At 44.7% G+C, this 72,089-nt stretch overlaps 1 protein-coding gene across 1 annotated transcript; it reads right to left on the reverse strand.

The window, feature by feature from the left end:
- Positions 1-1,401: 1,401 nt before the first annotated feature.
- Positions 1,402-41,940, reverse strand: LOC8036217. Its single transcript, XM_040217551.1, has 8 exons — positions 41,898-41,940; positions 41,767-41,828; positions 18,068-18,154; positions 11,056-11,134; positions 7,587-7,657; positions 6,524-6,622; positions 2,841-3,020; positions 1,402-1,536 (listed from the first exon to the last, which is right to left on the reverse strand). The coding sequence occupies exons 1-8, from the start codon at positions 41,938-41,940 to the stop codon at positions 1,402-1,404; spliced, it is 756 nt and encodes a 251-aa protein (XP_040073485.1).
- Between the last annotated feature and the right edge of the window lie 30,149 nt (positions 41,941-72,089).

Raw genomic sequence — 72,089 nt, forward strand, 5'->3', positions numbered from 1 at the left:
CGGCCACCGAGACCGAGCTAAATGCGACAACAGCGCCACTCTTTATCATTTGTCTTTACTGTGGTCACCTTGAGCTTTTAGAAAGCATGTTTTTGCGTAAAAACCAGTGAAAAAAACTCTTTGTAGTAATTTTTATTGCAGTTTAGTACAAAATGAAGGGCTTGTGATGTTCTCTAGTCTTTAGTTTGCAAGGTTTTGCGGCACATTTACTATAGGGAGTATTCACTGGCGGCCATAGCTGTGTGCGCGAATGCTGAGCGCGTGCTGATGCGAGCTTCCACAGTTCTTTTGCAGCATGCATTCCGCACCATCAAGAGTGCCGGTCTTAGCAGCCTATTGATGTGAGCTCGTTCTGAGCATGCGCTCTAAACAGCACCCACAAATATGGCGTCCAATGAATACTACCTATTGTTTTTATACAACCATGCCTCAGCGGTGATTTCAAGTAGCGCGTCCCGACCTAGGAGCATTTAACTTCGGTAGTAATCCGCGGCGCGTCCGCTTGGGAAACTGGGGTGCGCCCCTGAAATCTCCTCCACCGTATCTGTTTCGGCGCCAAAATGGCCGATTAAAGCCAAAATAGAGGTCACGTGCAGTTCCCTGGGTGGCCGCTGCGGGAGAAGTGGCGGCGTTGTGATCGTCATTAGCTCGGTTCTCGAGTACGGATCGGTGCCACTTTTTCAGAGCACTCTCTACGGCAGATTCCCAACTGAGTGGTTCCAGTAACGTTGCGTCAGAGCGTCCGTGGTTGCCAATGTTGCCAATAAAATTGCCGTTTTTTGAGGACGCGTTTTGGGAAGAGTTTAAAATCTAATTTCTCGCGTGGAGAAGGATGAAAAATTTTGATATTGCGCAGACGGTGTTCCTAAACAGAATAGACCGATCTCACTGGCCAGTTTGACTACGCCACCGGTGCCGCAATGCATCGAGGAAGCTTTAGTCTTTCTGCACGTGCGACAACCTCGCTGGAGCTCTGCGCGTGCGGAGCACGAGGTGGCACGAGCCGTCTTGTGCACTGCTGCCTGCCGCCTGCGAGCTAAAGTTATGGCGGCGTCACGCATGCGGCGAACGCTTGGTGAGATCGGTCAATTCAAACATTTAATTATTTCCTTAAAGAGCGAAATTGACCGGACAATCCCTTTAAGGCGGAGATTTACGAACGAATAGATTTTCTTGTATAGCACGTCAAGTACACCTAAAGTGTACCTCTTAGCATACATTAAATTTACCAGAAGTGTTCTTTTAGTATACTGCATACTAAATACGTGTATGTGGTGTACAAAACGTATCCTAATTATATGCTTCTAGAAAACTATGACAATATTGCTAGTGTATTTATTTGCTTCATAAAAGTGTGAAAACGTGTTTTAGGTTGTGCACTAAGCACGCAACAAGTATACTTTAGTGTATGACATTTTGCCGAGGGCCATTTTTTATGGAGGAGACTTGAGGGTTGACGGGCATATGAGGTAAAATGGGCATCCGAGGTATCTGAGGCATCTGAGGCATCTGAGGCATCTGAGGTATCTGAGGCATCTGAGCATCTGAGGTATCTGAGGCATCTGAGGTGTCTGAGGTGTCTGTGGCATCTGAAGCTTCAGCACTACGTAGGGGCTCTGAGGTATGACAGGACTCTGAGGTTTGACGGTCCCCTGAGGTATATCGGGCCTCTGAGTTGTAGTGGGCTTCTCAGGTGCGACGGGCTTGTGAGGTATCTGAGGCATCTGAGGCATCTGAGGCATCTGAGGTATCTGAGGTATCTAAGGTATCTGAGGTATCTGAGGTGCCTGAGGTGTCTGTGGCGTCTGAGTCTTCTACGCTATGTAGGGTCTCTGAGTTATGAAAGGACACTCAGGTTTGACGGTCCCCTGAGGTATATCGGGCCTCTGAGTTGTAGTGGGCTTCTCAGGTGCGACGGGCTTCTGAGGTATCTGAGGCATCTGAGGCATCTGAGGTATCTGAGGTGTGTGAGGGGTCTGTGGCGTCTGAGTCTTCTGCGCTACGCAGGGTCCTTGAGTTATGACAGGACTCTGAGGTTTGACGGTCCCCTGAGGTATATCGGGCCTCTGAGGTGTAGCGGGCTCCTCAGGTGCGACGGGCTTCTGAGGTATCTGAGGCATCTGAGGTATCTGAGGTGTGTGAGGGGTCTGTGGCGTCTGAGTCTTCTGCGCTACGCAGGGTCCTTGAGTTATGACAGGACTCTGAGGTTTGACGGTCCCCTGAGGTATATCGGGCCTCTGAGTAGTAGCGGGCTCCTCAGGTGCGACGGGGTTCTGAGGTATCTGAGGTATCTGAGGCATCTGAGGCATCTGAGGTGTGTGAGGTGTCTGTGGCGTCTGAGTCTTCTGCGCTACGCAGGGTCCTTGAGTTATGACAGGACTCTGAGGTTTGACGGTCCCCTGAGGTATATCGGGCCTCTGAGGAGTAGCGGGCTCCTCAGGTGCGACGGGCTTCTGAGGTATCTGAGGCATCTGAGGTGTGTGAGGTGTCTGTGGCGTCTGAGTCTTCTGCGCTACGCAGGGTCCTTGAGTAATGACAGGACTCTGAGGTTTGACGGTCCCCTGAGGTATATCGGGCCTCTGAGGAGTAGCGGGCTCCTCAGGTGCGACGGGCTTCTGAGGTATCTGAGGCATCTGAGGCGTGTGAGGTGTCTGTGGCGTCTGAGTCTTCTGCGCTACGCAGGGTCCTTGAGTAATGACAGGACTCTGAGGTTTGACGGTCCCCTGAGGTATATCGGGCCTCTGAGGAGTAGCGGGCTCCTCAGGTGCGACGGGCTTCTGAGGTATCTGAGGCATCTGAGGTGTGTGAGGTGTCTGTGGCGTCTGAGTCTTCTGCGCTACGCAGGGTCCTTGAGTTATGACAGGACTCTGAGGTTTGACGGTCCCCTGAGGTATATCGGGCCTCTGAGTTGTAGCGGGCTCCTCAGGTGCGACGGGCTCCTGAGGTTTGACGGCCGTTTGGAAGTATTCCATGCCATAACAAAGCCCACTTCTGCAGAGGCCGACCTTACCGTCTTGAAGCTGGAAAAACAAAAACACCTTTATGTGAGCCTTTTTCTTTATGCAACAATGCAACAATTTTATGATTAAAACAATTTGCATCTCGTCATTTGTACGTTGTTTATCGTGTCCCGGTGGATAGAGAAAACACCTGCTTCATTAAAAATGTCGCGATTGCGCTGCATAATCGCAAAGCAAAAGTCGAACCACCTGCAGCCCAAAGTGGCAGCCGAAGGAACTACGGCGAAAGGATTACGCGACCTCGCTCGGCTCTAAGCTGCAGCATAACGCCCGCTAATGTCAGCAGAGTGAGGGAGAGGAAGCGTCCTCCGAGATAGCACACGGGAAGCTACACGGCGCCCCGAACGACGTCACTAGGAAGGGGATCAGGTGTGACCCTGAAGGCTGGGAGTGAGTTGGGTGCCCGAAATGACAATAGTTATCTTTTTTTTTACACAACAACTAGGACACGCAGGTGAAATCGGTTTTCTGTTCTTTACTTCAGAAGTGTCAGAGGGCAACTTCCACAAATCTTTGACCGAAGTCCGCAAATCGTTGCACCCCCCCCCCCCCTTTAATGGCATATACCAAATTGCACGTATATAAATTTAAGTAACTTTTAACGCAAAGCCTCGTTCACACACCTGTCTTTGTTTACGACCGAATTCTTATGATCTTACGACGAGAGAACACACTAAAACGCTGGCGTCAGATACATGTTGGCCCAGGAACTGCATTTCAATAGAGCTAAGGTTTTGTTTTTAATATTTGAGAGATTAAGTGTACGTACTATTTATGTGGAATAGTCGTTTATTAAAATCTCAAACGTCTTTCAAACAAACAAAAAGAAAAACGGAGCGTAAAAAATATCGGAATCGGATGTTTTTAGCAGTTACTCTATAGATGGTGCGAGTTTGTTGTCCAGCGGTGAGACATCACAACAGGCTCTAACGCACTCAGTAGTAACCCGACCGGAGTGTGTGAATCAGCCTTAAGAATAAGACGCTACATTAATATCACTAATTAGATAACTAGAATAGCAAAGGCTTGCTATTTTTTACGCAAATTAGAAGGCCAATAGAAAAAAAAATCGGAAACTGGTATTTTTATTTCGGAACACCAGGCATCAAATTCTGCAGGCTGACTTATATTTGATATAAGTAATATTTTTTACTCGAAACAGATTTTTTTTAAAGCGTATTTACTGCTACGTGAATGCCCTTTTCGCTATATATTTCTTGAGCTCGGCGGATACTCGAGGGGCGACCAACCGCCACAGTTTGGTGAGTAATTAACTCAGCTCTTTAATTAACATTTTAATTAGGGCAAATAAACTTATGATTCCAATTAGAAACTTACTGAGCGTTATCGAAAACCACTAAATCATCTCTTTTTAGAACGACTTGAAGCTCGGGGGAAACTCGGGGGCGTGCCCAAGTTACCTCTCGTGAAGCAGGCGCAAAGCTAGCAGTGGCGGAACGCAGTAACGATCTAATCAGTCGCGTTCCGTCAATGCTGGCTTTGCGCCTGCTGCACGAGGGGTAACACTCCTTTCTGTGTGTTTTTTTCAGATTGCTTTGAACATATGTTATATGGACTTATACATATAGTGTCCTGGTATTCTGAACCTAATGTGCCATTTTATTTTTATTTAGAATACGACTGGCTCCCCTCAGGGAGTTATAGTAGGAATGGGTTCAACAAAAATGTAAGAAAACGCTAGTCAACCCCAAGGAAAATCTATAAAAATGCTTATCAACAGCGTAACGAACTGATCAAAAGGTGGTCAAGTAATAATATTGTTTTAAAAATCATTCTAATCCTGAATCGCCTGGAGCAAAAAAGAATATCAAAAGCATTTTTTTAGCCTGTGCTTTGTCATTGCCCTGAAAGGGTAGGTTCGGGAGGATCCTGTCGATGAGAACTTTAAATGGTTGAAACTTTCTATTCGGAGACAGCCATTGGGGATATTGTAAACAATGTTTAATCTAGTAATTTTTGCTCTCATTTCCATGATCTGCAGCCTAGCTCTGTAGCTAATAAAAATAAACCGCGAAGCATGAGTTTGGAGAGTTTCTAGTTTATTAAAATCATCTTTAGTGAAAGTGCGCCACACTGAGTTTACATATTCCATTATAGGTGTAAAATACCTCGTATACGAAAAGCTTAGTGCCCTAATCCGCAAATTCTAATTTTCTTGTTAACGCAACAATATGTGATCCTTGCCTAAGTTATCGTAGTTTCTAGATGTTGATTTCAGTTTAGTTTACGATTGAAGAGAAGGCCTAACTTGTATTGCTCAACTCGTTTTACATGTTGCCCGTCCAGTGTATAATTTAAATTAGTCGTTTTTTTTTACATGAAATTGAGATTATTTCTTTTTCATCATTATTGAGTGTCATTTGCCATTCATTAGTCCAGTTCAATTTTGCCAGAAGTGTTTTCTGCAGTTTAAGATTTTTCCGGATATTTTTTTAGTTTCTGCTATTTCATGCACTCTGATAGATAATGCAATACGTTTTGTGTTTATGTTTCCCTCATTTAGAGTGCCTCTAAAATATTCCGAAATAAATAAATAAATTATTGTTACCAATAAAACAGTAGACGAATGTTAAACTGAAGGTAAATATTTAATGAGCCGGCTCTATTCCTGTAACAAGAACATGGCGGAACCGTACATTCTGTGTCGAAAACGCAAGAGAGAATGACCGAATAAAGTGCGCTTTAACTTCCCTTAAGAACGCCTGTTGTTCGATAAGTATCTAGGGCAGAACGCAAGGAAACGATGTGAAATGAAATAAGCATCCTCAGAAGGGCGACAAACGACAAAAGGAAATGCTAAGCAGGCGGGGTTTCACCCGGTGTCCCCGTGTGAAAGCAGCATACGGTGCCAACTCAGACACGGACGGGTCTATATTATAATAAATATGCATTGAAATATCGTTCTAGACTCTTGACGGAAATGTGTAAGTCGGAAGCATTTAGTTGAAGCTAGCTGGTGCTTTACGGATGCCAGTAAAGTAAAAATCAATTTGTCTTGAACGGTTTGGAAGATTAAGGCTGAATGATAGAAAATTTTTGCTATCTTCCTTTTTGAATTCTGAAACTAATCAACAACAACAAGAATTCACGAATTTTAAATACCCCACACACATTGAAGGACTTCAACAAAAGTTTCAGATTTATGCTTTTTTTTTTTATTTGTACACTAACTTCACTTATATGTGCAGTATCGGACTATCTATAGATGTGATCGGGCAGTGCTGTGGGGAATATAAAAACATGGCGACTTGCTAGTTTATCTAAAATCAGTGTTTTGATACCCCATAAACGGCGTGATGTTTGGCTACTCTCGGCAAGTTAACTTTATGTGTTTTAAATAAATAAAAACGCGCTTATTGCACAACGCTTAATAAATAATGAATGAACCGGTATATTATACTGAATGCATTTAGTTATGAACATGTCTTTATCACTTCTGAGGCATGAAATGTTTTATTAATAAATATATCATTCAAACTCACCATGCATTTTGTATCAGTATAAATGCCGTAATAATACTTTCTTGGCAAGTAAGGTTTATCTTGCTCCTCACAGATGTATGTGCAGTTTCTAACAGGCTGCTCGAAATAAAACACAATTTGAATGTTTTAACAGTATAGTTTGATAACTTTTATTTATCATTTAGTGCATATAATGTTCATGCCCATATGAATGTTTCTACATTTTTATACATATATTTTTAAAATTTTATTAATTACGAGATAAAGCCTAGAAGCTTAGGCTGCTTTCTAAGACGTTAAAAACGTAAAAACTTGCACGCCGTATCATTCGTAAAGCATATTCGGTGAGCTACAGACATATTAGTGATATAATAAAATATCCTGATTGATTAGATAACTAAAGTGATGCTTCTTGTCGAAACCATGGCAATCGAATGAACATTAGACCAAGCAGGCATTGTATATAAAACAAGTTTAATTTATAACAATCAGCTGGCAAAAGCTGGCTGTAGTAATAGGAAAATTCTTGGAATGTCTAGCTCGGGTTTCTATCTCTCTGCGGCTATTGCATGCAAAAAGAAATAAGTTTAAACAAATATATATATATATTGAAAGTTGCACATAAAAATATTTAAAAATTGCAACTACCGCACGCTTCATTGTCATTATGGAATGAGCTTGGTACATTATCCTTTTTTAAACATTTATATATCACATATTCAAAGCATCCGTCTCAGTTTTACTTGGTCTGATTATTTTATCAACGCACACACGAAGACCTGTTGCCAGCATAAGATAAGAAAGAGTTCTGTAGCATCCCTAGCTTTGTTAACTTTTATGCTGTCACAATACGATGAAAAAACGTTTTTGTTTAGTGGCAAATGACGCTTCAAAAAGTAACGTTTGATGTAAAAAAAAACTCAGTTTTATTTACATTCTTTCGTGTTCTAGACTATTTAAACAGATTTTGTGTTTTCACCTACAGATGTAAATTACACACAACAATATTCATCCCAAGCGACACTGAGTATAACGAGTACATTTTTCCAACTTCTAAAAAATGCATAATTGCTTTTACACTTACATAAACACTTTGCTTATCATCACACACATGATATATTCCATCCCACTGGTGGGGCAGCTTCCCGCTAGGTTCTGAAAGTATCCACTTTAAATGTAATATGATCAAGTCAGTCTTCACCTCTACAATATTTGGGGATGGCAAGAGCATTCACTCGAAAGTCCACAAACAATAAATGTTAGCATTGAACGAAATACGTTGAAAGAAACTTGGCGTTTTGTTAGTAAGAACGATGTTTCTGTCAGTGTAATGCAGAAAGTTGTATGCCCCTTATTTAACCTTGAGCGCAAACTTTCTAAGACACCCTGCATAAACGATATTAGTAGAAGCGAACTGAAATAATTGAAGTGAAGCTTGCCGTACCGACAAGAGGGAATTATGAATCAGTGATGTACTCTAGGTTATGTATGAAGTGCATACAAAAGTTGAGGATAGCCCGGAAACGATAAGTCAGGTCTACGGGCTGTCATTCACCTAATAATCTAACTTTGTGCAAAGCATCGCTTGCCGGGCATGACGAGCAGTCCTGTCACAAAACTATAAGGCATACACTTGGAATAATGTTTCAAATATTTATAATTTGCTTACTGAGAAGCTGTTCTTCTTATAAAAGGTATAATAAATTTATTTCGTTTTGGAGTAACTACTCAAAACTCATTTCCTGAGTAACTTCAAAAATATTTGCCGCGGTTTTAATGGTAGAAGTGGCCACTGTCTGGAGTAAATTCTCTACGAAAGAAAAATCTAAAAGGTGCAGCTTAAGTGGGTACCTGTTAAATATGTTATGAATTTAAAACAACTTTGAACATCTCTCGGCGAGCTCTAAAATCCTGTCGCTTGCCTGGAAGGAATATTTATATATTTAAGCGTGAGGGGTTGGGCAAATAAGACAGATAAGCACAATATGTTGCCTTCTTTTCAGTGTATATACAGGCTTTACCTTCGAGGATGTAATACGTGGAAAGAACCTAGAGCGGTGGTCTGGTTCGGAGATTATCAAGATGGGCGTCACAAAATATTTTACAGCGTCAGCTGTGCTGGGCTTGTACTCGGTGAGTGCCATGTCACCCGAAACAAACGGAGCATGCGAGCGTTTTACGCCGGAAGGGGGCGAGTACAGCACTGGTGCCCTTGGCCTATTCTGTGACAATAGTCGCGGTTGATGCGTAACTGCGCGTTCGGCCAAATCGTGAGTGCGCGGGAGGTCACGTGGTCACGCTTTTCTCCACCTGCTTTTTCTCGCCTTCGGTCGCTCATTCCCTCGGCGCTGTAAGCCTTTGCGAGCAAGAATGGGGCGGCCGAAGCATACGCCGGAGTAAGCGGTGGCAGCTCGACGGCGTAATTAATCGCACCCGTGAGAGAGAACATCGCCGACGTGTAGGCTGCGACGGCCTCTCTCTGGGTGTTAAAATGGAACAAATTTTACGTCAAGACCATACTGTGCGTGCACGTGAAGTGGCATGTAAAAGAGGACGCTACCGAGCGAAGAATGGACACGCTGGTGCGGCCAAGGAAGTTTTGCAACTCGTTCGCTAGAACGTGTTTGGTGCTGACTGTTCCGTGTGTAATCGGTTGGGGTTTACACGATACCGCGCGACGCTGCATCACCCGCATTTCTAGTCGATCACGACACAATTTCATCGAAATGTGGCACCAGCTCTCGCTGTTCATTCGCCTCACGACGCGTAATCGGCCGAGAAATTTTTTACTTGCACAGACAATGTATGTCTGACTTGTTTTATTTCCGTTTTTACATGAAACTATCTCTTCGTGCATCCGTTTCTTCACTATTTTCTGCACATGTGCTCCAGAACTGTTAAAATATTCATTTCACTGTTCCGCGGTTCTGCTTTCAGCCACTGCCAAGTACAGGCATATGTTATTTATTTTTCTTCAGGTACTTTATCTCGCTATTTCTACAATTTTGTTTAGGGTACTGCAATACCACACATCATCAAATAAATCTAGAATGTAGCTGTTATTTTGTCTAAAGATTTAAAGACCGATAAAAATTGTACTTTGCCGGACCATCTTGGTTAAAGTAAGAACCCATTTAAAAACATTCCAGCTGATTCGTTGTATATAGCATTTGCTTTCATATTCTCTCTTCGACGTTCAAAGCTCAGTTTCACCGATAGCCTTCTTCGCTGTGTGCGAAAGCAAGCCAAACACCGTGTGTGAGAACTCGTCTTCATCATATATCGCTGCTAAATTGTGGTTTGAAAACATGCCACTGTCTTTACATTGTATGTTTTACACACGTTTTATTAATATAAGTAAACCCCATTAAAAAATCTGCTTACCCTTTTTTTGCGCGGAGACACACCTGTGCATGATATGATTGATCTAAGCATGCCGGCAATATAATAATTTGCGTTACGTAGACTGGATTTGACGGGTGGCGAACGTTCAACTACGAAACGTACTGATAATGAGCGATCTACCAAAATATATTTAACTGCATCAAGGTTTTGCTGTTCTTCGCACATTTTGTTCGTTGCGTGAGAATTATAATATAAGAATTTTATATAATCCTCAATTAAAAGATTCATGACAAACTTCAGTAACTAACATCAAATAGTTACCCGAAATATTGTACCAGCATCACATCAACAGATGATCATGCTTGCATGATTATTTAAAGATATCAAACGTAACACCGATGTTACAAAAAATAGTAAAATGCATTAAATTAAGTTCGCTCTTTTGGCGCATACCATTGTTTACATTATATAGGCTACACTGCCTTTTAAGGGTAAAGCGCGAGGAAAAAAAAATGACAGACGTGCTTCGCATATTTAGATTATACGCTCAAAAGCGCCTTCACATAATCATACCTACGAGAGAATATCTGTTGTGCATGTGAACCAGCATTGGAAGTTTTGATCTCCGAATGCAATTTTGTTTAGATTTATGTTACAAAATAAAAAGAAATGAAGTGCACAGTGAGTAATTATATGTTTCAGTGCCCTGAGTAGATGCAGTCTAAAGGCGGAGAATTAATTAATTTGTTCTTTTGGGCAACGCTAACGCAAGTAATGAAGAACTGTTTACACAGTCAAACTTATCGAAATATAAGGTAATTTTTTTATTGTCTTTTAATGGACATACCACACAAAGTATTTGAGAGATCTATGCCTCTACAGTTCTTATTAGGCTGAATTATTTCTAAGAATCATGCATTAATTCTCTCTTTTTGTAATGAAACAATGTAGAAAGGTCTAACTGTGTAGGTTAAATATTTTAAATAAAACATACATTTTCCAAACACGGCCGAGACTTCCGTCTGGAAAGACTCTCTTGTGCATTTACGTATATATGAGATTTGCTGGAATATCCCTACTTGCTTTGTTGTGACTTGACCTGTAGACGTTTAACTTTTAATAATAAAAGAATTCCACCACGTAAAATAACCATAATCCAGGAACATCTCGTGATTAAGAGAAAATGGTTCAGTTGAACTTGATGTTACCTAAGTTTGCTGGTAGGCATGTCCCATGTTGGCAGTATCCAAGGTAGCGAACTGCCTGCTCGTCATTGCTGTACGTCACCTGAATATAGAGCGTCGTATTATCTTCTGCTTTTGCTAAATTATCTGTCTTAAACAGACTCCCAATCCACGTAGGCAATCCGGAAATTTTTGTGGGATCAGTTTTCTTCATTGCCCACACTGCTTTAGTAGCCGAGGTTCCCATTAGAAGCATATACTGTTTTTGTCAGGGAACATCCCACCCGTCGTCATACAAGGACATGGCGAGGTGGTAATCATACGGAAGGGTTAAGAAGCACGAGATATATTATTTTAGGGAATCGACTGCTGAACTAACACGTAGACACGAGAAAACAGTGAACACTGCAGTTCCACTGAGCCATTTCTTGGTAGAATCTCGCACGCTTTCTCGACTACGTTTGTTTTAGATCGCTCCATCGGTAGTTATTAAATATGGTTGTAGTAGTCGTCATATTGAGAAGTTAATACTCGATATGGACAAAGAGAAAAACTGGACAAAACAAACACTGACTGATAACTGACTGTTTTGGTTTATTTTTCTTTGCAATATCGCTTAAGCAGTATGCTCGTATATAAAAATTGAAAAGCATAGATTCCAAAGCTTTCAAAGTTTTATTTTTTGAGAGTACGTCATTTCGAGCTGTGAATAGCGCACACAGCTTTTTCCTGAATTAGAAAAAGTGTATTATTTTATATATACTAATATCTCCCACACTTAATGGCAGTAGTTTAAGGTGTGAAAAAAAAAAAACAGTTGTAAAGTACCAATTTTATGGTGGTGGGTAGGAAAAAACGTAACCTGGAAAATGCACCAAAAACATGAGAACTGTTTTATCGACAATGAAACTCTGTTCGTTCCAAACGGGATTCTTTTCGAAGGTAATATTTTTCATAATACGACGAGAAACGAGGAAAATAATAATTTACTCCTTTTGCTCCGGATTCTGGCAATGCGTTCGCGAGCGCTCTGAACGGTCGTCATGTCGTCAAGCATGCTCTGTTCGCTACTCGGGAGCCTACATTGCAATTAACTGAGACGTAGCATTAGGTTTCTGAAATCTTTTATTTAATACGATTAAGGATTGCCGAATATTTTACCCAGCAGACGGCATAATCATGTAGTCGCATGATAGAAAAGTCAACATACAATCGTCACTGTACTTCGGTTATACGCATAGCTAGGCTACTTAGTTTGATGAGAAGGTATGTTTAATGCTATGGGGCTATGAGGGCATGTTGTTTGGCATTATTTGTAAATCAAGTCAATATAAAATAATGTCTCATCTCCACTTTATCGTAAATACAATACAGTCACCATTAAACGAGCTAGTGGCCTTGCCTTCCTGATGTGCGGTATAACTTACACAAAACCATAGATTCCTATATATATATGCATCAGTACCCACACAAAGTCATCATGAAAAATTCACCACTATAACAAAAACGTTTCCTATGCTGAATAAAATGAGGGTTCGAACTCTTCAGACCACGAACTACCCTCTTTATGTCAGCATATCTTACTAATCTTTTATTCGAGCAACTATCTCCTGTCAATAAATCTCAAAGAAAAGTAGTGAGAATCGTGTGATAAAATTGTGCCAAAAATCTCCTACCATACTTGCGGTCAACTTTTTCTGGCAATGCAGCCAAGGCTACAAAGCCGTAGCACGCCGTTCCACTGCGGAGCTCAAGCTTGACCAAAAATGATTAACTAAATTACACTAAGTAAAAACATTATTTTTTAACTTCGATTTTACAATGTCTCTATATTATTCAGGACATGCTAAACTTAGATAATTTCTTTTTTAGCTACTTCAGATTCTTTTTGATTTAAGTTCGTTTGTTTGTTTGTTTGTTTTATAGTTCCCTGCAAAACAAACAAAGCGTCTTCCTCGTCGTGTGCATTGTCGGTATGGTGTATCTCCGGTATCTTCTGTGAGCTCGCCTTTTTGTACACCCCATAGGATCTTCGCGAAGTTTGTCGACAAAAAAGCTACAGTCGTGCAACGTGTACACACGGGAAGACAGAGGGAAATGGGACTCTCCATTGCTTCCGTATACCGGTTAATTAGCGAGCTCACCGGCGTAAGCGAGCAGCGGTGGGAATTGAGCCCGGCACACCTGTGTTCTGCAGCGCGAACTTTCGCCATACTCGCCCTAAGCTGTGGTGCGCCACAGCGCCACCTAGGGTTAGCTGTAACTGACAGTGTTGCCAGATGGTCCCACCAAAAAACCGCCAAACGACTAAAAGGTATACGCCTCGCAAGTGGGCTCATTTTCGTCTTCTGCGCATGAGAAAGGAAGTAGCGGTGACGTCAGAACGCCGAGCCCTGATTGGCTGATCGCGACCACCTATCTCAGCGTCGTCTGCTCCGCAACGTCGTCTGCTCGCAACATCGTCTGCGTCTGTCTTACCTTTCGTGCGACTTTCGGAAGTGGAGGTCTTTACGAGCGAGCTCGACTTCGCCTTTCAGAGAGGGCAGACGAAATAACTCGAGCGGTACGTTGTTTTTGTCTAACAACTAGCAGACGCGCATCAAGGAGGGAAGTCAAAGGACTCACTGGCGAGGTGTCCCGAGGCGCCGATTTTTGTTTGCTAAGAAGCGAGAGTGAGGGTGGCTAGTGTCCGCAAGTTCCCTCCCAAATACTTTTTCCCTCCTTTCGTGTGCGGCGAGACCCCTCAATCTTTAACGGCGTCGGCGGGTTGGCGCAGTTAACGTCGTCTGCTTTACGTCTGCTAGTCAAAGCGATGGCTGCTTTACCTTTCCTGCGCCTGTCGGAGATTCACCGCTTTTTCACCGGCGAGAGTCACCGTTGCCTCGGGAAACAAGGAGATAACAAGAGGAAGAAAGTGACCTCTTAATCTAAAACTGAGGTCAGCGATCAAAGTATAATACGGGAAGAGTTCACAAGGGTCGCGCGGGCACATTCCATTCAGCACACCAGCCGGTCGTGGGCAGACGGTCGCCGAGTCGCGGAGTGCCTGCTAGGCCTAACTGCCGTGCTCGCTTGGTCGCGTTCGGTGGAATCTTGGCCGTTGGAGCTTTTCCCGGGTGTTTGTGGATCCAGCGTTCTTGTTCGTCGTTGTCTGTTTCAAGTACTTTTTACTTTTTTTCTTGCTGCTTGAAGTCGGGACGCGTGAGAAGCGTACGTAGAAAAATAAACGTCCGTGGGTCGTCGCGACCGCGACGCTGTCGGCCATGCTGATTTGATCGTAAGAAGTGCTAAGACAGCTTCGGAGCTGTCGTAGGATTTTGTCGTAACCTGCGCAAAACTCACGAAAATTTCGTTTCGTGAATACGAATTTTTTCTTAAGTTATGTCTTACGCACATTTTTGGCGTAAGAACGTTTCGTGAATCTGGCCTCTGCACTTCCGAAAGTCGCAGGAAAGGTAAGACAGACGCAGACGACGTTGCGAGCAGACGACGTTGCAAAGGAGCAGACGACGCTCAGATAGGGGGGTCGCGATCAGCCAATCAGGGCTCGGCGTTCTGTCGTCACCGCTACCCCCCTGCGAAAGTAGCAGACGAACTTGCCCTCCGCATAGCCCAAATATAGCCAAAGCGGTAAAAAATATATAGCCCAAAATAGCAAAGTCTAAAAGCAATGATTTTTAAGCCTTGTATTGAAATTTCTCACACTTACACAATACAGATTACAATCTCAATTTCAACCCTCTGATGCACCACTCTTTGTGTACAATATGCTACTTGTGAATTAAAAAAAAAAGACGCTTTTGAAGGATAAAATTTGGGCAGCACTGACCCTTCCTTCGTTGGTTTTCAGAAGTACAAAACACATATGATACAGTAAAATAACAAAATACAAAAGCAGAACAGTCAGAACACTACGAGTTTCGAACCAGAACCCAAATATCTCAGGTCCTTACCAATATCCCACCCGCCTCTTTTTTTTTTCTTTTTGTAAAGAATATAAGTGTCACTTATTCTGGTTCATGCTATTTCTGATTGTGTTGTCCTTTCTTGGGGTGGGCAACGGCTGAAAGGTAGTCAATTGTTTAGCGGTGAAACTGCGGACTTCTTATTTTTACAAACTTGGATGCCTAAGGATTTTCACAATGGGCACCAAAGCAGCATTTGGAAAGTTCTGTCCGAGTCTGGGCAGAGCCATACACGTCTGGGTTGAAGACGTGGTACCGGGCCTGTGCTAATAGTGCAATCTGTTTGGTTTGCTCCACTGCGGTATAGGGAGACCGCTTGAACCCTACAAGCATTGCTTCCCTGCGCGTTGTAAAAGCCCCGAAGTTTGTAGAAGTTCGAAGCCTTTCCCCTTCCTCTCTCTCCTCTCGACTAGCCAAAAGACAAACAATTTTTTTGTTTCGAAACTGATTGAAAGCTCGAAAATTAACTAGCCGAATCGTGAAGTTCGGCGTCGAAACTGAAGTTCGACAAAAGTTCGCTGTATTCTTAGAAATAGCCCAAAATAGCCACATAGCCAACCACAAAATTTTGACACCTAATAGAAAAAAGTGTAGCCCCATTTGGCTATATATAGCCCAATCTGGCAACACTGGTAACTGAACGCGGTCCGAATGAGATTTGACCTCGCCGGAACGTCTGCTTTCACCTAATTCGCTCTATCTCGCCTGCCTTTATGATTTTTCAGCACCCGAAGTGTTTACTTTCAATGAATGACCTCACAACGGCAGCGCTGGCGAAATTCATGGCAGTTCTTAAATTGACGCGGTATATTTGCGTTGGTTGCGAGATAAATACAATTCGACAAAATCTACTACGGTGCAATACACATAGAAAGTCGGTCCCAGTGCTGCAGTCAAAGCGCTGACCTGTTTTTAGAAACAAATGAAAAGTAGAAAAAAAAAAGACGCGGATATGCCAGTATGCTCGGCGATCACGGTTCAGCACCATAAACCGTGATTCTCATACGAAGAGATGAACTGTAGCACATCAGTGTCTGTCACGCCAAAACTTGAACTGAAATCGAAATAAAGGAAAGTTCAAAACTACTTGGCGTAATAACCGGTCTTTAGCTAGGCCCCTCCAGCTTTTTCTTCAAGCCAGAAGAAGGAAAAGCGCTTGTCCCGTCTTATTCTACCTCTTGTCCTTGTTCTTTGCGCTTTCCGATTTTAGGGGCGAAGCTCCTTAGGGTCTAGCCTTGTCCGTCCGGCGTCCGTGCTTACATCGATTGCACTGCCTCCGGGATTGGCCCACTTTAAAAAACGAACGCCCGCACGGGGCTTGAACTCTGGACCGCTTGCTTACGAGGCAGACGTTTTAACCACTACGCTTCACTCTAACGTTGCATGTAGCCGCTCAACGTCTATACAAGAGAAGGCGCTGCTGTCAAATGCGTATAATCGCGTTAAACTTTGCACGCATTGGCTCAACGTTTATAGACGAGAGGGCGCTCCGGTCAAATGCTCAACTGCGTATATAACCACGATCCATACCACACATTCTCTTTCTGACATGGACCGTTGACTTAAGCGGGTGAGATGCGTTCCCACGGCTTCTAGCGGATCCAAGGTGATCCGCTAAAAGAACCACTGGCTCTGCATTTCACCGACCATAAAGCAGTAATAATGAAGTTGAAACGCAACCCGGAACTCAGCACTACCTATGAGCAATAAAACAAAATCAGCACCATCAGCACTACCTATGAACCAGATCAGTATCATCAGCACCACCAGAGCTTTGCCCCAATCAACATCATTCACGGCGTGGAGATGCGGTCATTTTTTTTAATTATCTGAGGCACTGATGTAGTCACGTGCATTACGCGAGTGTTTGAAAGTTAACGGGTTTTGAGTCGATCTTTCCATAAACGTTTTTTGCGTGCGTTTCGTAGTATTTTTGTTTATATTATATAAACGAATCCGCACTCTCTGCTTCATTTTAACTGAATGTTACGTAGTGTAGCATGTTTGGAGGTTCATCGAACAAAGAAATAATTTGACATTGCTTTCGTTACGAAGCAGGGGAGGGTAAAAAGTTGTCTGTGTCAATTATTCAAATAACACTGCTTTGCTCGGACAAAGCACTAAGATCTACACCTGTTAAAGCTGAATGACCTGGTTCTAAATATTAAAATAATAAAATATATAAGCGATTGTTATCTGAGGCTGCCTTCGCTACCAACTAAGGGAAAGGTAGGAGGGGCCTAAGAAATTTTCAGCAGCGGCATAATCGCGGCAGCGGCGGCCAAATTTAAGCAGAAGACGTCAATCCCGGTGGGCGGTCCTACATCCACGGAACAACTGTTTGCGACATTTAGGTTTCACTACCGAGAGAAACAAAATCGATCACGGGTTTTGTTTCTCTTGAAGTCAAAAGTCGCGCTTACCCGTGTAGGCAGAGTCCATGAGTGTTTATTAAGAGACACACTCATATCGAACTACTATATCCCCACCCAATACGCCCCCGCGCCGGCAGTTGAAAAGTACTTCACATGCCAGCCGCAACGACCCAGGAGCCGAGGTCGGGGAAGCGCCGGAAAGGGTACCGACAACATATGCGTACCCCGTAGCCGCGGCCGGGAAAATCCCCTTTCCAAACCGTCAAAGAACGCAAACCGTTCCCTCCCAAACCGTCTCGTTATCGCTTCCCGAAAACATGAGTTCCGGGTTGCGGGGGAAGACAAAGCACACCTGGAGAGGACCGAGGAGGAACAAGCGGCAATAGAACGAGCGTTCCCGACCGCTGTTGTTATGCGGTTGTCGGGTGAAGGGAAACCAAAGGAATCCCCAGAATAGACTCCGCATATATCCATGATGAAAATTAAGGATTTTCAGCAGCATTTATAAAAATATATCCGTTCAAATGTCAAACAATTCAAGTTTAACACAAAAAAATGAGGTGTAGGTTATAGTACCTAATAGTTTATTTTAATACATAGAAAAATTGAGGATTTTAAAATTCCCAGGAATGGCAGTGAAAGACAAGGAAAAGCAGGAACATTCCAAACGGCAACAAATGAGCAGGTTTTACTTACAAAGCAAACTGTACCATCAGCGTAAGGACGTTCTTGGACATAACCCCTTGTAGTGCATAGGTAGCGGCAACTTGGAGCAAATCCCGGCTAGTTCACAAGCAAAAAAAGGGGTATATTAATGAATACACTCTATGAACTTTTGTGCACCAAATTAAAGAAAAAATGAGTTGCTTTAAATGACTTTTGATTTTGCAGTCAGCTTACCCGACTTCGCGACCACTCGGAACGAGGTTGCTTTTGCTGTAGCCAGACTACTGACAACCATAGATATTTTAAACCACTTTTTAATTAACGACTTTAAAGTGCATGTTGCATTTACGAAATTGAAGCCCAATCTTCATAGTGTCTGTTCTAACCTCACAATATTTTAAACCCAAAAAACAAATTGGGCTCCACCGGCGTAATTGTTTCACTTCTGTGCGATATTTCAAATCAAAACCAATCGAGGAAAGAAGTGAAGTCGCCATCTCCGCCCTCGCTTGGCGTCATAATAACGGCATCCTTTGTGACGCAGGCAGATCTGCCGTAACTTTCGCATTAAATATATTTCTGCCTTCTTTTATGACAGCCTTTGTTATATCAGGTAATTCAGACGACAAACGCCATGATTCACCGGTGCGAGCGCAAGCAGCAAAAACAATAAAGAGATAGCGTTGACTGAGCTGCAGGCGTCAAAGATGGCATCGTTATCTGACGCTAATCGAGGGCCAAAGCGTCGACTCCACTGTCTCTTTTTTATCGATTAGTTTTGGTTTGAGGTAGCCTGCAGTTACGGGTGATTCCTCGTCAATTCTGGCAGTGACGGTTTGAATCATTTTTAATTTTTCTAGAAAAAACAAAAAACAAAAAAACAGATAGGGTTTTTAAAGTCACCAGGCTCGATCTAAAATGGGCCGTAAAAATTGACGCCTGCACGAAACAATGTGAACTTATCGTGAAAGGTGTATTTCACGGGGCCATTTTTTCTTGTAAAATTACTTAGCCTAGGTCTCTTTCTGTAATAAATAGCGCCAAAAAACTTGCCAGGGTTAACGACGCGCGGGCCGTGATGCGGGTGACCGAGTCGAGTGGCGGGGCGCGTTTGGCGCACGTAGTGATAGATGGCGTCGGAAGCAGCGTCGGAAGGTGTAGCCGACCAGCGAAAGAAAGCAGACGGCACGCAGGCGAAAACCGTCGGCGGCAAGAACGCCCTCGTTATAAAAACGCGCTTTTTATTTTAACTTCAAGTTTTGCTTTTGTTTTCCGCATCTAATTTCAAACCAAAGGTACACTACAAAATAGATTATGTTCATTTTAGTCAATCACGGTCGTCGCAAGCAGTCTCGATAAAGGGGTAGCCCCATCTATCAATACGTGTGCCGAACGCGCCTTGCCGCTCGACTGTAGTTGACTGCGTCGCCGCCCGCCCTTGACTCTGGAGAGTTTTTTGGCCATATTTTTTACAGAAAAGGAGCTACGCCTCGTAATTTTACAAGAAGAAACGAACCTATAAAAAACACATTTGACGAAAAGTTTAGATCGCTTCGTGCAGACGTCGATTTTTGTGGTTCAGATTAGATCAGGCTTGGGACTTCAGACACCCTAAATATATATATATATATATATATATATATATATATATATATATATATATATATATATATATATATATTGTAACGGTGAAGGTAGAAGAGGTGGACTAAGGGTAGAGGAAGACGAAGAAACGAGACTGGAACGGCGGTTTTTTGGTTTACCCGTACCAAATGGTGGCAGCGGTTTTCCAAACAGCATGAATACCCTCTCCCACGCAGCAACAGCGGAGACGCCGTGAGCCGAGCTTACTGAACAGCTCTACAACCGGTTAGCAGAGAAGAGCGCGACAGATGCCGCAGCTCTGCTTGAACAGTTCGACAGTCGCCTCGCCGCCCGCGTCGCTCACGTTGAACAGAACGTGAACCAACGCCTCACCGAGGTTCACCACCACCTCACGTCTGTACAAGACCGCCTGCAGCACCTTGAAGAAGCTCTCCCAACCATGCGACCAGGAGACTCAGGTGATCTTCCACAAGTTCAAGAGACATCGACCGTATGTCGCCACCCACCCGACGAAGCTGAGAGACCCCAGGCTGGACTTGCTCATCCACATTCCGATGGTACGCGTCTCAAACCTCCAACTTTTGATGGACTTGGATCTTGGCGCGCATTTATCATCCAATTCGAAACAGTAGCCCAACACAATGGGTGGCATTCCCATGGCAAGGCTGCAGCCCTGGTCGCCCAGCTCCGTGGGAAGGCCGCCGACTTCCTTGAAAGTGTACCGGATTCAAGTCGAACCACGTATGAGCTCCTTCTGCAAGCACTAGAAGCTCGTTTTAATGATGCACATCTACAGCAGCTACATCTCACGTCACTCAAAACCTATCGCCAGGGCACAGAGTCACTCCAAGAACTGGCCGACACTATCGATAGACTGGCAAGAAAAGCACTTCTAGGGTGCTCCGAAGCCACGCTTCACCTGATGACTACATCAGCTTTCATTGACGCCATCCCCAACACCGAAATTCAGCGGTCTGTGCGGCTCGCTCGTCCTACCACACTCAGCGCTGCACTCGGTCACGCGCTGGAAATGGACGCGGCGAAGAGAGCCACCACCTCTACCGTCCGACCGACGATTCAGAATCCTCCACCCGACAACTCGCAGTACAGGCGTCGTAGGCCTGACTGGCGCCACTGCTTCAACTGTGGACGTCCAGGACACCTGGCTCGCTCGTGCCCGAGTCCAACCTCTCAACGTCAGGAAAACACCCACGCGGGCCCGACGGTGCAGGGTCCCGCGTAATCCGCGAAGTCCCCCTGGCCGCAGCGTCGGTGAGCAGGTCGCTTACACCTCACCTTTCAATTCAAATACACGGAGTCACGCAACCAATCGATGCCATTGTAGACACGGGGGCTGGTGTGAGCGTCATTGATGCTGCCTTGCTGCGATCGACGGACCACGCTGCAGCGGCCACTGACTCTAAGGACACTCGACTGGTGTCAGCAAACAGTACTCTCATACCCTACCTGGGGCGTTGTGAATTGACCGTCGAAGCACTGGGCAGGACTGTAAATCTTTGTTTTTTTATTGTGGAAAACTTAAACCCACATGTCATTCTCGGGTGTGACTGGTGTTCCGAGGTGGAGTTGCTAGTATCCTTTGCACGTGGCCACGCTGCTTTGTCATCATCACAGCCGTCTAAGTCCCAGATGACGTCGGAGGACACGTTTCCCTCGATCCATTGTGATGATCCCAAGCCGTACATTAAACAACCTAGTACATTTTTCTACTACTTCTACTGCTTACTGCTGCACCTGGCTAAGCGTTTCCGAATACTTTCGGGTAACATCCAACTGGTAGCCAGAACATTGGTTGAAGTTTTCTGTCGAACATGGGTGAAAGTTTTCTATCCTCTGTTACCTCTAAAATTCACCCACGATCCCTCCACCTGCTTAGTCGTCTCCACGCTAGACGTAACGATCCCGAAGTCTTCAGCAGTCTGGGTTCAATCGTCGATTCAGGGTAATCGGCGTTCAGGAGATTTTTTAGTCGAAGCGGTTCTTCACTCACAGCCTGGGACTGAATTTGCAACACCTCGCTCCCTTATCTCTTCGAGACGAGGTGCCCTTAACATTCTAGTAGTTAACTTGGCCACTGATGACATTCACCTTAAGCGAGGTGAAAGTTTAGGAATAGCTTTTGAAATATTGCCAGAGACCATGATCGCAACCGTTGCGTGTTCTCCTGTGGTACCCACCCCAGAGAGCAGACTCAGCAAAGTTGACAACATTCCGTGGACTGAATTTAACTTTGGACCAGACCTAACAGCAACGCAGAGGGAATCCATACAGTCTTTACTCAAAACGTTCCGTCACTGTATAGCCATTACAAAACAAGAATTGGGATGTACGCCTTTAATTCGCCACACCATCAACACCGGTGACCACGCGCCAATACATCACCAACCCCGACGAGTGTCGATCTCCGAAAGAGAGGAGATCAGTGCTCAAGTGGACGATTTGCTCCGGAGAGGCGTAGTGGCACACTGCAACAGCCCATGGTCATCACCCGTCGTGCTCGTCAAGAAGAAGGACGGCTCGACAAGGTTCTGTATAGACTACAGAAAGTTAAACAGCATTACTAAGCCCGATGTGTATCCCCTGCCTCGGCTTGATGATGCTCTCGATCGGCTCCAGGGTTGCAAATACTTCACGACATTAGACCTCATTTCAGGATACTGGCAAGTTGAACTCGAGTCAAACGACGCTGAAAAATCAGCCGTTGTGACACCCGATGGACTGTTTGAGTTCCGGCGTTTACCATTTGGCTTGTGTAACGCGCCGGCGACCTTCCAGCGTCTCATGGACAGGGTTCTCGGCCGTCTAAAATGGACCATGGCATTAGTCTATCTAGACGATGTGATCGTCTATGCCGACAGTTTCGACGAACATCAGCAACGTCTAGGTCTTGTTTTAGACGCCCTCACGAACGCTCGACTACGTCTAAACCCATCCAAATGTTTTTTGGGGTACAGTGAAGTAACCTACCTTGGTCACGTGGTCAGCAAAGATGTAATTCGGCCAGACCCGGCGAAGCTATCAGCCTTTGCCAGCATATCCGCACCCACTAGCATAAAGCAACTGAAGAGTTTCCTGGGTTTTTCCTCTTATTTTCGTCGCTTCGTCAGTAACTTTTCTGCTAAAGCTGCTCCCTTGAACCAACTTCTGAAAAAAGACACCAAGTGGAAATGGGGCAAAGACGAAGCTGCATCTTTTGAGGATTTGAAAAGATCCCTCCTTGAACCGCCTACGCTTGCACATTTTGTGGAGGACGCCCCAACGTTCCTTCACACAGACGCCAGTGGAGAAGGGTTAGGTGCCGTCCTTCTTCAGCGAGATAGGGATGGTCGGGAACGACCCGTCGCATATGCAAGCAGGAAGCTGAGTGAACAAGAGAGAGTCGGTGCCACTCTTCCGAACTGAAATGTCTCGCGGTGGTGTGGGCTGTAGAAAAATTTCGCCCTTATATCTATGGCAAGCGTTTCACGGTGGTCACGGATAACGTAGGATTGCGGTGGCTTCAATCCAAGAGCGACCTTACCCCGAAGTTAACAAGATGGGCCATGAAGCTGCAAGAGTACGACTTCTGTATTGTTCACCGGAGTGGGAAATGCCATCAAGATGCTGATTTGTTGTCACGTAATCCGGTAGAGGAGCTACAAGTTCTTCCTGTGTCTTCAATCTTAGATCTGCAACACATGCAATCGGAAGACGCTGAAGCATCGGAAATAATTCAGTTGCTTACGGTCGGAAGCAACGATTCTTCTTCACTTTCTACACGACGACTGCGTTGCTTGCGAAAACATTACGAGCTAAAAGATGGTCTACTTTGCCATCGTTCACGTGCTTCAGGGCCATGGCTTCCTGTTGTCCCCAAGAAAGCTAGGAAAAATATCTTGGAGATGTGCCATGACGCTCCGACCTCAGAGCATCTCGGACAGCATCGAACGCTGGACAAGATCCTGCGAAGATTCTGGTGGACGGGTTTGAGGAACGACGTTCGGCGGTACGTCGCTTCATGTACCGTTTGTCAAATGCGAAAAACGCCACCGAACCTAGGCAAACCAGACCTTCAACAGATACCACCCCCAAGGAGTCCATTCGAAGTATTGGGAATAGATCACCTTGGTCCCTTCCCAAAATCAGATGCTGGAAACAGGCACATTATTGTGGCGACCGACTACTTAACGAAGTGGGTTGAGGTCAAAGCAGTTCCCGATACGTCAGCGGTGCACCTTGTCAGCTTCGTAAATAACCATCTAGTGTGTCGGCACGGAGCTCCAAGGATGATCATCTCTGACAGAGGAACGTCGTTCATGTCGCGTTCTTTCAAGGATAGCCTTAGAAATTACGGGATTCAACATGCAGCGGCCTCACCCTACCACCCTCAAACAAATGGTCTTGTCGAGCGCACCAACCGCACATTGGTCGATGTAATGGCAGCATTCGTCAACGCGTCCCACAAGAACTGGGACCAATACGTCTGCACAGCCGCGTTTGCACTAAACACGTCTCAACAAGAAACGACGAGTCAATCGCCATTTGAACTAGTCTACGGGAGACTCCCCACGCTTCCAGATGAGACAGCAATCGAGATGACATGGACCCGCCGGGCAGAAGACTATGATGGTAACTTTTCCGCCCGATTAATCGAAGCAAGGGCAAGAGCTCGACTGGCCATCCTTCACAAGCAGTCGCTACATGCAGGGCGTCTAAGAAGAGTAAATGGGAGACCGTCGTTGAATCCGGGAGACTTAGTGTTTCTTCGAATTCATTTTAGACGCCCACAGCGATCAGAGAAATTAATGCCAAGGTACTGCGGACCCTTTAAAATATGCAAACAGCTCGGTCCGGTAACATATCGCCTCGAGAAGCTTCGGACGCTACCTCAACCAGGTAGACACCGGACTCTCACTGCTCACGTTGGCCAACTGAAACTTTACGTAACGCGCGATGAACATGTTGCTTCTGTCCGAGACGGACAGCCCAGTGCACGGGAGGGGCGAGTGTAACGGTGAAGGTAGAAGAGGTGGACTAAGGGTAGAAGAAGGCGAAGAAACGAGACTGGAACCGCGGTTTTTTGGTTTACCCGTAACAATATATATATATATATATATATATATATATATTTATATATATATCGTAAAAAGGAGGTAAATGCTTTAAAACGTATTTATTGGGCGACGTTCCGAGCGGGGACCGCTCTTCATCAGGTCCTAATGTTGCAGTGAAAGTTGGAAGCCCGCCACTTTGACACGGCGGCAAAAAAAAAAAAAAAAAAAAACATTGAGGAAAGGGTAAAAAACAACTCCTCAGGACCAACCATGGGTAGACGGAGGCCGCGGCCAGGGAAGGGGCCCCGCATGCATCCCCAAACAACCCCCACTAGGCGCCGTTGGGGCTCGGCAGTGTCCAGAACAGAACAAGGGAATAAAACAAAATCAAGTGGGCCCAAAAGCGCGCCCGGGTGGCCGAGAAGAGCCAGCAGAGACACAGGAGCAGCTCGGGCGCGAACCGAGACGCGCGATAGTTCAAGTTACACACCCAAACACCCCCCTCCACCCCCCCCCCCACACACACACACCCACACACTCACGTGCAAGCATGCCCCCCCCCCCCCCCCCCCCCCCACCCTCTTTTCCTCTTCCATTTTCCTTATTTTTATTTTTCTCACCGCCCGCCTCCCCATCTCGCACCCGAGAGCGAAGACATTCCTCGAGGTCGTAATGATGTCCAGCGCAGGGAAAACTCAAGGCAGGGGACTCCGTCTGTTCGTTTTCCCGCTCCGAGGAGGTGAACCGTTCTAGATGTACGCAGCTAAGCAGGCCGGCGCTCTCGTTAATGCCCGCGCGAAGCGTGTTAAATTTTTTAATTAGGTACGATTCCCTTTGCTCCCTTTCGCGTGCTGTACTAAATCCCGATTGAAGTATAGTTACAAATATTTTGTTTATGTGGTGTTGATCGAGACGCATATGTTTGGAGAGCGGGAGTTTGGGGAGTGTGCTAAGGTGGGACTTATGATTGTTAAATCTTTGACGGAAGGGGAGATCGGTCTGTCCAATATACTGCAGGTTGCATACGCGGCAGTGCAATAGATAGACAACATTAAGTGAGTTACAGTTATATTTTCCGTTTATCCTAAAGGTGAAGCCCGAATTAGTACTTTTTGCCTCCACGGATTCCGTCATGTGGCTACACACTTTGCACCGCGGCACCCGGCATGGCCGAGATCCCAGGAACTCCCCATGTGTGGTTTTGGATCGTACTAGCATGTCTTTAAGGATTTTTTCTCGACGGTAGACGACGCGTGGAGCCTGCGGAAAGACAGATTGGAGGCGCTGGTTTTGTGCGAGAATATTAAAATTTTTTCGTAGGATGTTGTTGATGTTGGGGAGGTTACTTGCGTAGGTTAGCACTAAATTATACTGATTATTCTCTGTGCTTTGAACGCTTGTTTTGTTGATGGCTGTCGTGCGGTCTAGTTTACTAGCCTTTTCTATAGCATTGCTTATGACGCCTGGAGGATAATTTTGCCTAATGAGTGCTTTCGTTAGATTATCTGAGTTTTGTTTGAAGTCTTGCTCGTTGCTGCATATTCGTTTGTACCTATGCGCATGAGAATAGGGCAAACTATTTTTGCAGTGGCGGGGGTGGCAGCTATCGTAGTTAAGATATTGTTGCCTGTCCGTGGGTTTTCTGTAGAGTTTAGTGGAAAGTTTGTTATCCTGAATTTCAACGGTAACGTCCAAGAATCTATTTGTCCGCTGCGATACGTTGTGGGTGAACCGAATAGAGGAATGAGCCGAATTGTTTTCCGAAATAAATGTGTTGAGTTCGTCCTCGGTGCCTGTCCATATCATGAAAATATCGTCAATATACCTTTTATAGAAATATGGCTGAATCGGACGATCTGCGGGGAACCGACCCTCCAATTCCGCCATGAAAATGTTGGCATAATTTGGGGCCATTTTTGTGGAGGTAATGTGGGAATTTGGAGGTAATGTTCATCTTCGAATTCAAAGTGGTTGCATTCAAGCACGAGTCGTAACAATTTTGTTAAGGAGTGACAATCGAGTATTGAAGAGTTTCGGGTGTTCACATACGCTCCAATTACCGCTGCGATGCCGTCATCGTGCGGAATGTTGGTGTACAGCGCAGTTACGTCCAATGTAACCAGAAATGATCCTGTGGGTATGGTTAGCTGGGATATATCCTGGATGAAATGGTTCGTGTCCCTCAAGAATGACGGAAACGTGGGGGGGGGGGGGGGGGGGGGGGGGATTTCCTTAATTATAGTGTCAATAAAACTTGATATTCTTTCGGTTACTGTTCCTATGCCAGACACTATTGACCTTCCAGGGTTATTCTCCTTGTGTATTTTAGGTAGCGTGTAGAATCGCCCACGCCTGGGGTGCCAGGGCTTGATGCAGTGGAACATTTCCTTAGTTATGCCACCGTTGTCTTTCAAGTGGGACAGTGTTTTGAGAACAACGGACTTGATTCGCAATGTTGGGTCACTTGAAAGTTTTTTTGTAAAATTTTGGGTCATTTAGTTGTCGGAGTCCTTCATTAATGTAGTCCTGCGTATTGAAAACAACTACGGCACCACCTTTGTCGGCTGGCTTAATGACAATGTAGGTCCTGGAGCTAAGAAGTTTAATGCATTTGCTTTCGGAGTGTGAAAGATTGTACTTCGGAACCCGTTTTTTCTGAAATGACTCTAAAATTTCCCGCTGTACCACCTCTATGTACATATCCAAGTATGTGTTCCTTTGGTTGCTTGGTGTCCAGTGCTTTTGTGGATTTGAGGGAAGGAGGCAGCCGCCATCACTAGGGCGCTCGTGAAAATATTCTCGGAGACGTAGACTACGGGAGAAGTTGTCCACGTCCTGGTATAACTGGAATTCGTCATACCCTCCCGTTGCAGGGGAGAAGCTGAGGCCCTTCGAAAGAATCGCTACCTCTTCTTGTGAGAGTGTCGTGCTTGACAGATTTACAATATTGCTTCCAATTTCATTCTGTTCAGAGGATGTTTCTTGGCCAGCGAAAGAGGCTGGAGACGTCTGTGCAGCAATGCGTGGGCCCCGAGCACAGGGGTTTATTGTCCTGAGGTGCGAATGCGAAGTTCCCTCGGGCAGTGTGGGATCACCTGATGTTCCTGATGGGATCGACCTTCGTTAATGGAACTATGTATCCGGGAGTCCCGCTGTAAGCCGGTGTCACGCTGTGAATGCTGAGAGGAAATGTTGTCGAGAACAATTTTTTTTCCTTTAAGAGCCCGAATTTCGCGGATCCGTTTTTGTTCATACCGTTCAAGCTCATCTTTCTCTGAAGTGGCAAGCAAGCCATCTGCCCTCCTTCCCTCCTCCTCCAGCTCCTAGTGTGGTGTTGGGTTGTAATATCCATAAGTTTTAGCGAAGCCTCAGAAAGGGTGTCGTCCCACCTCTGGCGCTCGTTTGCATTGAAGGTGTTAAGACACGGCTGGATCGATAATTGAAAGCCCTTCGGGATGTTTTTCTTTCCCATGTAAATTTGAAGTGTCTCCGCATGCATTGCGTGTCGAATCCGTTTATCTATGATTTTGCGAATCTCGAGGAACGTCCTAGATCTAGGATGAACAGGAGGGACGGTACCTTTCTTTTCTCCGAGTCATTTCCCCCTCCCGGGAAGCGTGACGGCTGTACTGGCGAGAGTTCTCCTGATGTAATAGGGGCTCCGTGCACGTGGAGCGCTGGAACTCGGAGAGGCGATGGACGTCGACGGCGAACACGTTGAAAGGACGTCTCCGGCGGCGCCGCAGGGAGCGGAATCTTGCTCACCAGGCGCACAAGGCCGTGTCACTGAAGGCGAAGCGCTCCGTGCAGGTGGGGAGCACTGGAACTTGGGGAGGCGGCGGATGCCCGCGGTGAGTCCGCCGAACGGAACTCCTCACTGGAGGCGGAGGCAGTGGAACTCCGCCCGCCAGGCGGACAAGATCGTGCCACAGAAGGCGAAGCGTCAGGCCTGACAAGCTGGCCCCCTCTCACAGGACGCACCCCCCGCCGCCGCCCGTATGCCCTCCCGTTGCGGCAGAGGCGGCCACATCCGCAGGTCGTCCTCAGAAGCGTCAGTCGAAAGTGGCTGGTAGGCCTGGTCGGTCTGCGTCTGAGCGTGACAGGTACAAACCGACGGCGCAACGTGGTCCAGCCACCCCGGGTGATCCCGGCGTCCATCCCGGAGCAGCACCCGATGGAGGTTCCCAGCGAGCAAAGCTACTCCGCAGAAAGTTGGGTGCCGTCCATCAGCCGCCAGGACCCGGGTAGGCGGAAGGTGGTGAAATGCGTGGTCAATATAAAACAGACCCGCAACACGACGGCAGTGGTCACGGAGCCGCTCATTGAACTGCCAGGCCTCCTGATTGTCGCGACGCACGGTGTCCAAGCCGCTCTCTCCACGGCGGCGATTAAGATATCGCGGCAGGGCGAGGGTGGCGAATACTGACGTGATCTCAGGGCGCTCCTGAGAGATGTTGTGGAGCAGATCTCGGTACCTGTTGAACGCCGCCACCACTCCGATGGTAGTGAGGTCGTTGCCACCCACGTGCAGCACGAGTGTCGTCACAGTGCGAGGCAGAAAGTCCATGAGGCCAGCGATGTCCGAAATCCGAGCCCCGGTTTATGAGATGAACGCCGGGGCGTCCTTCCGATGTGGGTCGAAGTGCTGGTGTAGATACTTAATCTGGGAGTCGCCAATCACGGCCGTTGTGGTAATATATATATATATATATATATATATATATATATGGTGTCCGTGAAACCTCTCCGGAGTTCGGCCTTGGGGGCTCTGTTTCATCTTACTGGCGGCCGGGCCGCTGCGTGCGCTGCGCCATCATGAAGAGGGCTTCTCAGGTGGCGTTCCTTGGAACTACGCCACGCGAGAGCCAATGGGAGCCTCGTTCCTTGAAACTGTGACGCGCGCCAGCCAATGAGAGCCTGTGCATCAGATCGCCGCTACAGACGACAGGCCCCGCTCCATTGGAGCAGGGAAACGTGCCGTTTGGCGTGGCTTCAAAAGCTGATGCCGTCGGTTCGTTCCATGGGACAGTTAGTGCTTTCGCATTAATAATTTGGTCATATAAATTGAGACCTGCTAATCTGAAACAAGTGTATGAAGCTTTTTTTAGATTTTATTTTTATTTCGAAATAAATATCGCGAAGGTGAAGAACAAACTGACGGTACAAGCGCTAACTCACAACTGTCGTTTTAATAATCACACAGAAAACGAGGAAGAGGTAGCGTTTCTCTCTCGTCTTTCTTTTCGGTATGAAAAATTCCCAAAATGAAACTGTCTTGATGGAAGAGGAAGTTACGTTGAGGGAACTGAGAAATAACAATAAAGGAAGAGGGCGTTACGTTAAAAAACTGAAAATTAGCAGAAAGAAAGGAAGAAGCTGTCCACAGTGAACCAAAGAAACCACCTTAAGTAGGAAAGTTAAGGTAGTTAAGTTCTTTTTCAGTTAATGCCACTGATGGTGCACTGACACACGAGTTCTCCTTTTCTTTTATGGCCATTGCCTCGTATATTTCCCTTGATATCTTCTCACGGTACCTTCGAAGGATCCTTGTCTCTGTAAGTTTCACCTTGCAGTGACAGTCTCTTACGTGCACTGCAAGATGCCCCGATGGTGTTGATCTTAGTGACGCAGCGTGTTTACGTAACGTGGTGTTCACACACCGGCCAGATTGACTAAAATATACTCTGCCACAGGTGAAAGGTATTTCATATATAACCTGGCTTTGGCAAGGTATATATGTTTGCTTGTGCCTCTAGCCGCATTCTTTTCGGCGGTCTTGTGGGGAATTTATCACAGGACAAAGCTTCTTTAGCGTGTCTGGTGCTGAAAAAACGACAGGGATGTCATACCTGGCAGCTACCTTTTTCATGTTGTGTGATACCCGGTGAATGTAGGGTATTACAGCCGGGCGTTGTCTTTTGTTCCTGGCTTTTTCTTTCTGTCTGTGGATGTTGATCATTTTTTCTACTACATCGTACAAGGTGGTACTTGGATAACCAGAGGTCTTGAGTCGGTTTATCTGTGTCTCAAAGCTCTGTCTTGCCGTGTGGTCACATGACTTTTTTAGGCTGCGCTAAGAGAGTTTTTGATTATAGCCATCCTGCGACAAAGATACCGGCTGTCAATGAAATGTCCGCTGAAAGCGAGACCTTTGGACGGGGCCACCGGGAAAAACGATAAAGGCCCTGTCACACTGTGGCAACACGACGGCAACAGCAACACACGTTGTCTGACTGTCGGGTAACTTCTTGCTCGCTCCCCGTATCGCCCAAAAATCCTGCACATCGCGGAAACTATAGTTCAGCATGGACGACAATCAAAATGTTGCCTCGGTATGACAGCTTTCGGCAACAAAAAGAGCAACAACTTGTATTGGATGTGTGTTGCCCTGATTGCTGGCTGAGCGAATTTTGGGCCGGCAAAACGACAACACGAATAGCTTCGATGGCAGAGCTATAGTCGGTTGCAACTCAAAAAGGTAGAGCGAGGGAAGGGAAGGCCGGGGAGGAGGAAGCAGACGGAACGCTGGAGAGGAAAGGGGGAAACCTCCTCCTTTCTCCAGCGTTCCGCCTGCTTCCTCCTCCCCGTCCTTTCTCTCTCTCGCCCTACCTTCTTCAGTTGCTACGGACTATAGCTCCCAATCAATAACGTCTTACTCAAATAAAGGCTTGGAGAACAATATTTAACAATGCAGCTGAAATAATTTGATGAATGTTTTTACTGCGTAATTACGAAGAGCGATTGTCGAAGTGGTCAGCAACGGTCGTGAACGTTCAGACTGGTGTTGAAATTAGAACTGCGAGAGACCAGCTCACATTACTGCTAGTTAAATTAACTCACCCGCTGATAAAGTATGATAGAAATAATCCAGGAAAGCAGATATTACTAAATCTAAGTATTAAAACGACCACTATGATCATGAATGTTGATGCGTGAAACTTGTAAACAGCTGCTCCCAAACACTCGATTTGGTTCAAAAATACCCCGGACGTTCTGGGGAATGAAACGATCAGATAGCAGGCTGTAGACAAATAGACAGCGTTGAAAAAAAAAAAAAAGGACGCATCTCCACGGGGTGAATGATGTTGATTGGGACGAACCTCTGCATGGTGGTGCTGATTTTTTTTTTATTGTTTATAGGCAGGGCTGAGTTTCGGGTTGCGTTTCGACTTTATTATTACTGCTTTATGGTCGGTGAAATGCAGAGCCAGTGGTTCTTCTAGCGGATCAGCTTGGATCCGCTAGAAGCCGTGGGAACGCATCTCCACCGCTTAAGTCAACGGTCCATGTCAGAAAGAGAATGTGTGTATGGAGCGTGGCTATATACGCAGTTGAGCTTTTGACCGCAGCGCCCTCTCTAGCTGTATAGACGTTGAGCGGCTACATGCAACGTTGGAGTGTAGCGTAGTAAATAGAGAAATAAATTGGAGTGTAGCGTAGTGGTTAAGACGTCTGCCTCAGAAAGCGGTCCTGAGTTCGACCCCCAGTGCGGGCGTACATTTTTTTTTATGTGGGCCGATCTTGGAGGAAGTGCAATCGATGTGAGCACGGACGCCGGACAAGGCTAGACCCTAAGGAGCTTCGCCCCTAATAATTATTCCACCGATGCTTATGAAGGTCTATCGTATCGGTGTCGCAGTTTTTAAGCATTGTCAATTCAGCTCGACACCACGCAACAAAAGACGCTTTGGGTTACTGCCAGTGCTAACTAAATTTTACAGCAAAAATAGGAATTGCATGAAAGAAAAAATAGGACAAAAAACTGGGGTGCGTGTATGTTTATACAGCCTAGAACTTAGTATGCCTCAACGGGCGACTTGTATCCCAGCTGTGGGTGAGAAATGTAGCTAGCGCTGCACAAACCGCCAGCCTGGGGTCTTTAATGTGCATCACGCAGTAGTGTTACAGGACCGGAAGCCTGAACGATGCTAATCTTAATCAAAACGGGTATGATGAACCCAGAATCCCTGGGTTCTGTAGCGCGAGCTTTCGCTCCACCTGCTCCGAGTTGGTGTGTGTTAGCCCCCTCGGTCACGGATCCCCCGTTTTTTGTCGTCTATCCGCCGCTTCCTGAGCACGATCGTTAAGTTTTGACGTCATTTTCTCCTCTGCGGTCAATTTTCCTCCCGTGCATCCTTCGTACCTAGAATACAACGAGCTTCCTCGGCAATTGGCGTCCTTGGGACCAGTAAATTTTCGCCGTTGTTCTTCTTGGCTGGCGGCTTGGTAGTTTGGTGGACGATAGAGGCTTTTCTGGTTCCAGGTTCAAGACATTTATTTACATTACAAACTTTGTACAATTTTATGTACAAGCAGGGGAAGTTTCCATCTCCGTTGAACTTCTTTACGGTTGTTCAAAGCAAGCCAAAATCGCCCCTTCCCACCCCGTCACGAGCTTTTAAAGCCTCGGTCCTCTCGCCCTCGGGAAGAGATCGGCCAATAGGTTTGAAACACCTCGGAGCCACGTGCTGCCGCCCGTCCAATGATCGACAGGGCGCAAACAGGCACATTCGTCAAGTTCCCAACGGACCCGAGGTGACAGCCCCGTAACTTCGACAGTGGTCGTCGTCGCCGTCTTTGTGGCGCCACAGAGAGCCCCTTAGTGGAAACCCGATCGGCCACGGGGGGTGCGCCGAGCAGCAGCCGCCTTCGTAAACAAACAAAAAGATAACACTTCTCGCGCACAGCGACCACCCGGGGGCCGCCCAACCTGCCTCGCACCGAGGCGCGCAAGCCCCTAAGGAACCCGAGGGGAGAGCCCCATAACATCGATGGTGGAATCATAGCGGACCCCTCGGTCGAAACCCGACCGGCCACGGAGGGTTCGCCGAGTGGCAGACGCCTCCACAGAGTACAAACAAAAAGAAAACACTCCCCGCGCCCAGTGACCACCCCGGGGGGGGGGGGGGGGGGGGGGGGGGGGTCACTGGCGCACACAGCGTGCGAGTCCGTGTACTCCTTTGGATGTGCGCGTGCGCCAGCTCAACAGGGCGTCCGGCCAATTCCACCTAGAAGACAAGGCCTGCGCATGACGTCTTCGTTAGCTTATCGCCGACCCAGCCCAAGCGTCAAACACGTTGAAACTCGACGAGAGTAGCTTGAAAGTCGCCGGCCGTCGTGTCGCCGCCCTCCTTTAGGTGTAACTTGATCGTTTAATAGCGTTGCCTCTAGTCGAATCGGTGCATCGCTGTCCTGTCCCACCAATCGACCCTCTGGTGCTTCGGTCTCGTTGTGTGTGCTTGATTCCAAAGAGTAAACCGCAACCTTTTTGCAATCCTGGTCTTTTACACTAACAGCCACAGACTTTGGGATTTATACCTTCCGGGAATGGCCTTAGTTTGCTGAACTAGCAAAAACAGACCTACTGGATTCAACCCGGCCTACGTGAATTTTGCTCGTGAGCTAAAGTATCAATAGAATACAATCTCGACAATGCCCCAGATGTTCGCACTTGAGGCTCGCACTTCTGGTGTGCGCAACGCCTCCGCGATAATATTCACGATGCTGTGTGGGTCGCTCGGGAGAACATCGAACTTGTCCACGCTGAGCAACAGACCCAGTGTAACAAAGGGCGAAGGGACATCAAATGTTTCGTTAGAAACCTGGTGCTCTGGCGGGCGTATCCGGGCGTACACACCGACCAAGAATTTTTGGCTTCACTCGTCAAACGATGGGACGGGCCATTAGAAGTAGCAGGACATGTTTCACGGCTAATATACCGACTGCGACAAGCCGTTACAAGTTCCCTCGTCGGTCCCAGTGACAAAATACCGTGAGGTTTTCATGTCAGTTTTCATGTCATGACAAGAGCGTTGAGGTTGATGTACCATCATGACCCTCTTTGATTAGTTTTCGGTTAACTGCAGAGATGTCACCCTACCGACGAAGCGGCCACTCCCGTCGGCGTCGTTCACGGTCGCCCCGCCCTTCACAGTCGCTCCGCCGTTCACGGTCACCTCACCGTTCACGTTCCCCGCAAAGTCGCTACGTCCACCCGCGGCCCTGCCGTCTATCTCTTTGGAGACACCCTTGACATGCTCCTCCATGGCGACCGGTGAACGCCGGCCATGTAGCAACGTGGTACACCCTCAAAGACGGCCGCCTCCTCGGGTTTTCCATTCGAGCGGACTGGGACCACCGATCCTAAAGTGCCCGGGGATTGACTCATATGAGGTCCCACCACCCTTCAGGGGACGCTCTCACAGTGAGCGGTGCACACTGGACGCTCCGGAGGTGTACACCGAAGAGGAACGGGCCAAGTTATGCCATCTCTGCAGCGTACCCCTGCTCGCTGAGAGACACCACAGCCTGGGGCAGCTTCACACCAACAGGAAGGAGGGAAGACGACAAAACCAGTACGCCGCAACTCGGCCCTTAACATCCGCCAATGTGGAGGTGGCACTGCATGCCATCGCGCTCTGCGGTTCCTACAGGCTGAGGTCGAGTGCCGAGTCGCCCAGTACATCGGTGACATTTGCCTGGAGGATATCTAGCCGACGCCTTCGCTATTTATCCTCGGGATGACAGAACGTATCACCTGCTTCCGCACCCGCAAAGAAGGGGGGGGGGGGGGGGCGGGGGTGGGGGGGGGCTGATATGGAGGAAAAAGAGGAAGCGATTCCGGGGGCAAGTGCGCGAGGGAGGTACGTGGGCTTGGCTCTGGCATAGTTCGACCCAGGGTGAGAATTATAGCGGAAGTCACATCTTACACTGTTGAACAACGAAAATACCCAAACTTGCAGAAGCTTTTTGGCAGTCTTCTCAAAACTGACCTCAGCAACGAACAATGACTTCCGGACTCTACGCAATACAATACAACATATTATATTGTCGCAACTGTGGTCCACAAGGCCCCGTTCAACTATATGTTGTTCCCAAATATCTACGCAAAAAGATTCTACGTGCCCTTTATGGCGATCCCACGGCTGGACACTTGATTTTTTTTAACATGTACACGAATTCCCAGTACATTCTACTGGCATGGCATGTATCGTGACATCCAACTATATGGCATCATGCATCGCGTGTCGACGTTGAAAAAAAATAAAAAAACACCCTTACTACCTGGAATTCTTAATTATATTTTAATCCTCCTCTCCTCATTACCGATTTGAACGAGTTGGATTCGATTTGTTAGGACACCTTTCTCTTACCCGTAATGGTGATCGCTGGATTACTGTGGGAAGGAACCATTTGTTCCGCTATGCGGAAACGTCTGCGTTGCCATCTGGAAGCGCTGATGATGTCGGCAATTTTATTCCCCAGAACATAATGTTGCAACACAGTCCATATCGTCACCTCCTCAGCGATATCGGCACCGCTTTTTAAAATTTTTTTTATAACGTGTTGCAACACACTTTACACCTTTGCGGAACTGCACATGCTCCAACAACAGGATATCATCCTCAAACTAACGGCTCGGCAGAAGATTTGAACCGAACCATTATTGATATGATTTCAATGTATAGGGTGGTTCAAGTCACCAGGGTCGATCTAAAATGAACTGTAAAAATCGACGCCTGCACGTAGCAATCTAAACTTTTCGTCAAAGGTTTATTTCACAGGTCTGTTTTTTCTTGTAAAATTACCAGGCGTAGCTCTCTTTCTGTAAAAAATAAGGCCAAGAAACTTGCCAGGGTCTACGGCGGGCAGCGACGCAGACGTCAGGGGTCCAGTAGCCGGTAGCGGGGTGTGTTTGGAGTTCGTAGTGCTAGATGGCGCTACCTCCTTATCGCGATGGCTCTCGACCACTGTGGTTTATTAAAATGAACATAATCTTTTTGAAATGAACCTTGGGTTAAAATATAAATCCGGACAAGTAAAGCAAAAGTTGAAGTAAAAAACCGCGTCTGCATAACGGCGGCACTTTTGCTGCCAACGGATTTCGTCTGCGTGTCGCCTGCTTTCTTTCGCTGGTCGGCTGCACCCTCAGACGCTGCTCCTGACGCCATCTATCAATACGAACGCCAAATACACCCCGCTACTGGACCCCTGTCTTCTTCGTCTCTGCGCACCGTAGACCCTAGCAAGTTTGTTGGCCTTATTTTTTACAGAAAAAGAACTACGCTTTGTAGTTTTACAAAAACAAACGAACAAAAAAAAAAGCGATTTGTGAAATACATGTTTGACGCGAAGTTTAGATTGCTACGTGCAGGCTTCGATTTTTAAGGTCCATTTTAGATCGAGCCTGGTGACTTGAGCCACCCTATACTTACGTCCAGTGTAACCAAAGCCAATGGGATACTCTCCTTCCGTTCGCAAGCTGTTCCTATGATACAGCTCTTCAAAGGACTCACGGGTACATTCCGTTCTTTCTTCTGTACAGTCAGAATCCGACAACATTTCTGGAGAATCTTCTACCCTACCGACAAAATCAAAAACTTCCTGACTCGGTAGCGCATTCCCGGTGTCAAGCCGAAGAAGCACGTCAACTTGTCCGTCTCCGAACATGGAAGTTCCAGCAACGCCAATGTCGGCATTATAATCAGGTACATCGTCCTGCGGTATATCGACTGGGAAAGCTTGCTTGGCTCTGGACCCCTTCCCGCCATTCGGGCAAGGCTAACAACTTTTTGCACCGCTACGTCGGTCCCTACTGAATTGTGCAGAAATTGTCCGACCTCAGGTATCGCGCGCAGTTAGAGCAGCTGACCATTGACCAAGGCAGAGCCACCTCCCACATCGTTGACCTCTAAGGCATAAAACCGTACATTCATCCACAAACTCCTCATCATATTTAGACATGCGGTCGGAAAGACAGCAAAAGCTGTGGGGGGAGGGGGTGGGTGGAGTAATGCTATTGTGAAGAAGACGAAGAGCGCGACTCCCAAAAGATGGGGTCGCACAGCGGCGCAAGCTTGGTCGGCGGGCACTTTTGGAAATAAACATATCTTCGCAGACGTTAGTTTCGGGGCTCCCTTTCGGAATAGCATCGTAGCAATATATTAATTTAAAGTATCCTTTTTTAGAATTAATACATTTTTACCAGCGTGATAGAAGTGTGCAAAAAAATTCAATATAAATCTCGACTTCTACTTTTGAAAAAAAACGCGGAAGCAATTTGTGTACCACATCTTTGACTTTACAAGCTTTTCTTTTCAAAAAGTTATCTATTTGTTCAATGGGGAAAAATGTGGCAGTCGGTTGAGGGCAAGGTTTGAAAAGTACGGTTGGTGTATCATAGTTGCAGATTCCCATGCATTTAGTTTCAGTGCTACAATCTGTGAAACGTATGAGGCTGCATTGTCGTGCCGATGTATCGGTTCCGTTTAACGTATAAATTTCGGCTTTATTTAAGTTTGAGGTTACATCTTTATATTTTGCCACAGAAGTTTGCGTAGTAGTTCCACGAGGCAGGAGAAAAGTAAAACAAGTCATTGGAATGGTACATCACCAGACTGCAGTCTTGGGCAGTAACTAGTTACTAGTAACGCGTTACCGATAACTAGTTACTTTTTTCGGTAACTTTTACCTGTAACGCGTTACTTTTTAAAACTGGTAACTTGTAACTGTAACAGTGTTACTTTTTTATTGGGTAACTGTAACTGTTTAGGCCGTTACAGTTACTTTTGTTTTACTATATAAATTAGAACCTACTGCCCAGGACATTGTGAAATTGCCATCTTGAAGCATTTTCTCAAAACTCCTCGCTGACAAAAAGAAAAAAAAGAAGCGTGGCCACGCATTAAAGAAACAAAAAATTGCCTGGTTTAGCCCACGACCGAGAATGGACGAGAGACGAGTCAGCACGAAACCGGGAAATAAAGGAAGCGGCGCCCGCGGTTGTAGGGGCGGCAAACAATGTCTGTTTCATCGACTTTGGCTCACTCTTCTCTTGTGGGGACCGTCTGTGGGTGTCATGGTCGCGCGATGTCTCCGAGCGCTCCATCTGGGCTGTGTCTGGGGCATGTTCGGACTGTCGTTTTTACACCCAGCCGATCGCCGTTTCCTCACCCCTATAAGTTTTCAAGGAAGCCGTCCCCATATTGTGCAGAAAGCCGGCGCTTGTATTCTCTTCTGAGCCGCTCGAGTAAATATGACTTCTACAGTTGGCGTTTCGGACAAAGACGCCGCGGTGGTCGTCGTACATGTAGTGCACCAGAAGCTAATTGTCTCCTTTCCCCCTTTATTCTCCCGAAGCTGTTTGACCTGCTATGTTTAGGCCTGCTTCCGACCGAGTATATTCCATAAGGTTATTATGTGACATTATCTGTCCTCATTCGTTTCGGAGTGAAAAATGAACGAAAACGCTCACTGGCGCGTGTCGATGGCAATTTTTAAAAACCGTTGATTCTAAGTTATAACAATTATTGCAAATAAATTTTGCGCATCAAAATGCTGAAACGGCGAATGGCGCAAAAAAGAAACACCCTTCGGGTTTAAAATTTTCTAATTTCTCAGTTTACCTTTCTTCTCACTATACACGTTTGCAAGTAACGCGAAAGTAACGGCGTTACTGTTTTTGCAGTAACTGTAACTGTAACACGTTACTTTTTGAAACCGGTAACTGTAACTGTAACAGAGTTACTTTTTCCTCCTAGGTAACTGTAACTGTAACACTGTTACTTTTTACTGGTAACGTGCCCATGACTGCCAGACTGTGACCACAGTTCTCTCGGCGGTCAGCTTGATGTTCGGGAAGCCTTTTTGTGACAATTAAGATTTAGCCGCTGCACAGAATATATATTTTATTATAAAATATACTTAAATAAAATGTCGCAATTTGCTCGAGAAACGATTCTTGAATAACCCGTTATCAGGTGAAATTTGCCACCTCGAATTTCTCTAGCTTGTGTGCTTGTACTAGATCGTGTGAAGCTCATTTTTGGGGCTTCTTAACATTTAAGTTAGGCTCATAACTTTTCAGGTCCTGAAACTGGAACTGATATCTTTGTGTCCAGCTTACGGATTGCTTTCAATATTTTTTAGAGCTTCCTTTGTCCACCGTTTTTAACCAGTGAAGGTGATGAAGATCGCTTATTTTCTTCTCACGATTCACCATCGATCCCTACTTTTTATTAATGTGCCATCCTCGCAGATGTCATGTCATCTACTTGCGCCCTGTTAGCACGTAAGACTATTTATGCGGCGGTAGGGGCAGTTACCAACATGCAAGGAAAGTTAATGTGAAAACCTAGCTTGTCTAGTGTCGCAGGTAGGCTTCTCCACAAGTAATATTTTGGTTAGGATAATCAGGAGAAACGTTTTGTTATCCCAAATGCATTCTTGTGTCAAAAATAAGCGTAGAATGTCGGTTTAAGATCGCTATATTTTACAGACGGCCAATGTTGTAATAGTTAGTTTTGAATTCCGCTCAAAACGTTCCAGTGCCTAAGTAAACGAATACCATAATACATAATACAATTCCTTATGCATGTAAAGTAACACTTTTTTCTGAACAATACGTGGTCTCTAATACCGTTTTGTTCGAAGTAAAAAAATAGACGTTTACACCCTCAAGGATAGAAATAAGTTTTTCGCAAGACTAAAACTATAAGGGTGTCGCAACCATACCTTTCGGGTGCTAGTTTCAAAATGGATGTGCTGGCAATCCGAAGAAAATCATAAATATATATGTTTTCAAAGCTGCTAGTTGAAAGCCAACCCACTCGAGATACAGGTATCACTTGTAGAGATAAAACAAGAACCGACTGAATAAAAAAGACGAGATCGCAATCACAATAGCTTGTCTGCTTCATCACGTTATAAAGTCTCCTTTCGAAAACATCTTCCCAGTCACTGTCATTTTGCTTGTGATAATACAACTTGTGCAGCTCTGAATACACCCAGTAGCTAGCAACGGAGTAACAAGTCTCAATATCGGCAGCCAAAAAAAGCCGGACTAGAACAGAAAACAAAAACAAATCTTTGTAAATACAGCAGATGGCGTATCTTGACGACACTATTCATCTCTGGTAGCCATCACATAATTAGTCATTTTCTCTCCAGCATGGGCAAGGCTCGTAAGGTCAAAGTTAATTAAAGCAGGCATACGTATATCTCTCTTCTCATCATGCACAAAACGTTATGCAGTGACAAAATAAAATACTTTTAGGGGCGAAGCTCCTTAAGGTCTAGCCTTGCCCGTCCGTCCGTCCGTCCGTCCGGCCGGCGACCGTGCTCACATAAAAAGAAAAAAAAAATGTTTCCGCAGTCGACAGGATTCGAACCTGTGCGGGGAGACCCCAATGAATTTCTAGTCTATCGCCTTGACCACTCGGCCACGACTGCGGGACGAGTTGGGGGCTCCGAGATGTGATACTAACTCAAGAGCTGGGAATGTCATGGATGAAACGTTGCATATAGCCGCTCAAAGTCTATACAGGAGAGGGCGCTGCGGTTAAATGCGTATATAATCGCGTTAAACTTTGCGTGCATTGGCTCAACGTTTATAGACGAGAGGGCGTTGCGGTCAAATATTCAAATGCGTATATAACCACGTTCCATACCACACATTCTCTTTCTGACTTGGACCGTTGACTTGAGCGGTGGAGATGCGTTCCCACGGCTTCTAGCGGAACCAAGCTGATCCGCTAGAAGAACCACTGGCTCTGCATTTCACCGACCAAAAAGCAGTAATAGTGAAGTCGAAACCCAACCAGGAACTCAGCACTACCTATGAGCAATAAAAAAATCAGCACCATCAGCACTACCTATGAACAATAAAATCAGTATCATCAGCACCAGCAGAACTTCGCCCCAACCAACATCATTCACCAGTGACCACGTAGAGATGCGGTCATTTTTTTTAAATTTTCAACACGTTCTTTTGACGTTCGATGAATGTCCTTATTGTAACTACTACAGCATTGTGTGACACGTTTACTTTTAGGGCACTAAATTGGGAGAAAGATTTGCTGTTCGATGATGATCATTTGCATAAAATCCTTTGGCACAGAGTCGATATCATTGTGCTCGTGATAACTTCTTTGCATGGTGTATTGTAAAGACCACATTGGAACACGTAGGTCTAATTCAGGCGCAAAGTAAGTTAGAGTAAATTATTTATATCATCCTTAAGACAAAGGTATTCGTGTATAAATTATTCCTAAGCACCCGAAATACACTTACAGTTGGGTAAACGTCGTTAGGGCGGCAAGCGTTGGGAAGATTGTAAGTGCACGTTATATGACCTGTTGAGCAGAGAATACCGAATATTAGCAAACACTTTAAACATTTAACTTGGGTATATACCTGCTTACCAAATAAACCAACGATGAGATAGAAGAACACCCTCGCCATCATTTCTTTTCCTCGGTAAGCAACAAGGCTCGAAAGTGAATATGCGTTGAGGATGGATACTTGCTAACTTGTAGGCAGCCTATAATCGAGTGCGCTTGCTTGCAAGAAATGCGCACCTCGGTATTTATATAAAAAATTAAATGTTGGGAGGTTCTTATAATAAAATAGTGACAATGCCTTTATATTGCATTCTGCTGTCTCTTGCGCAAGCGATGACATCTCAATGCGTCGACGAAAATTTACATGACAAGTGTTCGCACACGGAAACAATAAATTCAATACTATAAAGAGTAAAAGAAGTCGTACGAAATATTGTGGGGATTTTCCAGACGTAAAAAAAGAAGCGAATAGGAATATTGTGCGAATAATCTGTATAGAGTAGAGAAAAAATCTAGCACCCATCAATAAACACTTCACATTGCGAGAAATAAAAGATAATTACACTAAAATGAGTTTAATAAAATTAATGAACTAAAACATGAGAGATCGATAATGTCTTCGACTCTGCTGTATTTACAGCAGATGCGAAAGCATTCGAATCAGCTGTCACATCGAGAATGGTCCCTAAAAAGGAACCATTCTTGATGTAGGTTCCATGAGTTCTCCTTTCCTCAGAACGCTATATGCCACATTGAGACATCCAAGAGTTTTTTTCCTAGCTCCAATATATTTTAATTAGGATAAGATCATGTGATTTCAAAGAAGTGTTACGAAAGATTAAAAAATACTAAGTCGAGGTGGGCACATCTATTTTGTTCCAACAAATTTAGTCAAAATTCACAGCGCTGTATTAAATAAACACCTAAGTGGACGCAAGAAACGTGACATATTTTGTTATATTCTGTCATTTTTACGAAACTAAATAGTCACGTGCGCGTAGAATCTTTGTAATTGTAACGATATATTAAAATATATGAATGCACTTGTTAAGGCTCCCATCTCGCCTCCTGACTTATTTGAACAAAAATAATTTGCGGGCGTAGAGTAGCTTCTTCTCAAGGCGTTTCTCAATTAAAAAAAAAATCCGAATTTTAAAACTTTTTTTTTGCGTTAGAACTTTCTATTTCAAAAATATTCATAAGAACATCTAACGTCGTGACATATTTTTGAACTAATTTAGGATACAGTTTTCAAATGAGGTGTATATAGCATTTAAAAAATATCAAATGTCATTCACTCTTGCAGTACAATTAAGGTAAATCATAACAATCAAGATTATGCAAATCATTATTGAAATCATGCCATTAATTATTTAAATCACACTAGTCTTCCTATGATTGCTTAAAAAATAATTGTTCCAAAATTCTTCAGAATAAATTTACTTTTACGGTTTGTCTCTATTTTATTCTTTCTAGTGCTTTATTTTAAAATAAAATAAAAATAATAATCAAAGGTGATTACAATCGGACTGAACCCGAGTAAAAAGTGGTGCCCTTCCGGACCAACTGAATCATTGCGATGCCTTTCTCTCTGCCCCTTTGTTCCTTAGCCATTTAGTGTCCTACATCAAGCAAGACGGCACACGGTGGGAAGAAAGTAAAACAATAAAACCATGAGTGCGTGCACATATGCGCACATACAGACCGGCAAATGCAAACCCTGACACAGACAGACCAACAAATCCAACCACACGTCAGGTTTATCTTGCATAGTGTAGTATAGCAGTTTTGTGTTATCCATGACAGTACCGCCTACAATACGAGACCAAACCGACGACTGAAAAACTTTACAATGAAAATTAAAAAAAAAAGCGCAGGTTCCAGAGGGGGATTCTTAAACTGTCCTCCAGTGAAAAAAAAAACAAAATTCAAACTCGTCAAACTCGTTAAAAATTTTACTTTACAGTTTTTCAATTTCGGTACGGCGAAAAAAATTGCTCGTATTTCAATTGACTGGATCATGCCGCGAAGAAAAAGGCCGCGGTCCCAATGTGTGAAAAAAAAAATCGACAGAAAATAATGTGGCAACGAGCTTCCATGATATGAAGAAACGGCTGAAAACTGTTCGGCTCACTTTCTGATTTGCTGATGCATTACATCTAATGGGGTGTCCTCACTGAGATTAAAAATCAAGCTGTTTCTGCTCCAACAATTTTTATGGTGTGGTTTATGGCAACCATGAAAAGTTATGAAACTTCTCTCTGCTAAATGTCTACATTTACAAATAAAATTTCTTTTCTGAATTCCTACTAGTTTTTAGAATTTTAAAATCAATCTTCCATACTTAAAAATAAACCAATAACGAAAATACTCCTTCTACATAAACTGAGTTAACATATAAATCTAATTTAATGCTAACAATCATGATTTAGCAAGGTATTGATTTGTGCCAGTCGGTTCATATGTAAGCAAAACAGTGCCAAACAGACACAATGACCAAAGCAAGAAGGGCAAAAAAAAAAAGAAGGTACTAAAGCTTATTTGAAAACATAATTGAATGTTCCCACCAAGAAATCCCATTCTTAGTTTCACCTTAAAGGGGCCTTGAAACGAATTTTGGGTTGGGATGAATGATTTTAAATTTGGACTTTACTAATCGCGTATCGTTTAGTTGGCCAAAAGAAAGATGCTACAAAGTCAAAAGCCAGCTTTTCGGTACGAACATTTGAAAATATAGCGGACTATTTTGTTCCTTCTTGGCTCCGAAAGCTCTCCTCCTTTTCACTATGATACATCCGCGGTTCCAAAAGCGCGTCACCGGTGCCAAACTGACGTCAGCAGAGCCCACCTCACGCATTGGACACGATAACTGCGTCACTCGGACGTATACGCTCGTCAACAATTAATCCGTCGACGAATATTTGGATTCGCGTTCGTGGCCAATGAGTGCCTTGACGGAACTTATTGTCACCAGGGAATGGCAAGTTCTATGGTGTGCATAAAAAGCACGGTGGAACCTAGCAGTCATCGCACCGGTGCCGAAGGAATGTCACGACCACGTGATTTCACAATTCGCATTTGAGTTGAGGATTAAAGCTAAGGAGGAAGAAGTAGGAAAATCGTTTCATGGCCCCTTTAAAGCCAGACAAAGCCGACGCTAACGAGCTGATGGAACCAATCAGAGAGAGTCAAAAACGCACCGCCATGGTGTTCGTGATTTTTCTGCACGTGTTCTATCATCGCTAAACCAATCATAAGCATAAAAGTCCCAGCGACTTGCGCTTTTGGCACCTTTTGATTATTCCATTACCTTGTAGCGTCACTGTGTCCTAACTTAAAGGGAAACTCCCAAAAAAGCCACACGAAACGGCTTGACGAGTTCTCGGCCCCCAAATTGCATTCTGCAGCAGTGACAAGGCGAGAGAGAACTGAAACACACACACGCACACAAAAAAACATTAATCGTCTACAACAAAATGGCACATCAACGCACGCAATTCTTTTATGCTGATGGTATCTACGTGAACATCACTGTGGATAAAACAATTAAACAGTTTATGTAGTTTGTACCATGACATTCCTTTTTCTAGGTTTAATCGGCAAGTAGGTACATTCAAGTATTCAGGGTTTTGAAATGAATAATTGGGAACGCGTTGGTTTAAACCAGACAGTTCAATTATATAAGTACGTACGACACGTGATGTATGCATCAGCTTAGTTACCCGCTAAATTTAGAGGAAAAATTCACGTCTTGTGACCTAGACATCACTCGTTTCTCCGCTAAATCTATCGTAGGAAATCGACGTCACTAGATTTGACGTCACATGACCTGTACAACCATTCAGTTTCCACACTAAATTAAGCTGGACAATATACGTCACTCAACACACCAGTTCCCTCGTCGATTCCCTATAATGCATTTTAGGCATCATATATCTTTGTAGGTAAAGTTCGCTGCCATTTTTCATCCCGGCGTGCCAGACAATAAAAGCAAAAGTTGAAGTAAAAACCGAACGCGGTCACATATGGCCGATCCACTCGACGGACTGATCCGCGGAGGGATTGATCACGTGACCACATGTCCGCGGTTTGTCCGTCTCCCAAGCATGTCCACACGAGGCAGACGACGAGAAGAGGCCATCGAGGACGGACCGAACCTCTTCGCCACCCCACAGTGCCGCGAAACTCCAACATCGCACCATGGCACCGTTGTCCAAGAGAGAAATAGACGTTTGCTACCGCGATAAAGAATCGTAGGCCGCGGTTGCGTACAGATTGAGACAAAACACAGGGATAGGCTTCACGTGAAGCACCATTAACTTTACTAACCCAAGGCATGACAGGGACAATGGCATGGCCTTCCTCGGTAGAGCTTCGGTGTAGAAGCGAGAAAGTTCTGAGCACAAGGAGGGGCGTTTGGAGATGCCTTCACGCACCGCGTGCTCGTGCACAACACTGAAGTACACCACAGCCACAAGAAAGGTCTTGCTCGGTGAAAGGCTGATTGTACGAGCTACAATTGGGGTCCATCACTTCATCTAGATTTATTCATTGTCACTTACCCTTTCCTATAAATCCCTACATTCCTTTTCCCTCTCGCCTCAGGGACACCAACCCATAGACGAGTGAACCTTTCATTAAATAAATACATGTTCTCTCTCTCTCTCTATCGCGGCGTGCCAGACAAGTTTTGGCGGAAACTTCCTGACACGAATCCGGCGGAGTACCGAAACCGGCGTTGCGTCAGCCGGGCAAAGTTTCTGCAGGTTCTTTCACGCGTGCGAACGCACAACACACAATGCGCCATTTTCGCTTTAATAGCCCGGAAAAATAACATTGTACCGTTGCCAGATTAAACGCTTCTCAAGTCAACCCTCCGCCGAAAATCCGCGAGTGAAAAGCGCTCGACCTTAGCAGTCCACGCGCCTGCGGACGAGGCACGCATCGCAGGAGTCGGGGATGTGTCGGTCACGTGGTACACGGTTCGCCGACGAAAATCAGGATTCGGTCCGGTTGTGTGAATCAGCTAAAAGCGAAACCCACGAACACACAACCAACATCCACCGCCGTTGGGAAATCCTAAGCACAATCACGGTGTCGTCCCTTGGCGCTGTCGTGGTGGCGGCTCCGGCGTTTTTTCACTCGCTGGATGCTTCTGAAGCCGGACGGACAAAGAGGCGCAAGAAACAGGGCACTGAGGGACCTTCTTGTTTCGTACACCCACCTGCTCTAGAAGATAGGACCCACGCATAAGACGGGAAGCTGACAATGAGCGTTCGCTCCTTGCACCACATTTACGGTGAATTCCGCTCGCAAATTTCGAGCTCTCCAAAAACGCGCCATTTGGAGCGCGGATATTCCGCTCGCAGATCTGGCTCGAGAGTGTCATCTACGGATTTCTGGCAGCGCTTGCTCTGTGTAGCGCCCCAGATCGTGCCCACAGCGTAGCAAGCCGGCACAAAGCGCTGGCTGACCTCGCTGTCTTCTTTTCAATAAATGCTAATCGTAATATACAAATCGTGCCACAACCGCTCCATCGAGTCCCGCAGATCTTGGCGGAAGTTGACAGAACCGTGCACGTCATTTCTATTAGCTTGGCAGTGCTCAAGCGCGGGGAAGTTGGCGATGTCGCCGGACCAATTGGGCCGGGCCGTCGAGTTCGATCTGTTTGGATGCGTCAGTTCTTTACGCGGGATTGTAACGGCACAGACGCTTCTCCCTCGCGTAGATCAGGGATACAAAGACGGGACTGGAGCGCGGCAAATCGTAAGCGCTGGCATCTGTGATCGTGAGAGGAAGAACGAGAAAAAGAACGACAGAAAATCCGGAGGCAGACGCAAGGCTAGGCCTGTTCATTTTGCAGCCAATGATTGTTTACCTTTTTACACTGCATGCCGCCGGCGTTTTCTCGTGCAATAATGCAAGAGCAGATTAGGCAACGACTGTGCAAGTGATAATTTGTTACATCCTTGTGTTTATTAAAATCTTACCTGCAATCTGAACTCCACCAATGGCGATCGCCGTGCGCGCCCCGCCGCTTCGAGGCGGCTGAAAGGTAGGTGGCGAACGCGGACCCCTTCCTGGTTATTCCTGACGCGGGCTGCACGATACGGAGATTTTTGCCCGGCCAGTGTCGCGTATTATTTTTGCAGCTAGACAGTGACAGTTGTGACTGGTTGTCCGAAAGATCAGTCGGCTGAGGCATTGGTCGGCTTTTTAAAGGAGCTGTGCAACAATTTCAGGGCTTTGCTTAAATTATTGTGGAAGTTGATGCCTGACACTTCTGAAGTGAACTGCAGAAAACAGATTTTGTCTGGATACCCTAGCTTTTATTAAAAAAATGAAAAAGATCCTGTTTTTGCCGCCTCTCAACTGGTACGTCGTATTCCGGGTCACGTGCGCAATGACGTTGATGGGGGAGGCGTGGGGTTCCGGAAAAGTTCTCTCTTTAGAGCCATCAGTGAGCAGCGAGAACTCTTCCGCTCGCGACCGCGCGACCACGTGCTGGCGGGCGCCACTCTAACAATGTGGTGAAAAGAGGAAAGTTTCACCCGGGTCAGGCCATACCCGTCCGGCCCTGTCCCCCTCCCCCTTTGGCTTCTGGCGGCTGTTCGCGGTAGCAGAGAGCTGACGGTTTTGTGAACCTAGGATAGATGGCGCCACTAAAACTCTATAATGAAAGTTCTGTCGATGACACCAGGTTTTTGACACAACTTTTATATATGTTGGAACGACAAGATTTACAGAAATGTTACCTTTTATCGAGCAGGTATTCGCACAACTTGCTATCTTTCTACAAGATTACCCATTGACGTCACGCCGCGTGTTTCTCATGGCCGCCGCTCGCGGCTGCAGGTCGGGAAATATTCAAAGATTTGCCTTGCTATTACGCGACGGAATCGCAACATTTGGATGAAAGGAGGTGTGTTTTCTGTCATTTGTGACAAGGTGAACAATATCAAAAGCAGAATATGCCAACTTTTTCAACGTTAAAATTATTGCACAGCTCCTCTAAGTTCGAGCAGCTGCCATTCTGAATAGCCGACCGTCTAGGGCGAATTGGTGGTGGGTACCTCCAAAAATGCGAGTCCATCTTCCGCTCGTCGATTCGGAGCGGGTCGTACAGACCGGGAATATGCCTCTCTCGCAGATTTCGGAAAGAACTCCGGATCTACTTGTGGAATTCACCATTAGTTTGCGCTCGTTGACGAAGGCATAACCGGGCGACTAGCTTTCGATGAAAGTTGTATTTCGACTGACTTAAAACATGTTATCTTCAAAGAAGCAAAAGAATGCCCCTACCCTTTTTCCCACGCACCCTCCCTTCCTCATGAGCGACGAGTTTGCGTATTTGGGTGCTGCTTGTCCAGCCCCTTAAAACACGTCCACAGAACAAACAGACACAGCGATGGGGCTCCGTTAGCCATGGCCACGACAAGATACAGAAGCGGTAACGTCTTCTCAATTTCAAAGACTCGTTGCGCCCATACGATACACAATGGCCAAGCGGCTTCTCCGACGCATATGTCGTGAAGGGTCATGTGAGCTCTCCCACACAACCGTGAAAACATATCTAAAGTGTGCTGTTATTTTACGGAAAAGATTGAGAAAGATCCCAGAAGCCACTAAAAAAAAATGAAAGACAATTCGTGACTGCCTGGAGCTGAGCTGGTTGGTATGACATGATTTTGAAGGTTTCCAGCTGAACGTAGAGGGAAAAACCAAGGAATGGAGAACAGAGACACAGACTGCTGGACTATCAACCATTTACTGAAATTTTTCTTTTTCATTTCATCTATTTCATTAATTAAATTATTTACTCGAATTCTTCTTTTTCATCGACACTCATAAATTAAACTATTTACTGGAACTCTTCTTTTTCATCTACCCTCATGAACTATACTACTGAGTTCACAGGGGTAACTTCTTCTTCTTCGGTAGCCACCAAATATCATACAAAAGAAGAAATTACCCCTGGGAACTCAATAATATAATTCATGAGGGTAGATGAAAAAGAAGAATTCCAGTAAATAGTTTAATTCATGAGGGTAGATGAAATGAAAAAGAAGAATATAAAAAAATGGATGATAGTCCAGGAGTGTATGTCTCTTTTCTCCACTCCTTGATTTTTCCCTCTACGTTCAGCTGGAAACCTTCAGAATTGGAAGACGTTTACAATTTTTCCTACTGCCAAATTAGAGCGCAGCTCTTGAGGAGAAGAAGGGGAGGGTACGGAAGGGAGGGCCACATGTGACGTCAGGTGACGTCAGACATGACACAACGTCTGACGTCAGACGCCTGACGTCCGTGGAATGCTTTCGGAATATGGTGTTGCGTTTTGAGCAGACAGGTTGAGAACCAGACTTGCCAATGACAAATTGTACGTAGGCTATAAGGTGTGTGTCTAAGACTTCCAGAGCGAATGCGTTATTAAAAAACACTGTCGGCGACAGCCAGCCTTGACTACCATCTGCGAGGTCAACCGATCGTACTTCCCGTGCACACCAACCTTCCTCTTCGTTCACAAATTTTCGCAGAATTTTTAATAAACGACATTTTGCGTCAAAATTCGCGCAAGTGCTATTCTCAAATTATATTTGGCACGGAGACATGGCAGAATAGTGACGTTCTAAGTCACCAGCTTCATGGTTCAAGTTTTTCTAATATACCGTAAAGATCAAACTGATCGCAAAGGAGGAGGTGTTTTGATTGTTATTAAAGGTCTCGTGTCTTCTACTGTGGAAGTTAGAACTAATATTGAACTTGTGTAGATTGAATTTAAAATGTCGCATCTAAACTTTGCATTTATCGTCCACCCCGCTATGGGAGAGACTGTTGAGAAACTTGGCACGAGCTTGGGTGAAGTGTTTTTCACCTACCCAGAGCGCAATATAATTTTTTGCAGGGGGTATCGACTTCCCTGGTATTAACTGGTCAGATGGTACTGTTGTTCGTACATGTAGTAACCCTTTAGACTGTTTGGAATTTATTAACGTTCTTTCTGCATTAAGACTCCATCAAAAAATTACTGAGCCAACACGTGGCAATTCAACATTAAATCTGTTTTTTGTTAGCCATCCTGAACATCTCTCTTCCATACATTTCCTATCACAAATTAGCGATCGTGCTCCCATAACCATCAGCTTCTCGGTAATGGTCCCGGACAAACAGAAGTCCTCGAGAACGATCTGGTAGTACAAAAAAGGCATATTCAGTGGGTCTGACTTCTTCTCTCCCCCGAGCGTTTGCAGGTTTTAAGCATTCTTTTCATGATCGGTCACTACAGGGAAATTAAATTATTTTCAGGAACGCGCTGCTTAGCTCCGCCGATCAGTTTATTCCAAAAAGAATACTCACAACCGACTCATCTCCTCCTTGGTTCTCAACCAAAATAAAGCGCATTTTAAACTAAACAAAAGAACGTTTTTATCACAAGGCTGTAAACTCAAGTAGTGATGACATATGGCTTCACTTTCAGGCGTTTTCGAAAGAGCTTTAAACATGAAATCCAGTTAGCGAAACGCAAATTTCTCAACGATAACCTGAGGAAGACACTAGCTGAAAACCACCCAAGAAATTGGTACATAATCAATTCTACTCCTAGGGGTGCCAAGCTCCCTACCGAGACCCGCTAGATAACCTAATATCACCCTCAGTAATTGCTTGACTTTTAACGCGTGATTCTGTGAGATCCTTACACGTGAAACTCTTCCAGCACACCTCTTACCTAGTTTCGAAAGCCCGACGGACATGCGGGATATTTACCTCTCCATAGACGGTATTTTGAATGGCATTGAGCGACTTCCTCTAAACTCTTCACCTGGTTGTGACGGAATTAACTCTAAACTTTTTTAAAAATTACGAAACCTACACCCATCAAAAGTCTCCTCCTTATTTTTAAGCAATTTGTAGCTCTTTCCCAACTGCCGTCTGACTGGCTAAATGCGTGCGTAGTGCCCATCCACAAATCAGGTAATCCGAATCAGCTTAATATTTGCAGGCCAATTTCATTCACTAGCATATCATGCAAAATTTTAGAGCGCATCATTTTCAGCAGCGTAATGCCACATTTGGATAGTAACAACTGCTTTTCTGTAATGTGCATGTCTTTTGTAAAAACCTGTATTGTATTAACCAACTATTCGAGCTCACTGCGATCTTTATAGTAACGTGCACTCTTCAAAACAAACTGATGCAATGTTCGTAGACTTTTCTAAAGCTTTTGACCGTGTTCCTTATAATAGACTAATATCCACACTGTCCCACCTGAACGTGAACAATAATATTGTCTCCTCGATTCGGGCCTTCCTGTCTCATCGCACTCAATCTGTGATCGTTGATAATACCCCTTCCTCAGCTTAAAATTATCTACGGCGTCCCTCAGGGTTCAGTTCTTGTCCCACTTCTTTTCATTGGTATATTTAAATGTCAATTCTTCTTCCTTTACCTCCACCCTAAGACCTAATGCTGATAACCTTGTGCTTTATCGCAAAATTTTCTCCATTGATGATTGCGTCCTCCTACAGAGTGATCTAGAAATATGAACAACTTGGTGTGAATCTTGGCTCATGACGAGGATAAATCTAAAATTATGACATTTTCCAGATCAAAAAACAGACTCTCTTTCCCAAATACTATATCATCTTGCAACATTGAACGGGTGGTAACATTTAAATATCTAGGAGTTTGCCTCTCTGCAGACTTATCATGGACATTTCACGTTGACTACATCTGCTTCAACGCTAACAAAACCTTAGGATTTTAAAGAAGGCATCTTATCTCACAGGCTCTTATGCCAAACGTTTAGCATATACTATGTTAGTCCGTACTAAGCTGGACTACGCATCCATCATATGGAACTCTTATCAAAAATATATCATTAACCCACTCGAAGCTTTTCAGGATTGTGCCACTTTTTTATCCCAAGTTATGATTCCAGAAATAACGTTTCTTTTTAAAACAGTCCATATCTTTCCATAAACTCGACACTCGCAGAAAAATTGATCGGTTTCTTTTATGCATAGACTGCACTACAACCCATGGTCAACCAGAACATTTATTTCCCCAGCCTATTATATTTCCTCTCGCCTAGATCGTCCATGTAAAGTTTAACCCATTTTCTCCAGGACTATCTCCTACAATACTTACCTATTCCATTATAGATTTCGAGTTGGAACAGCCTGCCCTCAAGATTGGTGACAACAAATGATTAAAATTATTTTCGCAGGAGCTTGTTAAGTTGTTTGAATAATCTCTTGTGCAATGATGCCTTTTTCTTTCTTTCTTGCTCTCACCTGTGTTTTATCAATTTTATTATAAGTAATCCGAATTTGATGTACCCCTCTCTTTATGTGATGCCCCACAAGAGGTCATTAAGGTAATAAAATGAAATGCAAAAAATTAAAACCCATTAGGTATTTTTCTGTTTAGATTACATTTTGTCTGGCAGTGGGTGCCTAAAAAGTATGCCAGTTGCTATGGTGTTCAAATGACGCAACTTGGAAAATGGCCTTTTCTGCGGTGGCACTCGTTTCATCGAAAGACGTTTCCCTGTAAGTTTGTTTCGCCGACACCGCGACGTTCCATCGACAGGTCGTTTCATCGACATATCTTGCTACGTTTCAATAACATCTTTTTTTTGCTAGGAGTGTGTTGGTCAGTTAGTAAGGGAGGGTACGGGTACGTGCACGGGTGCGGGACCAGCCGTACACGCCGCCGGGAAGCGGCATGTAGGTTGGGCCAGGGGGGTTAACATTTTTGTAATGAACTGGCGCAGACTGTCGCCGCGAAACGTCGTGAACGGGGTGGGACGGGAAGTTTATCACGCGCTGCAGTGATACGCGCGCGACTAAATGTTCCCACAGCGTGCAATTCGCGTATCGATGAAACTTCACAGCACACTGCGATAGTGTCGTTGGAATGATCAGTGGCGATGAAAAAAGTGGCGATGAAACGTGTCGATAAAAATTGTTGATGAAACGTGTGTCGATAATTCGCGTGTCGATTAAACGTAAGGGACTCTTTTTCTGATGGTTCCATGGAAGCTTTGAAAATGAGGACTACGAACTTGCCTTCATAAAGAAGATCGATATATGTTTTTTACACGACTCTGACTTTGCCAAGGTAGGCCAGAAAGACAATGGCGGACTTTATAAAGAGCTCGTTCGCCGCTACGGCCTGTTAAAATGCAACGGTAAAGATACGTCTGAAACGTAATTAGGCGGTTCAAGCCGTTGCTTGATTGAACATTGCCGATTTTATTATTATAAAGACAAACCATTATGCCACTTGCATTCGGACCAAGATCGGTACATCTGGGTATTCGGTATGTTTTTTTAATTTTTAATTTCAATAAATAGTTCGCATATCAGAAAGCCACAATTTAATATTAGAAGGGATCCTGCCCTTGCAATCAATTTTTCTCGACAGACTTTTCAGCTGTTACAAATTATTAAACCACTGCTGGAATCGAATTGCGTGACAAACTTTTCCTACTAGAGTAAGTTGGGAATTGGGAGATTTGTTGCATGTTTGCTGGTAATACCTTAGGGTTAGATGGTTAAGTTCGGTGACATGTCTGTTTGTGAACTATACGCCGCGACGCCAGCAGGGGTACACTCGTCACGTACCGGGTTTCGAAGCATAAATATACGACTGTCAGGCGCTCTCAGAACAAGTAGAATTTTCCCAGGCATTTAAGAGAACCATATCTTCTTCCATAAAAATCTCTGAAATTTTTCAAAAAAATACATCAGATGCTTAACGTTCATAACAATATCAATTAAAGGTTTAAACAATACGCATCACTGGATGTACCATTTGTATGCCATATATACGAAATAGCTGATTATTGCAACGGAGGATGCATCCCAGGGTGTTATTGCAATCATAAATTACAGCGCAGCTGATTGCGACTCGGAAACTTGGCGAGGATGCCACGTTTCACAGATAAATACACATTGCTTCGAAGGCGTCATTTTAGAAGACAAGCTGTTTATTAACACCGGTACAAATACGCTCGAAATGGGGTGAAGACACTTAGTGTGTTGGTGGTTCACTCATGCCCCATCCCATTCATACTACTACACTTATAAGGATGAGTTTCGTCACAGCTGCATTTTAACCTCGCTCCACGGAAAGCCCTACGTATTAAAGCCGATGCCATCACGACGTTAAGACGAAACCTGAGGCGCACGAAGAAGCAGACGGCGTCCGACGTACGATGCTGAGCCTTATGCCCACATCGAACTTTTCGATGACAATACCAGAGCTGCATTCTCACGCTGTCGTGCAGAACATATTGCAAATAAATTGGACGCGGTTACAACTTAGCGACGTACACTCGTGTAAGTGTAAACCCACAGTAAGGAGCAGAATATTTGCTGCAAGAAGCTGGAGTAGTAGAGAATCTGCCCGGCAGTCATGTTGAAAACATTCCTTTGCAAGAACAAGCTTGGTTCGCACAGGTCGTGACGTCACGGAAACGATGGGACGCGTTTTGTTGTGGAGAAATGCAAGATCCCTATGAGGGGCGTTGGCCGCTCCATTTTTCATTTGTAATCGACTACAGCGACGCTTACAACCGGAGATCAAGGAAAACGATGATGCCGCAAAACTCCGGGGGTTTTTGGGAGGCGTCCGCAAGAGGCAAAGGCCCCGACACCAGTGTCACCAGGCCCCTAGTTGGCCCACAAAGTTTGACCCGGCGCGCTTTTCCGAAACATTGATTTTTCTCAATTCCAAGGAAAGAGACACACACATATTGTTTGGGGGGGGGGGGGGGGGGGGGGGGGCGGTCGTTTCACTCATCATTTGGGTTTCGCTGAAAATCAGCGAAACTTTTTAATCGATTAAAATGTTCAATTAAAGGGTACCGATTATTCAGATTAAAATTTTATTCGATGCGTAGCCCTAAAATACACATGTTTTCGAAACTGAGCTTAAACGTATCACTTTCTCCAAATTGATACGTCCGAAGCACATTTATTTTCTGACTGTACTGCATATAGACAAAACGTGTGCGAGCAAACTATACTTTTGATATCGTACACGTTAGCTCAATATCGCAATAGTGGAACCCAATGAACCTTTGAGTACTCAAACATGCAGGTTGGAAAACCAAAAATTAAGATATCTTCATATCGAAAAGGAAACAACACCCACGATTGTACTTCGCCATACCCCGTATCTTTGAAGCAGTATTACTGCAACGAAGAAACGTCGGTGGAAGATTGTGTGTGCATTTTCATCTTTCGGGTGCCCGGGGGCCTGCCTCACCGCACCTTCAACCTTTGGGGAACAGCTTCCTGTTTCGTGGCCTGCAGAGAGGCGAACAATGGTTTACGAAACGAACCAGTCGCGGGATATATACAACCTAGAACTTGAGAAAGTTGACATGTGAAGCTCGTGTAGCGATAACCGACCTGAGTGCCTTTCGCACCAGGCCTCTGAGCTGGACCCAGTTTTGACGGCGGTTCCCATGCCGGGGTGGAGGAAGCCCCTCTATAATTATAGTAAGAATGACAACCCTCTCCCCGAGAGCTAGCTCAACTAAATCCTTTCCTTGCTTTGAAACCAAACGGATTAACGTTAGTGTGGAGAGACACTCCCAGAAAATGCTACCATATGAACCTTAGCCTCGAGACTTATCGGTCTCCGTTGGTATTTATTTATAACTGCTAAAAAAAACAAAAAAAACTCTTAAACAGCACATTTTTTCTTGTTTAGAGAACGGTTTGATATTGCTGCTGTTAAGGAAAATTACATCGTAGCCGAAATCAATTGATTGAAATGTAACAAAAAGAAGGTTAACAATATATATATATATATATTAATACAATCTATTCTACTATAGAATTACTATATATCACTCTAAATACCCATCACATCATCGTGTGATTGCATTCAGCGAACCTCACGTCCCCCGTTTTATGGGATTACATAACAAAAAGGCAAATAATAAATTGCACTCTAATGAAACAAACTGAGGCAAATAACAAAAAGTATACGCACCTTCGTAGAAAATGACACAAGACATTGTTAGTATCGTTATAAATAGCGAAATGGAAAACAATCCCATTTTGAAAACCACGTCATGAGTAATGAAACAATTTACCTTGGAAGTCTTTTCTGCACAGATTTTCGAATGTCATGGGATGTTTTTTGTATGTGTCAGTAGAATCGGAGATGCGTTAAATATTAATTAAGCCCTTGAAGCGACAAGACTATTCTAGAAAGATATGAGCAAAAAAAGTCAAAGAAAAGTGTTTTTACAGTAGCAACGGTAACGACTGTGAGTAGGCAAAGAGGCGCTCCCTTGGGGCGTGCTTTGAGAAAATATTCGTTTGTGCTCGTTATCGGTGCGGTGACACCAGCCGTATAATGGTACTGAGATAAAATGAGGCTGACTTTTAGTTTTGGACTCTATCCAACCAAGTGATCAAGTAATTTTGGTTTGAATTAAAGATTTTCAGCAAATGTTGACAGCTTATCACTGTAAAAAGTGTGTAGTCTTACACCGTTTGGGCGTTGTAGAAGTACTTATGTTCCCAAAACTTACGTTCGTCGTACAGCGCACAGACGTCTAACTGGCGGTATCAGAATTTACGAATGGCTTGATAACCGAGTTGTACAACATACGAAAAAAGCTAATGTATAGGTTACTGACTGCAAAACAAATAATCAGGGTTTTCTTGGCCCTACTGCTAAATCTCAGGTTTTTTTTTCTCTAGTTTCTGCTACATACTCAGCAGTTTAATAAGTTGTGTCGCAACGTTATCAATCCCCTCGCAAAATTTGGGGCCGTTAGTTCGACGTCATTGCGCTGGACGTCGAGCGGAACTTTTGGATGTTATAAATGTTGCAAAAGGTGAAAAACCACACCGCTTTATTAGAGTGATGAAAACAGTCACATGCTGGGATTTAGGTAAAACTTACTAAACACTGTGAGCAACTGTTTTTGAAAAACAAAAACGGTAGAATTGCTAAGAATATACATTGCATAAAATACTGTGGTACCACGATCTTTTTTTTTTTATCAAAACAAACGCTTGTTTCACCGTAGGAGTACGAACAATGCTTCCGCAATACATTTTGACAAACAATGTTTATTTTAGTTTTATAATAAACAACTTACGTATGGAAGTGACGCTTGCTTGAACGTCAGTAAAAGAATAGAACTCAAGGACAAGTACAGGACGGAAGCAATGAAATCTGCTTACCCAACAATGGATATGTATAGGGAAGCTCAGAACAAAGTGCGATCATATTCGCGCCAAACATACGTTTCCTTCTGTTGCGTGCATTCAGTAATCAGAAGTCGCGAATGTGGAAAATTTTCTTAAGTCTAACAATAAACAAACAGATGGGTTCCTTGTGCGGCACACTCTGCGACGGTATGACCTGCGACAAACTTTTTTTTTTATGTTTTAACTTTGCTGATGATAAACCCTGGAATTAACTCCGGCTTAGAATCGTTAATAGGCCTATAATTCAGGAAATATATATCCCAAACGTAACCTGAGTTGGAAAAGATACAACTAAACATTTTATACACCAAAATTCGAACTCTAATTCATAATAAATGTGATTATAAAACAGAAATATTGCTCCCTGATTAGAAAAATATTAAAGATTACTGGTAATGTTGCTTTATGTTTAGTATTGATTCCTGACTTTTAAAGAATGAAATACTTTTTAACGCCAGCCCCCCCCCCCCTCTCCCCCCTCTTCCAAAAAAAAATCTTTGTTCGTTTGTTTGTCCGTTTATTTCCCTAAACATTCAGCGGGGAAATTGTTTTCTCGTGACCAATATACTTTCCAGCCTCCTGCGCACGGGCGCTGCCATCTTGAAATCACGTGACGCGGACCGCAGAGGGCAGAGAGGAGCGATGTGTTTTTCGTCACGTTTTACCCCGATATTTGGCCTGGCTTCATGAAGTGTCGTCTGATACTTATTTTTACAACTCAATCTCCTGCCATTATTGTGTGCAAACCTTCTGGGCTTGGTTTTATAGCACATTTTTCGTACTTGCACTGTCAGCGTACGGGATGCGTATGAGGAAAGGAATCAGCGTTAGCAGTGGCACACATTGAGTATGTAGATAATGATAGGACACGCAAGGTATAAATATATATATATATATATATATATATATAAAGAGAGAGAGAGAGAGAGTAATGAAGTCGCACTTCGAAACGTTGTTGGAGTTTTAAAGCATTTAGTGAGTCGACGTTTCGGCCTGAGACAGGCCTTCTTCATGACTGGTTGCCAGAATCGGTTACAGAGTTATTTTCGGTTTTCACCCTGGTTCCCGGGTCACGTCACCTGTCAGATCGCGTGTAAAAATGCCCAAGTAAAAGGGCGCAAGTAAAAAACCGCAGCTGTACTCCCCCCACTCCACGCCCGGCCGCAGCAGACGACGCCAGCCATCGGAGCCAACCAAAGGCCACGTCAGATTTCGTGACCCCAGGGACGTCACGTACGAAGGCATAGTCACGTACACAGAGTTGAATCAGCCCAGATGGCCAGCAACGCACGCCGCGGAAAGACGCAAAGCCAAACAAAGCACAGTCAAAAAAAAAAAAAAAGAAAGAAGAGGAATGAATTAAGCGCACACAGTAAATCAACGCCAAAACGCATAGAGAAACCCCATGCATAGAGAAAAAAAACAAAAGTGAAATAAGCGCGCACAGTTAATCAACGCCGACGCGCATAGACAAATCCTCTGCATTAAAAAAAATGAATGAAAATAGCGCACACAGTAAATCAAGCAAACGCTCTGCCAAAGCCCATAAACGAAACCCCTGCAACAAAAAGTAAGAAAAATCGTAAATATAAGAGTGTTAACCACAGTCCCAGAACATTCAGCAATGAGCAACAGGTGGAAGATGCCTGTTAACGGTCATGACCCGTTGACTCATTGACAGGTTATACAGAGAGGTACACGGAAAAATTCAAGGGTCGAACTAATGGGATTGAATTAGCTACAGTCGCTCCGCTACAGGGCGATCAAGGTAGGTTGCATGCATAGATGACAGTATACCTGGATCCTGGTTCGAGAGCAACGTGGCAACCTGGTTCGAGAGCAACGTCCGGACATCGTAACCGTGTACGTAACCTTGGTTTTGCCTCGTGCTCTTAACCGACGCCGAGGCTTTTCGAACTGGAGTTTCGTGGCAAGATTCAATTCGAAGGCGCGAGGCTTCAACGGTGACCTTCACCACCTGTGTCACCTGACGCAGAACACGTTTTTCCTGGAGCACTGCCTCGACCATCTTCCTGTGCGCCCAGTCATGGCGGCGGATGGCGTACACGTGAGGTTTGCCGGCGTGTCCTACCTGGCGTGGAACGTGCACCGACTACTCCAGCGATGTCATCGCCGGGGAGCTCACATGTGGCGGGACCAAGCCACCTCTCAAAAGACCACCAACGACCCCGGCTTGAACATAGCGGCGGGCCCCGTGCGGTATGCCGCTCCTTCGGACGACTGTGCCCATACACCGTTGCAACTTCGGTGCCCCGTCCCGGTGGACTTGCCAAACCCTGGATTCGGCGGCGGTCTCGCAGAGTTCCCGGCGCTCCCGCCCTTGGCGGTCGTCCCCAAGTGCTTCGCCGAGTCGGACCATGGAGTCGCCTGCGGCTCTTCGGCAAACGCCACCCCTCCGCCGTCGGAGGACAACCCCAAGCGTCCCGCCGTGGCGACCTGCCCTGCGGGGCGCGTGAATCGCATCCCTAGGCCCACCATCCACCCAGGTACAACCTGCGCAGGACGTTCGGCGACGCTGTCCGTCCCCAGCGGGATTGACGACCACCGCGGGACACATCACGAGCTACCCCTGTACTGAGTGAGACCCACGCAGACCGCGACAACTTGCCATCTCGGACTTTTTTACAACTTAGAAAATTAACTGACAAAAGAGTACGTCACAATCTGCATGCCGCATACCTTAAATATTACCTTGACGCGCGCATCGCCCCTGAGGGCTTACAAATTACCTTGAAGCCTAGCATGACAGCGCTGTCTCAGAGTGAACTGGAGAGATGGGATACGGTTCTCACTAAAGCGACTCTCGAGTTGCTTTAGTGAGAACTATTCCTTAGGTGAAGATAACTATTGAACATTGGGAAACTGCTTCAACCGCGGTTAAAGAAGCCGAACGTAATTTACTCCGCGATCGTGATTTAGCACAGCATGAAACCATGGCTTTAAAGTGCTTGAAGAGAGAAAACGGGGGATGCTCAGTGAGGTAAAGGAAAACAAGTTGACTAGGGACAATGTTGGACCTCCTCCGGCAGGTGGGTTTGAACGCAAAGTGCGGAGCTGCAGGGCCGAATCCAATAACGCAGTTAGCTCATCAGGCGTAGAACTACCCACTCAGGATCAACCGAGGAGAGTGTACAAACGAGAAACGCAGAATTGTATTCCCGAATCCACTAACATATTTAACTTATCAAACATAGAACTGTCCACCAACGAGTCGTCGCTCCTCTCGCAGGGACTAAACTTCTGCCCCACAACAGGCCGGTATGATGAATTTTCTTCGCTTCAAGACCTAGATACTTTTGGCCGCAACCTTCGATTTCGGGAGTTCTTTTTCGACAGGCCCCACGAAGGCACGTCTGCTCTTCCATCCACATCGACTGGTTGGACTCCCAAAACTGGCAGAGATAAGCATTTAGACATTTTTATTAATGCTGTTCAGAAAGACATCGTAGCGGCATTTAGAAAGCAGCAGCCCAATCACTACAACTTTTCCGCTCAAGAGCGGAGGGCACTCAGGTCCCTTAGCGATAAAGGCGATATCGTGATAAAACCTGCCGACAAGGGGGGCGCCATAGTCACTCTTAACACCAGCAATTACTTACAGGAAGGCAATACACAACTTAACGATGCGAAATTCTATTGTCATCTCAAAAACGATCTGACCAGGCAACATGCCGACACCATACGTTGGCAGCTGGGCCAGCTAGTAGAACAGGGGGAAATTACCGAAAATACGGCAAAGGCATTAACTGCTAAAAACGCCGTGCCAGGTAGATTTTACATGCTACGAAAAATTCATAAAGAAGGAAACCCAGGCCATCTCATTATATCTGGGCCAGAAACCCTCATCGAACCAATATCTAGCTATATTCATAACTTGATTAGGAACATCGCACCCGCTTCCCATCGTACATTCAAGACACGAACCACTTCCTTAAAGAAATTTCTAAAATTAATATCCCTAGAGATGCTTTTCTTGTTACGATGGACGTGTCGTCTTTATATACAAACATCCTCCACAATGATGGCATAGCGGCCCTTGTGAATGCGTACGACACTCACAGGAGTGACGATTTACCAGATAAGCATGTCGTGGCTATTCTCTCGCGTCTGGTGCATGAGTTAAATAGCTTTGAATTCAATGGAAGTTACTTCCTTCAAACCAGCGGCACTGCAATGGGAACGAAGATGGCACCTAACTACGCTAATATATTTATGGGAAATTTAGAATCCAACTTTTCGGCATCGCGTTTACTCAAACCACTTTTCTATAAAAGGTACATTGATGATATATTTCTTATCTGGGTGCATTCGGAAGAAGAGCTTTTCGAGTTCATTAGAGCTTTTAATTTTGCGCACCCCTCCATTTGTTTTTCACATAGTTACTCAAAATCTGGAATGACCTTTCTAGACACTAGAGTGCTAATTAATGACTCTAAATTGGCCACTCAACTCTACCGAAAACCGACGGATCGTTAGAAATACTTGCACTACGACAGCTGCCACCCACGGCACTGCAAAAATAGCATACCTTATAGTCAGGCTCATAGGTTTAAACGTATATGTTCAAACAACGACGATTTTAAAACAAACACCAATCAATTACGGCAAGTCCTGAAAGAGCAGAAGTACCCGGAAAAGTTCATAGACGATGCGATCAATAAGGCACAGGTCCTTGATCGTGGCCTCTTGTTGAGTGAGCGGAGCCCTCAGACAGAGGAACGTCGGGCGAACCTCGTACTAACTTTCAACAATAAGTCTCCGAATATCACACCCATACTAAGAAAACATTTTAACATTTTACAGCAAAGTGAACGCTTCGCAAGAATTATCCCTTCCGCTCCCCGAATAGTCTACAGACGCTCACGCAATCTTAGGGACGCCATAGTTAGGTCTAAGACAACTTACACTGAAAGCAATGGCAGTCGCCCTTGTGGAAGAACAAATTGCGAGGTGTGTCAGCACGTGACACCTAAAACCATGGTAAAGAGTACAAATTCCAATTTTACCTACATAATCTACGGAAACTTAAACTGAGGCACAAGTAATGTGAGATACCCCCTGACATGTGGCAACTGCGGCAAGCAGCACGTGGGCCGAACAAGCACACCTTTCTGATTAAGGTTTAACAATCACTGGGCGCATGTAAATTCATTTCCCAAACTCCCCCTTTCAAAACATATGGCTTTACCCAAACACACGTTTGACAAACTGGACGTTACATTTTTACAATCCAATTTCAAAAGCAACCGTGATCGCGAGCAGAGAGAATCGTATCTTATTTACAAATTTAATTCCATCCGGGCCGGTATTAATGAAGATCCAGGTATAATGTCATCTATGCATGCAATCTACCTTGAACGCCCTGTAGCGGAGTGACTGTAGCTAATTCAATCCCATTAGTTCGACCCTTGAATTGTTCCGTGTACCTTTCTGTATAACCTGTCGATCAGTCAACGGGTCATGCTTCCAACGGGCATCTTCCACCTGTTGCTCATATATACCGGGTGTTTTTGCGAAGACTTTCAAAAATCCTAAAAATTAGGGCGTTTGAAAAAAGAAGAAACTGTCTTCGGGAACAAACTACCAGCCACGGCGGACGTCAAGGATTGCCAAGAATATACTAATTAGCCAGCTAATTAATTAAAATTTGTTAAATAACTTTTTAATTAGGGGAAATAGCAGGGTTGGGCAGTATCGCGATACAAATGTATCGCGATAGTATTTCAGAAATACATTTTGTATCTGTATTTCTGTATCGCGATACATTTTTTGTACCAGTATCTGTATTCCTGTATCGGAATACATTTGGAATGTTTCTTTGTATCGCGATACAATCAGGATGAAATGTATTTCGTTACATTGCTTGAGAAATACTTCTCCCCCCCCCCCCTCCCCCCCCCCCTCCCCCCCCCCCCCCCCCCCAATCAAAAGAAGGGAAAAAAAAGAGTAAGAACGATTTTTCTTTTTTTACTTTTGAGGGCATGAGGGTTAAGGGGCATTGTTACTATGCTGACCAAGGTTCCTTCCGATCCTCCGTACTATTTTTGTATGCGTGCTCTTCTCTCTTCTGAGAACTGTTGCGTAGTCGGGGACTCGAACCAGGTGGCGTGCCAGGAGTGGAGTCCGAGCATCTTGTGGCGCAGGTCCTTAGGTAGGGATTTCTTGAGCCATTTCTTGCTGTCATCAAATGCCCGCTGCTAACTGCCTCTCTTCCCTTAGCGTACACAGTAGACCCAGCCGGCAAAGCTAAGTCACAGTCCGTTACAGTACGAGCCTGGCGGTGGTTGACTTGAAGTAGTAGGGTGACTCACGCAGTGAAGTTCAACAGTAATACGAATGCGTCTGCGGCTGCACCCGTAATATTGCACGGTTGGTACGTCATCAGTTGACGTGAACGTGACCCCGCTGCTCTGGTGGTCCGAAAGAAGCCCAGGAAGGAGGCCAGACGTGGCTTCGCTGTGCCGACCCAGTCTTCGTACACCTGCAACTCGTCTCAAGCGCGCTGTTTCTCGGAGAGCTCGCACCTGTACCAGCAATATCAGGTCGCAATCCACGATGTCTCTGTTTGGATGATGCTAGGCGAAACTTGAGGACTGCAATTCATGCGTCGCTGGCGGAGGGTCGGTAGGAAGGACCTTCACAACAGGGATGCCACCGTATCGTTTTTTTCAACCGTAATAGAAGATAAGACGTGTGTTCCAGGATGCTTCAGATGGTTCACTATTCTCAAAAATTCCAAATGACACTGCCTGCACAATCTTCAACAAGGCAACTTACAACGGAAGTACGTATTGTCCTTTCATACTGCAGCGTGGTAAATTCATGTTCAAGGCCACACTTACAGATAAAGACTACGAGTTCATTCCACCGGGACGTCATGTGACCAATGTTGGCAGGGGCGTCCTTATTGGACAGGGTTGTGGTGACGTTTTGATGGGATTTAGGGTGACAGAATTTATTTAGAGGTCGAAGCCTTTTCGCATCCTCGTCAGACAGACAGGATGTCAGGGAAGGGACCGCGGTCAGTGTTTGATATAACGTATTTTTTTTTTTTTTTTGAGCCTACTTAAGATTTCTTGTCGTCCGAAACCACTACCTTCAAGGTGAAGGGCCAACCCTACGGGAAAGCAATTTCGGGAGCAGGAACTTCCGCTTCAAACTTCAAGCTTCATCTCAGTTGGCGTCTCAAACAAATTTGAAAAATGTATTGCAGTATCAGTATTTCTGTATTTGTATTTCTGCTCTCGCTAAAATGTATTCCTGTATTTGTATTTCCAAATACTTTTTGCCTCTATTTAAAATGTATTTCCGATACGTATCGCGATACATTTTTACAGATGTATTTTCGTATCAGTATTTTAGGTACTATTTTAATGTATCCCAGTATTTGTATTTCCAAATACATTTTTGAGTATCTCTGCCCAACTCTGGGAAATAGACATATGGTTCCAATTAGAAAGTTGCTGAGCGTTATTGAAAACCACTAAATCAGTCGTTTTCAGAAAGACTTTGAGCGCGTGAGAAGCGTAGTAGTGCACTAAAGTTACCGCTCTTTGAGCAGGTACAAAGCTAGCGGTTGCGATAAGGCACCCGCGCGATTATTCCGTCTCTTATCTAGCCCCAGCCTTGTACCTGCTCCACGAGTGGTAACTTTAGTACAATACTACGCTTCTCACGCGCCGAAAGTCTTTTTGAAAATGACTGATTTAGTGGTTTTCGATAACGCTCAGCAACTTTCTAATTAGAACCATATGTCTATTTCCACTAATTAAAAAGTTAATTAACAAATTTCAATTAATTAGTTGGCTAATTACTATGTTTTTGGAAATTCCTGACGTCCGCCGTGGCTGGTAGTTTGTTCCCGAACAAATTTTTTTTTTGCGCTTTAATTTTTAGGATTTTTGAAAGTCTTCGCAGAAACACCCGGTATATATATATATATATATATATATATATATATATATATATATATATATATACATGGGTGGTTTCATCTCAAATCGTGCAGGCAAAAAGGGTCGAATTTTTAATTTCGATGAAAAAAATATATGTTATGGCGCCGTTTCTAAAACCGCAGTCGACGCAAACCGCAAGTTCGTCGGATTTTTTGTTCTCGACTTATGAATTTTTAAAGAGGCCGCGGCGAAAAGCAGTGTTTTTCACACCCGTCGTGGGTCGGATGTTTCGCTTGATCTCCCGCCATGGATTTTCAGTCCACATTATATTATCTTTTTTGAAGCACTCTGTGGACACATTTAAAAGGCTCCAATACCATGAAATGATTTTAGGCCTTTTGCTTTTTGTCTGTAAAAATGTCAAAAACGCCTCCTCGGTCAATTGTTGACGAACTTTGACAATTAATTACTGGCAATCTACTTGGGTTACATCGATATTTTTTATGTCCACGGAGAGCCCAAAACACGCTCTTTATATTTATTATAAAATGTCTTGGGTGTATAAAATATCCTTTGAGGTATGTTTACGTTAATATTATGCAAAAACCAAAAAGTACCATTTTTGAAATTGATTTTCTCAAAAAACCCATTTTTTATTTTTTTTATTTTTTGTTCAAATGTAGATATGATAGTTTTCTACACGAAAATCAAGCCTAGAAAGTGTATATTTTGTTTGTATGTTCTACATTTAAGCATCAATATCGTACAAAAACGTGTTTTTACGGCTCGAAATGGACTTGCGAATTGCGCGTCTTCACAAGCTTGGAAAGAGCTTTTTCCTTTTTTTTCAACGTTCCCACATAAAAATGAAATACAGTATTTCTATCCTGATATATTTATTGATTATTTAAATTTTATTATAGGCGGCAAGCTACATCGGAGGAGTTCCAAAAAGAGAAAGCAACACTTCTTAACAGACCAGCAGGTGTCGCAAATTTTTAACGTGTAGGAGTCGGCAGACGTCCTAATGATTCGGGGCCCTCATTGGCCTGCATGAACGTCCCGCCCTTTCAGAGCCAGCAGATGACCACGACCTTTCGCGCTCGTTGTGTTAGATGGGACGGCCCGTGACAGTAAAGCGAGCAGCGCACCCTGTGTCACGAGGAGTGAAATGGTACGATTGTGTCGTTGACGCGGCGAACAGTGACAGCCACCCAGGAGGAGTCTGTCAGAGTATTCCACAAGGGAAAGCAAAGGAATCGTTGCCTGAAAGGATGAGGACACCACGGCCTTACAATGTCGACGGTCAACAACTGTTCTGCCAGTCAAAACAACGCCGCGTGCGCGCTAAAACCGGCGGCGCGGGACAGAAATCCCGCAGACGCACACACGAAGATGGGCCGGTTTCGTTAGGGATGCGGGGAAATTTGATACCAGCCATCCGTGCATGCGTGAAACGATACCGCCTGTTTGCCCTAGCTTTGAGCGCCATATCCTTACCTTGAAACGGCCGTGCTCTCTCTCTCTCTCCGGGGAGATCCGATAGCACCGAAGGGTTATCTATTAAACTTGAGGAAGAAAACGAGAAGGGAGTGTTTAAGTTTAATTATCCCCACCAACCCGCTCGTTCTGTCCTTATAAAGGGTTATCTCTTTTGGAAACAGCAAAGCCCGGAGACTGACATTAAAACGAGCGTGTTGGTAAATATACTTGTGTTTGTATTCTGCCCGGAGACTAGTTGGGTCGAAGTCAGCCTCCTTGTCAACTATAACCGTTTTTGAAGAGTGGGCTTCTCCCGAGATGAAACGTTAGCGCCGGCTGACGTGTTCTTTTGAAAAAGGGAAGAAGAAAGAGAAAGTTTGAGTAACTGCAGAAACTACCTCGAAAGCTCCTCTCCCGATATGAAGCTTGAAGCATAGTCTCGGTTACCTTCTCGCGCATCGCCTGCTCGAATCTATTCTTCACTTCCTTTCATACAGCCACTGTTCCGCACAGCCGTCGTGGATGTGCGTAATAGAGAGAGGAACAGATTCGAGCATCATCTGGACGCCGTCATCCTGCCAGACTTCAATGTCGTGGGGCCGACTCGTGTGTGTTTCTTCGCCCCGCTGAACTTTGTCTCTCGGGTGCGGTTTTTTCTGAACGTTTTCTTTTAATGTTTTCTTACTAACTGTTTGTTAGCACTGTTCAGTTGTTGGGTTTATTTCGCCATGGCGTAGCGGCCTGGCGGTGATGTAGAGAGCGTGTTCGCACGCATTTGGTAGCGTCCCGTTTAGGGAATGCCTGCGGGAGTTGGTTTTTGTTCTTGCCATGTGCGGCTGAGTTTTCCCGTCTTTATTAAATTATTGATTTCTTTTGTTTTACCTTTACGTGCCGTCGACTTCTTTGTCTGACTCTCCACCAGGCGTGGACCTATCGCCTTGCCACCGCTCGAACCTAAATACTTCATTTTTTTTTTAACGCAATTTTCGTTAAGATCGGAGTTGGGCAATTTAATTCCTATTTATTTAATTTTATTTCCTACCCCTCTCCATGACACACTCTCCGTGTGTTTCGGACCGTTTCTGTGTCACCACTTTTGTGTATTACGGAAGTGAAAGGACATTCCCTGGTGACCTGTGCGATGTGCGGTGAACAAGCCCCAGTGTTTGGTTTCGTAAAGAATTGTATATAATATATCGACGACGTGGTGACTTTCTTTGTCTTAGTAATATTACAGCTAATATCTAGTCGTGCGAGTTTACTTTGAAAGGTTTATAAATCGAAACAATACAACGTCTGTGCCTTTTGGTTATTGAAAGTCTACTAGGCCTGCTGATTTGGTTAGATATGTATCTCATGGTTTCCGCTCTTATCAAAACATACATAAATATTCAATACCACAAAATCCGTTTATAATTGATTACAAAATGCAGAAGAAAAATCAAGAAAACTTTTTCACAATTCATAGAGTCGCATGGGTCGCTATGTCTGACTTAGGTCTTGCAAAACAAAGACGTCTTTTTCCGATATTGAGGCCTAAATATAAAACATGCAAACAAAATATACACTTTCTAGGCTTCATTTTCGTGTAGACAAATGTCATATCTACATTTGAACAAAAAATGAAAAAAATAAAAAATGGGTTTTTTGAGAAAATCGATTTCATAAATGGTACTTTTTGGTTTTTGCATAATATTAACGTAAACGTACCGCAAAGGATAATTTATACAGCCAAGGAATTTTATAATAAATATAAAGAGCGTGTTTTGGGCTCTCTGTGGACATCAAAAATATCAGTGTAACCCAAGTAGATCGCCAGTAATTAATTGTCAAAGTTCGTCAACAATTGACCGAGGAGGCGTTTTTGACATTTTTACAGAAAAAAAGCAAAAGGCCTAAAATTATTTCATGGTATTGGAGCCTTTTAAATGTGTCGACAGAGTGCTTCAAAAAAGATAATATAATGTGGACTGAAAATCCATGGCGGGAGATCAAGCGAAACATCCGACCCACGACGGGTGTGAAAAACACTGCTTTTCGCCGCGGCCTCTTTAAAAATTCATAAGTCGAGAACAAAAAATCCGACGAACTTGCGGTTTGCGTCGACTGCGGTTTTAGAAACGGCGCCATAACATATATTTTTTTCATCGAAATTAAAAATTCGACCCTTTTTGCCTGCACGATTTGAGATGAAACCACCCATATATATATATATGATCACGCATTCATGAGTTTAAAGAAGGCAAACATAGTCACCTAAAGGAGTCACTAAGCCTGTTTCTTGAAAGCATCGTGCTCTGCCTTCTTAACCAATTCAAAACGGTTGCTTTTGATTACATGGGGCGATAATTTTTACAATATAGACATTCGCATGATTTGTTTATTGACGCATTCAAACGCTCGGTCTCATGTCCGCAGCCATTCCAGTTTCTTAATGTACATAATTAAATTAATTTATTTATACACCAAGGGTTGGGTTCCCCAGGGGAATAACCTGACAAAGACAGCTTGTGAGGGCCTGACAAAACCGTCTGAGGCACGCAAACTGTGACGCCGGAAAGAAGCCGTCTGCATGGAAATCACTCGAGTTCAGCGTTGCAGATGTAAAGTAAAAAGCGTATATGTTGAAACAGATAAATATCTTTCTATCGAAATTTATGGAATTGTGACTGGCATTTTACATGAGCTACGCTTGCTGAAGCGTGAGGGATTGTTAAATCTCTTGCCACCAGATGGAAGGGTCAAGCAGAGTAATTGCAAGTCGCTAGGCTAGGTGGCGCTAGGTACCGCCCTATTCAAGTGCTACAAAAGCATTGTTATTTGCTCGCGTCAACATTACGCTTCCGACACCATTATTGTACACATTGGTAGATCCACTAGCACCAGCTGAATATATACATTGCGCGCACACATGTATAGCACATACAGATATCAATACAACAGTACACTAACCCGATCACTACTCCCAAGCTCTGCGTTCCCCTTTTCTATAGTTGTCGTTTTGAAGGTACGGATTTTCTCAGTGACCACTTAACCAATGAAAATTATTCCCAACATGATATTGCTTTAAGCAATGCCATGACTCTGAGAGTAGTTTGAACGGCTCAGGGGATGAATATCTTAGTAAAAAGTAAGCGCTCATGTTGTAAATAATTTAAAGCCGAAAAATCAAACCGCTCCACTGCGCTTCCAAGCCACGTGTTTCCTTCCACGCACGGCAGGTCATCGCCATTATTTCTAGTGTACTATTTGTGTTTCTATTTGTGTGGTTCGCGTGCGGCTGCAATTATCGTCTTGAATTAATTTCCGTAGAAGTGGTATTCACTCAGGTGAAAGCGAAGCTTCACGGACAGAGAAATAGTTTGATCAACTTGAATGCAGTCAAAGTCGCGACTTGCCGCAGCTGTTGCGAGTACGGAGCTATTCCCTGAGTTCGAAAATGTCTAACGCTCATCCCAGCGCGCCATTTGGAGGGTGGTTTCTCCAGGAATCGTAGTATATTTAACCAGCAAAATAAAGGATGGCTTTTTTTTCCGATTTTACCTACAATCCTCCCTCAATGCTAAAATTTGAACCTTAAAATAGACGTAATTTTCGTCATATTTCCATCCTATTAAGTTTTTTTCCCCAGAGCGCAGTCGCTCTCGCGGAGAAGAGAACAGGAAATCGCAGACGACAGTCACATTAGCCACACCAGCGTTCCAACATGACACGATTGCACCGTAATCTCTCAAGTGGTAATACCAATAACAATTGCTCCGTAATACCAATAAAATTCACGAGGATCATTATATATTACCTAAAAACCAAAGCACTCATCCCGGTGTCTTCTACTTGCTTATAAAAATTCACAAGCCAAACAAGACTGGAGAACCATTATACCAGGCTTAAGTACTCCTACCGAACGGATTTCAGAATTCATAGACCACGCTATTAAACTTATACCTCCCCTTCTTGAGTTTTACTTGAAGGACACCACGCACTTCCTTAATCTTATCGACTAGATAAACAGATCCGATTTAGTATCCGAGGAAAGCATTCTGGTGACTGTCGATGTCAACTCTCTTTGCACTAACATCCCTCGTAATGATGGAATGCCTGCCGTGAAGGAGGTGCTCTCTCTCTACGCTTCGTCTCTTGCAGACATCGATTGTATCTTGCGCTTATTAGAATTAATCTTAGACTGTAATAACTTTAGCTTAACGACACTTAATACTTGCAAATTCAAGGCTCTTCAATAGAATCAAGGATGTCGTCCCCAACTTATGCTTATATTGTTATGAGTAAATAAAAAAAACATTTGGTCGTATACTAAGAAGCCGGCCATATATGTTTGTTATGTTGACGATATCTTATAATCTGGAACGACACAGAAAATACACTTTTTTCCTTTCTGGGGTATCTTAATAGATGTCACCCCACAATAATAATTTGCAATCACTCCGTGAAAACCATGAACTTTCTCGATGTTAACGTTGAGTAGCTTGGATATAATTTTATAACAGAGCTACGCAGGAACCCTACAGAAAAACGTCAGATTCTTCGCTACAATAGCTACCGCCCAAAATGTAAAAAAAAAAAAAAATACCTTACAGTCAATTTCTTCGGTTACGTAAGATTCGCTGTGA

Source organism: Ixodes scapularis, unplaced genomic scaffold (assembly GCF_016920785.2).
Source record: "Ixodes scapularis isolate PalLabHiFi unplaced genomic scaffold, ASM1692078v2 PGA_scaffold1__304_contigs__length_218370807, whole genome shotgun sequence".
In the NCBI taxonomy this organism is placed as follows: Eukaryota; Metazoa; Arthropoda; class Arachnida; order Ixodida; family Ixodidae; genus Ixodes; species Ixodes scapularis.

Coding starts and splice junctions, on each gene's coding strand:
- LOC8036217 (XM_040217551.1), bottom strand. CDS start 41,940: ATGATGGCGAGGGTGTTCTTCTATCTCATCGTTGGTTTATTTG. Junction 41,829..41,897: donor TCTCATCGTTGGTTTATTTG/GTAAGCAGGTAT, acceptor TCTGCTCAACAG/GTCATATAACGTGCACTTAC. Junction 11,135..18,067: donor CTGATGGTACAGTTTGCTTT/GTAAGTAAAACC, acceptor CTCTATATTCAG/GTGACGTACAGCAATGACGA.